We start from the raw sequence: 72,089 nt of genomic DNA, 5'->3' as shown, positions 1-72,089 counted from the left end.
CTTAAAACTGCAGTGGCCCAATTAACTAAAAATGGCCAGGTCTTTAGTAGGGTTTAGTATTGTGGTCCTCAAGTGGTTAAGACCCTTGGTGGTGCCTAACACCAAGACCCCCCCTGGTGGTGCCTAACTTGTCTGAAGTCTGACTGCATTAGCTGCATACTTGTTTCAGGTGTGTGATCTAGATACTACTGCAGCACGGTGGCGTAGTGGTTAGCTCTCTCGCCTTGCAGCGCTGGGTCCCTGGTTCGAATCCCAGCCAGGGCACTATCTGCAAAGAGTTTGTATGTTCTCTCTGTGTCTGCGTGGGTTTCCTCCGGGCACTCCGGTTTCCTCCCACATTCCAAAAACATACAGATAAGTTAATTGACTCCCTCTAAAATTGGCCCTAGACTACAGTACTTACACTACATAATATAGACATATGGCAAGGGATTAGATTGTGAGCTCCTTTGAGGGACAGTTAGTGACAGTCAGTCAGTTATATATATATATATACGCTGTACAGCGCTGCGTAATATGTCGGCGCTATATAAATACTAAATAATAATAATAAAAAATAATAATACTGCAGCCAGAGACATCAGCAGGACAGCCAGGCAACTGGTATTGTTTAAAAGGAAATACATATGGCATCCTCCATATCCCCCTCACTACAGTGTACCTTTAATGGGGTTGTCCTTTCAATGCTTGTGAAATAAACTGAACACAGATGCAAACAAAGTCCTAAAAACACAGTTTTTTTACACTTTCTAAATACCCCAGAAATAATATAGTTCCTGGGAAGATCAGACCAACACACTCGGAAGATTTATTGAATGTGGACTAAGTGATCATCACAATTCCGCTTGCAGTGTCAAGTGAGATCCGCACAGCCTCTTTGTTGATTTAGGTGACATTTCAGTCTGAATATTTTCAGTCTCTCCATACTGGGTCTCACCTAACAAAAATCCAATTATACAAATAGACATGGAGATGGCCTGACACAGATAATAAGTGCACATGACGAGTTCAATTCAATTAGAATTTGGTTGAAGGGCTCAATTAAAGAATGACTAGTTCATGAGTGCACCCAGTACCAAGCTCATTTCTTGTGTCAGCACAGGGTAAATGCCTGCTGGGTGCCTAACGGCTTCAGAGCAGTGAGCAGCGTGTGGACTGGGCATTCTGAGTTAAAGCTGTCCTATGCCAAATAAGCACATGCCGAGTACAGTGTACTGCAGTACAGCCAAGTGCAGGGGACAGTGGCGTAGCCAAGGAGCTGTGGGCCCCGGTGCAAGTTTTAAAATGGGGCCCAGCAAGCACTCTATACATAACAATTGATACGGCGCACCAAAACCTGCCAATGGCAACTACAGTGTCAGAGGTGCAAGTAGGGGGTGGGAAACAGTTTGGTAATGATTACCACTATTCAAAGCATCTATAGAGGTGATTATTATGAGCACAGGACCAATAGAGAGCTAATACTGTAGTTGAGGAAGGGCCCTTCAGGGCCCCTCTAGCCCAAGGGCCCCGATGCGGTCGCAACCTCTGCAACCCCTATTGCTACGCCCCTGGCAGGGGATATGGAAAAAGTTATAAAGTACCTTCCATAAGCATTCACTCCTCCTTGAATTTCCTGTATATTTTACTTTGCAAGAGATCAGAGATAAGGGACAAGACTGAGCCATGGATGGACAAATATTTATGAATTCACATATGGGAAGTCCTCAGCAAGTACTGATTAAGGAGGACCCCCGGATAACCTAAAGCAGCCTCAAAGTCTTACATAGCACACAATGAAAAGTCTTTATTCCATAAATAGTTGCTGAAGAAATTCACTTCTCTGTGATCGGTGTTTGTTTAGGCATATTTAACATGTCCAATTAGTTCTTATCAGCAACTGTGTATAGCCTGCAGGAGAACTTTGCCCAGGCAGCTCTTCATACAGTAAACACTGAGACTTAAAGAGTACATCTGGTAAAAAAAGACAAACTGTCATGATGGCGCATCATGGAGGTCTCAAACTTAAATACTTACCTGATGTGATGTCATTGGGTCACAGCAGGTGACACTCCACCATCAGAAGTTTACCAAAGCTTTGTGGAAACCTCTGCCTGCATTACTGTGGCCCACCCCCAGCTCAGCAGCCACCAATTAGGTTGCAGCCACAGAGCTGAGGGCGGGACATGGCATTGCAAATGGGCGTGCCCAGAGCCTGGGTTGAGATTTTGTAAAAACTCTTCATGGCCACAATATTGAGGGGGCGTACCAATTACCTGAATGGATAGATGATGTCAGAACAGGTACGTTTTTAAACCCTAATATACTTCCATTCCTTCATCATTAAATAGAACCAGAGGCGGTTCCTTGGGGGGGCAGATGAGACACAGAGGCGTGTTCTCTGCCTCATGAAATGCCTCTGTGTCCTCCCCACCGCCACTCTCTGCGTCCCCCAATGCCGCGTATCCCATCAAAATTAGCGACAATATAACAAACATAGCAATGGGAGGAGAGGGATTTCCACCAGGGGTGTTCCTGCAGGCTTTTCAGAGCTGCCATTGGGCAGCTCTCTCTCCCTGGCCACGCTCCCTGCCGCTCCCCCGCCTCCCTGCATGTTGCTGTGAGAGAGAGAGATCTTGCGCCTTCCAGCAATGTGACCCAGATGTCAGGGAAATTAAAGTGGGGCAGTGCTGGCCTCAGAAGCAGCGGTTTTGGCGGCTACCTGATCTGCTCAGCCTCCCCAGATCAGGTAGCCGGTTTTTTTTATTTTATGAGCCCACCTCGGGCTCTCTTTAAGACAGAGCCTGTTATGACAATTTTTTTATTACCGGAGTGTTTCCTGCAAAAATGAAACCGAGTTAAAATTCAGTTTTGTTTTAGGATTTCCACAAATTATAGTGAAGATGATTGTTTATCAATAAATGTTATCATGCTGTGACTAATCATCATTCAGAGCAGAGAGGAAGTTCTAAGTTTAGTTCCACTTTAAGACCACATGGTAGTCTTCTTCTATACAGTGGATGGTAACATCTAATTTTGGATCACCTTTTCTACTCCTCCCCCCATCATCTGTGGACCCTGCTGCTCTCCACCCTCTCATCGCATCATCATGTGTCCCTTGCTTCTTTCCACCATCCTCATTGTCAGGTGTGTCTACTACTTATCTCTACCATCCCCCGTACCATATGGATCCAGAGAGCATCACCTCTACTCTTTATACCCTACTATACAGAATTTGCAAAACATGCCTGCCTTTCCTTTTATACATCTCAGGGGGAATTTTGATTTTCAGTGGTTGATTATTATTATTATTATTATTATTATTGTTATTTGCCCTTAAAGACAAATTACCCTTATCTAATCCATTTTTTGGCCTAAGTTTTCTCCCAGCAGTCAAGTTTTCATCTTCTGTTTAAAGTAAAACCCCTGAATCATGCCCCCCCCCCCCCCCAGCAAAATGTTGATGCCCCCCCCCCCCCATGTTAACATCCCTTCCCTTGCATTCATGGCATTGGGGCCCATCTTACAAGGTACCTAAAACAAGTGTAGTCATCATGGTCTTCACTTCCATAACAAGTGTAGCCACAAAACCCCTTGATAGCTACGCCTCTGATAAGTAGGTAAAAAAGTACTGGCAAGATTATTCCGATTATTTTCTCGCTTGCTGGGATAATGGATTGTATGTGTCGTCAGCTAAGAAATAGCACATTAGTAGCAAACAGTAGCAGTAAACAGTTAAACAACTACGGTCGTGATCTATGCAAAAGAACTCCTCTGAGATAGATAATAGGATAACAGAGGCGCCAACAGGATAAAAAAAACACTAAAATAACTTAAAAACCCATCTTGGTAATAGAGGAGGCAGTGGTGGACTCACCTCCTCCAAGCAGAACACACGACTGTGGATTTTCAGTCAAAACAATTTTATTGGATACTCCAAATAAAGTGCAACGCGTTTCACGGGATACAAACCCGCTTCATCAGGCAATAACAGATAGGAGTAAACAGCATCTGCCAGTATCATCAACACTGAGCGCCTCTGTGTTGATGATACTGGCAGATGCTGTTTACTCCTATCTGTTATTGCCTGATGAAGCAGGTTTGTATCCCGCGAAACGCATTGCACTTTATTTGGAGTATCCAATAAAATAGTTTTGACTGAAAATCCACAGTCGTATGTTCTGCTTGGAGGAGGTGAGTCCACCACTGCCTCCTCTATTACCAAGATGGGTTTTTAAGTTCTTTTAGTGTTTTTTTTTTTTTTTTTTTTTTTTTTTATCCTGTTGGCACCTCTGTTATCCTATTATCTACATCAAATCCACCCTTGGTGGAGGGTTGTACCCTTACTTCTTCTACTACAGAGAGCGACTTTTTAATCCTGAGTGGGGTTAGGACAATCTTCCCACCTGCTTTGACAGTGGTTGCCTACTTGGTAATCCTGGTTTGTGAGTATTAACCACTTGCCGACCGCGCACTCATACCGCGCGTCGGCAAAGTGGCAGCTGCAGGACCAGCGACGCAGTATTGCGTCGCCAGCTGCAGGCTGATTAATCAGGAAGCAGCCGCTCGCGCGAGCGGCTGCTTCCTGTCAATTCACGGCGGGGGGCTCCGTGAATAGCCTGCGGGCCGCCGATAGCGGCTCGCAGGCTAAATGTAAACACAAGCGGAAATAATCCGCTTTGTTTACATTGTACGGCGCTGCTGCGCAGCAGCGCCGTAAGGCAGATCGGCGATCCCCGGCCAATCAGCGGCCGGGGATCGCCGCCATGTGACAGGGGACATCCTGTCACTGGCTGCACAGGACGGATAGCGTCCTGTGCAGCCCTGATCTCCGGGGGGGAGCAGGTAGGAGAGGGAGGGGGGAATTTCGCCGCGGAGGGGGGCTTTGAGGTGCCCCCCCCCGCCAGCCACATGCAGGCAGGAGAGATCGGACCCCCCCAGCACATCATCCCCCTAGTGGGGAAAAAAGGGGGGTGATCTGATCTCTCTGCCTGCTATATGATCTGTGCTGGGGGCTGCAGAGCCCACCCAGCACAGATCACTCAACACAGCGCTGGTCCTTAAGGGGGGGTAAAGGGTGGGTCCTCAAGTGGTTAAATTAATATTATTACTCTTCCAATTATACATTACCAGTACATACTACACTATATTGGGCTCTTGGTGTTCTCTCTTTTTCTCAACTCCTCTGAGATATTCCACCCACTGGGCTGAAGACAGTCCTGTTTTCTGAAGCACTTAAAAAAATCAAGAAATAGTGAAATCTTGAGATAAGGTTTTACTGCAGGAAAGTTCAAAGGATCATTATTTCTGCTTTGTGTTATAGCTTAAAAGATAGGGGGCTTGATTCACTGAAGCATGCTAACACCGTTAGCACTCCTAAAAGCTTTGCAGCTAAGTAGTTTGCACGGGCAAAGCTGTTACTGATCGCGCAATATTTTGTGCGCGCAAAAAGTCGCACCGATGCGCACAAAACATTGCACCGTCCGTATGCAAAGTACGCTTATCAGGCTATTTTGCACGCGGACGGCGCGATGTTTCCCGTGCAATGCGCAGCACTAAACTTTGTGCGCACAAACGCATATTGGCGCGTGCATAGGCACTTTGCTAAGGGGCTTTTCTCTGGTGTGCTAACACTTAGCACGCTTTAGTGAATCAAGCCCAGAGTGTGGTTTCTAAACTGCAAATGTGACAGAATGATGCAATGTTTTAAATAAAGCTATATAACTGAAAATAAAAATCGGAGACTTTGTTCTTTGCTACTAATGTTCTATTCATTATCCGTACTACACAGACAATTCATTGTAGCATAAGGTTTTTTGTTGTTTGTTTTTCACTTCAGGTTTGCTTTAAGAATGTAAATCATGGTGAGGAAAGATTTTACAGTGGGCAAGCACAGAGTAAATAATTTATGAAGTGATGTTAAAAAAAATAAGAAATTGTATTCATAAAGTTGTATTCCATAAATGTCGTCTCCGAGGTAAGCGTGATATGGAGGCTGCCATAACTGCTTCCTTTTAAGCAATAAGGGCTGGTGCACACCAGAGAGGTTCTGGAGCGTTTTTAAAAACGCTAGCGGTTTGAAAACAGCTTGGGTAATGTATTTCAATGGGCTGGTGCACACATGGCCGGCCTTTGACCTGAGCGACCGGAGCGGTCGCTCAGGGCGCCGGCTTCCAGGGGGCGCATGCTTTCCTGACGCATGGCTTCCCTCCGATTAATGTTCCCCCGCTCTGAGCTCTTAGTTCCCTTCCCTCCCTTCCTCCGATGTAAAGAACAGTGCAGGCAGTGGCTCTCATCATTTTGCGGATCTGCTAGAGCATACACGTCAAACTGAAGTACAAAGTGGGCTGAAATTGTACACTGGGACCAAGTCACGGGCCAACCTCAATGTCTAGTGGCCACCTTCCTGCCTTATAAAGTTCCCAGGTGTCTAATTCCCCCCTTTAACTCCTATACAGTTCCCTGGTGTCTAGTGGTCCTCCCTCCCGTGCAGATCCCTGGTGCCTAAAGGCCTGTGCAATGTAGCTTCCCTGGTGGTCTAGAGTGGGCCAAGCATAATGCAAAGTGGGGATACCCTTTGAGGGCCAAATTTAATGGCTCCGAGGGCCAGATTTGGCCCATGGGCCGGAGTTTGACATGTATGTGCTAGAGGTTTTTGGTGTGCACTGGCCCCCGGTATCTGGCTGTCCTGCTAATCCTCTGCCATAGATCCTGAGCAAACATATACAGATCAGGTGTTTCTGATATTATTGTCAGATCTGACAAGATTAGCTGCATGCTTGTTTCTGTTTTAATTCAGACACTACTGCAACCAAATAGATCAGCAGGGCTGCCAGGTAACTGGGATTGTTTAAAAGGAAACAAATAGGGCAGCCTCCAAATCACTCTCACCTCAGGTTCACTTTCAAGTTACTTACTGAGAATGCAGGGAAATTGCACCTGCGCACGCAAGTTTTACTGCCCTTTCATGAATCATTACCAAAGTGGCTGCATGTCTACAGAAAGAAATAATGGCCCTATATAAAAGTGTTTTCTCTACAGATAGCAAATGTAAGCTCTTTTCTGTTTTCATATTTAATAACTGAAATTAGCTCTACCCCTTTCATCACTGTGACTTTCTTGTTTTCCTTTGCACAAATCTGTGTAACCTTTTCATAAGCCTAATCTATCTGTTCTCATCAAGTGTTCTGTAAAATGTTACCCGTGAGTGCTGAAAAAAAATCTTCTGCGTTTATTTCAGCCTGGAAATGTCAAAATGAAATATGGGGACATTTTAAAGATTAGCATTGCACAATTAATAGAGATATTGTCTAGGATGACATTAAAAAAACACACCAGTATAATCCATAATTTTTCAAAGGTACTTAATTGCAGAATTGTTTATATTAGTATTAATATCGATAAATATAGTGCTCTTATCTGAGGCCTGGTGCACACCGAGCGGTTTTTGAAGCAATCCGCAAACCGCTTCCGCCTTGGAAAACGCATGGCTAATGTATTTCAATGGGCTGGTGCACACCGGCGGTTTGCGGTTTTTAGCAAACCGCAAACGTGGGTCCTGCAGCACTTTTGCGATTTGCAAAAGCGTTTCTGCCTCCATGTAAAGAATAGGAAAAGCTCAAACCGCTCTGAAAAAAGCTAGCTCCAAAAAATGCTAGGCATGTTTATGAAACCTCTCTAAACATGCCTAGAATCGGTCTGAAAATCTGCTTCAAAAACCTCTAGCATTTTGAGGATCTGCTAGCGGTTTTGGTGTGCACTGGGCGTAAGGGCTCAGTTTTGATGCGACGCACATACTGTACGATCTACATGGCAAAATGAAAGTCCATAGACTTTCTTGTTACCATTCACATTACAGGTGTGCGTTCCCATGCGTTGAGATGTAATATGATGTAACGCTTCTGGGAACATCTGACACATTCTCCTGATTAGTTGGCTGCCACCGTCTGCGCTCCTAGCGCACCACAATGTGTATTCTCTTCGTTGGCTGAACGATGGCAATGCATACACGAAATCACGTTCGTGTATGCCCTCTGTAGTGTGAATGAGCCCTTATACTATATACAGACTCCAGTCAGTCCTCCCAATTGAAATGGCAACACCATAAAGGAATGCACATAGCCCGCTGCAAATCACAGTACTGGTAAAGGTAGGAAAGAGAGTCTTTTATAGCCAGGCTCAGACAAGGCCGGCGAAAGCTCGGGATTTCGCCAGGTAGGCCTCCCTTTTTGTGGCCTCTGGGGGCAGTGGCGTAGCTAAGGATATGTGGACCCCGATGCAAGTTTTACAATGGGGCCCCCCCAATCACTCTATACATAACAACAATTGATACAGTTCACCAAAACCTGCCAATGGCAACTACAGTGTCAGTGGTGCAAGAAGGGGATGGGGAACAGTTTGTTAATGATTACTACTATACAAGGTATCTATAGAAGTGATTATTAATTATGAGCACAGGACCAATAGAGAGCTAATACTGTAGTTGAGGGAGGGCCAATCATGGTCCCTCTGGCCCAAGGACCCCGTTGTTGTTGCTACCTCTGCACCCCCTATTGCTACGCCCCTGCCTGGGGGCCCTGAGCACTGCAGGAGGGGGCACAGCGCAGGAAGGAGGAGCAGCAGCGGGCACAGAGCAGCTGGGAGGGGGGGGCAGCCCCCCCTCCCTCATCTGGGGGCCCCCCCTTCCATGCTTCCCCCTCCAAGCTACAATGTGCGGTGGTGGAGACCAGGGCGGCAGCGAGCAGGGAACCAATACACTTACTACTTCTCTGCTGCACTGTCCAATCACGCTCTCACTGTGCTTCCTGTGAGAGCATGATTGGACAGCAAAGAAGACCAGACCAGAGCAGCGGCAGGCAGAGCGGGATGTAGGAAATAGTAAGTAGACAGTTTTTGCCCGCTCGCTGCCGCCCGTTGCACATTCTAGCCTGGAGGGGGGAGAGGCGAAGAGGGGGACCCCCAGGTGAGTGAGGAAGGGAGACTGCCCCCCCCCCCCTCCGTGCTGCTCTTCAATCTTCCATTTTGTGGGGAAATCTGCCGACAATCTGGTTCCATTTTGAGGGGAAATCTGCCGACAATCTGGTTGCATTTTAGAGGGGAAATCTGCCGACAATCTGGTTGCATTTTGAGGGGAAATCTCTAGACAATCTTGGTGCATTTTGAGGGAAATATGCCGACAATCTGGTTGCATTTTGAGGGGAAGTCTGATGAAAATCTGGTTGCATTGTGGGGAGAAATCTGCCGACAATCTGGTTGCATTTTGAGGAGAAATCTGCTGACAATCTGGTTGCATTTTGGGGGGAAATCTGCCAACAATCTGGTTGCATTTTGGGGGGAAATCTACCAACAATCTGGTTGCATTTTGAGGGAAATCTGCCGACAATCTGGTTGCATTTTGAGGGGAAATCTGCCAACAATCTGGTTGTATTTTGGGGAGAAAATCTGCCGACAATCTGGTTGCATTTTGAAGGGAAATCTGCGGACAATCTGGTTGCATTTTGGGGGAAATCTTCAGACAATCTTGTTGCATTTTGTGGGGAAATCTGCGGACAATCTGGTTGCATTTTGAGGGGAAATCTCCTGACAATCTTGGTGCATTTTGAGGGAAATATGCCGACAATCTGGTTGTATTTTGTGAGGAAATCTGCTGACAATCTGGATGCATTTTGTGGGGAAATCTGCTGACAATCTAGTTGCATTTTCAGGGGAAATCCTGGAGGGGGATCCATGCCAAAAGTCCCACCAAAAATCATGGAGTTGACGCAGAGTCAGGTTTTAATCCCTAAAGGGCAGTAATCACATTATGCACAGCTCTGGGTGTCAGTGGGCTGTGGAGTGTCTCACACAGAGAAATGCAATAGTACTATCAGAATACAGGGAATGAATAATGCACTGGAGTGGTTCTGTGCCTGCAACTTAGGCCTCCTTTCCACGGACTGTTGAGCTATGTGCTCAGCAAGCAATTGCCAGGCTGCAGTGAGCAGTACAAGGTAATCCCTGTCTGGCATCCGACCAGCAGGCAGTGATGCTCACATCCTGTTGGGCAGTCGATGACGTATGCAGCATTAGATAGGGCACTTCCAGGGCAGCGTACCGCAACGTGGGGAGTGTGAACTCCTCCATAGACTTTCATTGCCCGAGGGCGTAGTGCGGTAAATTTATCGCACCTTCCCAGTGTGAAAGGGCCCTCACTGTTTCTGTCCATTGGTTAGAGGTACCTCTGTAGAAACACTACTTTTAGTATTTTTGTGTCACTATGTTATTGGAATTTCAAAAATATACAACAGACAAGAATTACCATCAATTACTGCGAACTACGCTCAAAGTTTAACTACACAGGTAGAACAAAAAAGGCCATTGCTTCATTATTTAGGCTCTAAAAGTATGTAATCAAAAAATAATAAATTATGAGTAAAGATGGCCCGAATGGTTCGCCGGCGAACGGTTCCCGGGGGAATTTCTGTGGTTCGCGTTCGCGGAGAACCGCAACCTTTTCCAGAGGTTCGGTTCGCCCCCATAGTGCATCATGACGGTCAACTTTGATCCTCTACATCAGTCAGCAGGCACATTGTAATCAATCAGGCTACACTCCCTCTTGGAGCCCCCCCCCCCCCTTATAAAAGGCAGGAAGCGTCAGGCTTTTCACTCACTTGTGTGCCTGCAGTAATTAGAGCAGGGAGAGCTGCTGTGCAGAGACCTATAGGGAAAGCTTAGTTAGGCTCTTGTAGGCTTTTTAGCTTGTTCCTTGTTGATTCTTATTGCTAAAAAAGCACCCCTCAACAGCTCTTTTGAGAGCTAATCTTGTTCTTGTGATCTATTTTTTTTTTGTGTGTGGCCCACTTGCATGATATACAGCCCTGTCAGTCAGTCGCAGCTAGCCTTTGGCCTCTTGGTGGTATAATTACTACTGTACAATATAGCAGAGAATTTAAGATCTGGCTCTCATATGCTTCAACTGGGGGGTTTTGAAGGCCTTGCTTTAAAGGGTGCTTTGTCTCACTTACAGCTTGTGGTACCTACACCTTTTGATATTCTTCCAACAACCTCAATAGGACATGCAGGAGGAGTTATGAACTGTGCAGCAAGTAATTTTGTGCAGAGCACCAAAGCATTTACAGTACATGTGAAAAAGGGATACTGTGCACCTGTATCATAACAGTTTCAAAAGTTTTATTCCGTTCCTCAGACAAAAATGATCAGCCTTGACATACATCAAAGAAAGGTGTCAAACCTGTATGTGTCGAAGTTGTGGCGGTGTAGAAGGGAGAGGTGACCAGGGGAAAATCCGGACGGCACTACAGCCATTTCTCGCCGCTTGGGCGCTTGCTCACATGTGTGTCCGTATAAGAATGGCGCCGAAGAGCTTCCTGTATAGGACCTCCAGTCCCTGCCTCCGGCGCCACCTCATTGGTGTGGAGTTGTGACAGGGAAAGGTCGGGGGTGAAGGGGCGGGGAAATTCCGCCGTTATGCGGAAAAGAATAGATTGGTATTACACGTCTAAGTGGCGCTGTGCAGTGCATCTATAAGGGGCGGAACGCCCAAATCAGTGACGTGTGCTGTGTCCGTGACTTCATTAGAAAAATTATTACAACATACATTCATGATAACAAACATTATTGTGCCGTTAAACCATTCGTATCTGTGCATAAAAAGAGGCATATCGCCGTGCTCTGTGCAAATTAGCATCTGCCAACACCATTAACCTATGCATGTATCATCAAGCTCACTTATCTTGTCTCTGCATTAAAAAGGTATTTTACTTTATCTCATCCGAAAAAATACCCCATTAAGGGGACCCCCGACCCTAAGAAAAACCCCATTAAAAACCCGGGAGAGCTGGGCGGGACTCTGGAGACCTCTTACTTTACAGGTTACATTTATCCCTATCCCTGACGTACCTATTTAAGAACAGAAGGGAGGAAGGAGGGGATCATCGTATAGTTACATTATAGAGATGTTACTTGGTTATGTTGGTAGAAAAGGAGGGGACTCGCACATCTCGTTGTTATGGGGACATCCTTTATCCCCGCAACCAGGTGTCAGCGTGAATCGGGCAGGACGTTAGCAGAGTAAGAAAGAGAAAAGAAGAGGGGGAAAAGAAACTAAAAGGACAATGTCCCCCGTTGGCGCCTTTAGGGGGACCACGTCCCAAGCCTATCTCGCTCGTCGTGCGCAGGGAAAGGACTTTATTAGTCCTTGATTTATGGGGTGTGATGTAGACCCTAGTTCCTCTAGCTCACCCAAGAGTGAATAGGTTCACCGCCATAGTCGGCTGTCCGCACTGGGCGATCCCCGGCAATCAAATAACGGGACAATGAATTTACTATCCATTTCATGTTTTGTTGGGCCCTATTGGGTCCATACGTGTCCACCTATTGGGGACCTTTCAATACTTTGCTAAAGCAAATTGCCTTGGACATTTGTTTATTATTTTTTAATGATTTTTTGTTGTTGCCCGTATATTGCCCGTGCGGACATCCAAACAAACCATACTAGGTATTAAACCCTTGCCCACAATCAGTGAGGGATCATTCAGTCATCACCTTCAAAAAAGCACCCAAAGGAAGAAGAAAAAGCAAGGAATCAAAGTTTCCCGGAAGAATCATTCATTAGACGGGGATTCAAGGTGTCCCACCGGGGGAAGGGGGGCACCGAGTGTCCTAAGGTTCAAGAAAGCACGCCAACTCCAATCTATCGTTCAGGCCCAAAGGTCCCATAGCCTCAGAGCGCAAGATGACCCTTGACTCTCTTCTGGTCAATTCTCGATCACGGTCACCCCCTCGCCTTGACGGGGCAACATGCAAAAGGCCTGCAAATCTCAAACACCTTGCCCTCCCACCATGGACCTCCCTTACATGTTCAATCAGTCTGGGACTGCCTTTACCTGACTTGATCGAGCTAAAATGCTCCCCCCACCCTCTCTTTGAGGGGGCGAGTTGTCTTCCCTACATAATAAAAGAGGCAAGGGCAAAACACTACATAAGAAACAAACTTTGTCTGGCATGTAATAAAGGCTCTCACCTCCCGCTGTAGGCCTCCCAAACGGTAATTGGTACCCTCCCACATGTTGGCACAGAAGTCACAATGGCCACACTTATGGTTGCCCTTTGGGCGATTACCCGATAACCAATTCCGAATAGGGGGCGAACGGTATTCGCTTCGAATTAGCGTATCCCCCAAAGTGGGGGCCCTTCTGAATACAACCCTGGGGGGACCTGGGAACACCTTTTGGAGGGCTGGGTCTCTCACTACTACCCCCCAATTTTTCTTTATGATCTGGCTCAATTTTGCTGACATTGGGGTGAAGTCAAAGGTGAGGGTCAGACCACTTTTCCCATTATCCCTCTGACTCCCTGAACCTCTCAAAAGGAGGGAGTTCCTATCCATTTTTCTCGCCCTGTCCTGGGCTTGTTCCAGGCAATGCCTGTCATACTTCCTGGCTTCAAGCCTTGCAGTGAGTTCTCGTGCCTGTACCTCGAAGGTCTCCATGTTGGAGTTATTTCGTCTTAAGCGAAGGTACTGGCCGTATGGCAGGGAGGTCTTGACATGCCTAGGGTGGAAGCTATGTCTATGTAGGAGGGAGTTCACAGCAGTGTCCTTCCTATACCCCTCACAGGCTAGCTTGGCCCCATCGGGCCTGATCCTCAGATCCAAAAAACTGATGGATTGCTCGCTTAACTCTGACGTAAAGCGCATATTCACCTGATTATCATCGAGGTAGCTCATAAAGGCGCTGAAATCCTCCCGGCCTCCCTGCCACACGACCAGCACATCGTCCACATATCTGGCCCAACTTTTGATGTTCTGTCTATATGGATTCTTGGGGTTATGGACATAGTCCTCCTCCCAAGCCCCCAGGAAAAGACCCGCATAGGTACATGCCACAGAGGTTCCCATTGCCGTTCCCGACCTCTGGTGGTACCATCTTCCATCGAACATGAAAGCATTGTGTGTCAATATGTAATTTAGACAATCACAGAGAAAATCCTTATACCCCTCATCCTTATTGGTTCTGTCCAGGTACCTTCAGACTGCCCTTAGACCCTCCCCGTGGGCAGGGGCGTAGCAATAGGGGGTGCAGAGGTAGCGACCGCATCGGGGCCCTTGGGCCAGAGGGGCCCTGAAGGGCCCTCCCTCAACTACAGTATTAGCTGTCTATTGATCCTGTGCTCATAAAAATCACTTCTAAAGATACTTTGAATAGTGGTAATCATTAACAAACTGTTCCCCATCCCCTTCTTGCACCTCTGACACTGTAGTTGCCATTGGCAGGTTTTGGTGTGCCGTATTAATTGTTATGTCTAGAGTGCTTGGGGGGCCCCATTGTAAAACTTGCATCGGGGCCCAAAGCTCCTTAGCTACGCCACTGCCCGTGGGGTATCCTACTATAGAGACTTTCCACATCTATGGTGGCCATTTTGTAGTCACTTCTCCACGGGATTTTCTCGACCAAATTAATTGTGTCGAGCGTATCCGCCAGGTAAGACGGAACCCCCAACAGCAGAGGGCGTAGTAGGTGGTCGAGGAACCGGGACAGACGTTCCGTCAGGGAGCCACACCCCGAGACAATCGGTCTCCCTGGGGGGCTCTCCGATGACTTGTGCAGCTTGGGAAGATGGTACCACACAGGGTTTCGGGGAGACATGGGAAGTAGTTCAACTGCTAATCTCTGTGGCATGTACCCTTTTTCCACCCCCCGTCTCAACAGGGAGCGGAGGCTGGCCTGATACTTTGGGGTGGGGTTTCCTTCCAATCTCTGATAGAACTCGACATTGCTCAATTGCCTGTGGGCCTCATTTACATAAAACTCACTGGACATGATCACCACATTCCCCCCTTTGTCCGCCTGCTTGATCACCAGGTCGAGGCGTTGTCTTAACCATCTGATGGCAGCTTTGTCGGTCTTATTTAAGTTGTCAGGGGCCTGCTGGTAGCACATGGCCTTAATTTCTGCAGCGACCTGGTGAAAAAACTGGTCGATTGGGGAACCGGGGGGAATGGGTATGGGCCGTGTAGACCTGCACGCTCGAAAGTTGGTGGGGTTGCCCAAGGACAGGTTTGGTGGGGGTATCTGCCCTTCCCCCACATCACAGGAACCTCCCTCCTCCCACAGCTCCTCTAGTATCCGGAGTGCCTCTATCTCGGCGGCGTCCCAATCCACCTCAGGACTAAACCCTAGGGCGGATAGCGGACTCTCCACCGATGTTGGGCCTCCATCATTCCGTCCTTGGAGCGTTCCCTCCCCATTTTTATAAAGTTGGGCAATCATCATCTTCCTAGTGGCCTTGTATAAATCAACAAAAAAGTCCACATAATTAAAGTTCTGAACAGGTGAGAATCCCAGACCCTTTTTTAAGAGGGCAATACAGCTTTCAGGAATGGTCTGGTTGGTCAAATTGACCACCTGAAGTTCTCCCTCTGGATACTGCTGAATTCCCAATTCTGAGGGAGTTCCTACTCCTTGGTCCTCTTCCGTTTGACATTGTTGTGGCTGTAGTGGCTCCTGGTGGCCACAGGTGAATCCCAGGTTACGTTTCTCCCAGTGTCTGTGTCTTCCTCCTCTGCGGACTCCCCGCCTAAAGGGGTGGAGGCACATGGTTTCGGCTGATTTGGTTTGGCCCTTGGATCTCGGCTGTAATCCCCCTTCTTTTTCTTAGGGTGCTTAGGTTTCGGTTTCCTCTCTAACTTTTTGTTGTTACTGCCGTCTTCCTCAGAATCCGAACCGGAATCGGTAGTCCAATAACCCTTGCCCTTTCTCGGCTTAATCCCCCGTTGTGGTGTGCCTCCTTGTCCCCAATAAAAGATTCTGCCCTTCCTGAAGTCGTCTCGATCACGAGGGTTGTATTCAGAAGGGCCCCCACTTTGGGGGATACGCTAATTTGAAGCGAATACCGTTCGCCCCCTATTCGGAATTGGTTATCGGGTAATCACCCAAAGGGCAACCATAAGTGTGGCCATTGTGACTTCTGTGCCAACATGTGGGAGGGTACCAATTACCGTTTGGGAGGCCTACAGTGGGAGGTGAGAGCCTTTATTACATGCCAGACAAAGTTTGTTTCTTATGTAGTGTTTTGCCCTTGCCTCTTTTATTATGTCGGGAAGACAACTCGCCCCCTCAAAGAGAGGGTGGGGGAGCATTTTAGCTCGATCAAGTCAGGTAAAGTCAGTCCCAGATTGATTGAACATGTAAGGGAGGTCCATGGTGGGAGGGCAAGGTGTTTGAGATTTGCAGGCCTTTTGCATGTTGCCCCGTCAAGGCGAGGGGGTGACCGTGATCGAGAATTGACCAGACGAGAGTCAAGGGTCATCTTGCGCTCTGAGGCTATGGGACCTTTGGGCCTGAACGATAGATTGGAGTTGGCGTGCTTTCTTGAACCTTAGGACACTCGGTGCCCCCCTTCCCCCGGTGGGACACCTTGAATCCCCGTCTAATGAATGATTCTTCCGGGAAACTTTGATTCTTTGCTTTTTCTTCTTCCTTTGGGTGCTTTTTTGAAGGTGATGGCTGAATGATCCCTCACTGATTGTGGGCAAGGGTTTAATACCTAGTATGGTTTGTTTGGATGTCCGCACGGGCAATATACGGGCAACAACAAAAAATCATTAAAAAATAATAAACAAATGTCCAAGGCAATTTGCTTTAGCAAAGTATTGAAAGGTCCCCAATAGGTGGACACGTATGGACCCAATAGGGCCCAACAAAACATGAAATGGATAGTAAATTCATTGTCCCGTTATTTGATTGCCGGGGATCGCCCAGTGCGGACAGCCGACTATGGGGGTGAACCTATTCACTCTTGGGTGAGCTAGAGGAACTAGGGTCTACATCACACCCCATAAATCAAGGACTAATAAAGTCCTTTCCCTGCGCACGACGGGCGAGATAGGCTTGGGACGTGGTCCCCCTAAAGGCGCCAACGGGGGACATTGTCCTTTTAGTTTCTTTTCCCCCTCTTCTTTTCTCTTTCTTACTCTGCTAACGTCCTGCCCGATTCACGCTGACACCTGGTTGCAGGGATAAAGGATGTCCCCATAACAACGAGATGTGCGAGTCCCCTCCTTTTCTACCACCATAACCAAGTAACATATCTATAATGTAACTATACAATGATCCCCTCCTTCCTCCCTTCTGTTCTTAAATAGGTACGTCAGGGATAGGGATAAATGTAACCTGTAAAGTAAGAGGTCTCCAGAGTCCCGCCCAGCTCTCCCAGGTTTTTAATGGGGTTTTTCTTAGGGTCGGGGGTCCCCTTAATGGGGTATTTTTTCGGATGAAATAAAGTAAAATACCTTTTTAATGCAGAGACAAGATAAGTGAGCTTGATGATACATGCATAGGTTAATGGTGTTGGCAGATGCTAACTTGCACAGAGCACGGCGATATGCCTCTTTTTATGCACAGATACGAATGGTTTAACGGCACAATAATGTTTGTTATCATGAATGTATGTTGTAATAATTTTTCTAATGAAGTCACGGACACAGCACACGTCACTGATTTGGGCGTTCCGCCCCTTCTAGATGCACTGCACAGCGCCACTTAGACGTGTAATACCAATCTATTCTTTTCCGCATAACGGCGGAATTTCCCCGCCCCTTCACCCCCGACCTTTCCCCGTCACAACTCCACACCAATGAGGTGGCGCCAGAGGCAGGGACTGGAGGTCCTATACAGGAAGCTCTCCGGCGCCATTCTTATACGGACACGCATGTGAGCAAGCGCCCAAGCGGCGAGAAACGGCTGTAGTGCCGTCTGGATTTTCCCCTGGTCACCTCTCCCTTCTACACCACCACAACTTCGACACATACAGGTTTGACACCTTTCTTTGATGTATGTCAAGGCTGATCATTTTTGTCTGAGGAACGGAATAAAACTTTTGGAACTGTTATGATACAGGTGCACAGTATCCCTTTTTCACATGTACTATAATTACTACTGTGCTAGGTGCACATTTTAATACCCATCACTGCATATACCTACCTGTTGTTCACAGTGCACCCACCTACCTACATGAGCGCACGCAGTGTCACTGTGCCTGTCCGGTACCGGAGTGTGTGTGACAGGTGCACATTATAATACCCATCACTGCATATACCTATTTGTTGTTTACAGTGGACCCACCTACCTATGTGAGTGCACGCAGTGTCACTGTGTCTGTCCGGTACCTGTCTGTGTGTGACAGGTGCACATTGTAATACCCATCACTGCATATACCTACCTGTTCTTCACTTCAGTGCACCCACCTACCTACGTGAGCGCACGCAGTGTGATATACCACTCTGTGCATACATGTTAACTGCACCTGTGTAACTGCACATTGTATTAGTCAAGTCAGTGCATACCTTTCACTTCATCCCCCCCAATATGGACAAAACGGACAAAACAGGTAGAGGCAGAGGTAGAGGAAGACCCAGAGGAAGGCCACCCGGCAGGTCTGTGCGAGGTCGTGCTGATGTGATTTTCTGCAGCCCTAGACCAAAGTACAGTGCTCAGAAGAAGGCACGTCCCATCAACTCCCAAGATTGTCAGGACGTGGTTGACTATTTAACACAGACCCTCATCTTTTTCAACCACAAGCACCACATCTGCTGCATTTGACTGTTTACAGGAGTTATTTGGTGGGGAAATCAATGATGCACAGCTATTATTGTTATAACCAGACAGTGGTGCTCACCGCCAGGTCGTGATCACGCTTACGCGTGGATTCACAACCATTTTGACGCATTCCGCCTCGGACACGCTAAGCCGTGAATAGATTTTCAACCACGAAAATCTACTTCGGCTTCGCGTGAATGCGGACAGAAATCCGCATTCACGCTCGTGAAACCCGGCGCTGAAGTCGTGGTTTGCGGAAATGCGTCAAACTATGCGGAAGTGACACATTGCAGGCCGATCAGAGTGCCCCAGCCAGGCCCTAGCAACCAACCAATCACAGGAGGGGAGCTATGCCCTCCCCTCCTGAATATAAAGCGGCGGCCATGATGGAAAAGCTCTGTCCTTGCTAGACTGTGGTGCTGAGAGGATTATCTCCAGGCCATTGTTGTTTGAGCAAGTGCATTTATTGTTTTAAAAACAAAGCGTTTTTTTTGCTAACACTGCTCTTATACTGTACACAGTTAGCTAGTCAGTGAGTGATTGCTGTAGTTAGTTGTAGTCAGTGTAGTGTAGTGGGAGTGTGGGAGTCTAGTGATTATTTAACTGTGTGTAGTGCAGGCAGGTTCAGTGCTGCAGTGTAGTCAGTGTAGTGGGAGTGGGGATTATCTGTGTGTAGTGCAGGCAGGCAGGTTAGTGCAGCTGCAGTGTTCACTTGCATATTCCAGTGACAGTTATACATTTGTACTATTTGCAGGCAGCCAGTCACACCGCCGGCACCGCCACTCTCTGCCAGCGCTGTTCATTCATTCTGTCAGTGACCTTGTGCCGTGCCCAGTGCCCACTGCTCGCTCGCTGGCATATGAGCATCTCATTACACAGTGTGACATCCTTGTGTGCCCACTGCATCCTTCAGTGACCTAGTTGTATATTATCCAGTGCCCACTGCTGTGCCCACTGCATCCTTCAGTGACCTAGTTGTATATCCAGTGCCCACTGCATCCTTCAGTGACCTTGTACTGTGCCCACTGCATCCTTCAGTGGCCTAGTTGTATATCCAGTGCCCACTGCTGTGCTCACTGCATCCTTCAGTGACCTTGTACTGTGCCCACTGCATCCTTCAGTGACCTTATACTGTGCACACTGCATCCTTCAGTGACCTAGTTGTATATCCAGTGCCCACTGCTGTGCCCACTGCATCCTTCAGTGACCTTGTACCGTGCCCACTGCATCCTTCAGTAACCTTGTACTGTGCCTGGTGCATCCTTCAGTGACCTTGTACTGTTCCCACTGCATCCAATGATTCATTACTAGCAACATGTCTGGCAGGGTTTCGCGGGGTGAGAGGAAAGGGAGTTTAATTGCCTCAGCCACTTCTGGGACTGCTCCACGTCCAGGGAGAGGACGCCCAGCTGTACGTGGTCGTGATGCAGCAGAAAGGGGGGCAGCAAAGCCTGGGCCGAGTCAGCGGACGCCATTGTCCAAATATTTTAAAGTTTCTGGTCCCCGTGTGGTGGTTGAGCAAATGGAACCTGACGTACTCATGGACATCATGACTTCCTCCCAGACCTCTACTGTGAGCACCACTCCAAGCAGCAGCAGCAGCAGCAGCCAACGTCCCACGCTTGTTGTGACATCCACACCAGCACCCACTGGTCAGCAGCCCTCCCAGGATGACAGCGTTCTGTCCCTCAGTCCGGCATCTGGGAACCTGCTGATGCAAGAAGCTCAGGACTTACTGGGGACTGATGTGGCAGAGATTGAGATCGGGCCACAATCACAAGCGTTGTTGAGTTCTGGTGATGAAGAAGAGGGGTCTGTGTCTGGGGATGTAGGGACAGAAGAGGAGGGCCAGGAGGTGGGGGAGTCAGAGGAAGAGCTGGATTATGATGATGCTGCTGATGATGACGACATTGTGGACCCTAACGATGTGCAGCCTGCTGAGTCCGTGGAAGAATGGTCAGAGGCAGAGCAGGATGACGAGTCACCTCGGCCTAGGCAAGGATATCGCCATATGTCAGGCAGGGGCAGGGGCATCGGCAGCAGTGGGCGTGGAGAAAGGAGACAGGACACTGCTTCAGCCGGCACCACCACCATGCAACCCCCGGCAACTACTACCACACATTGTTCCGCTGCACCCTCTGCTAGTGGGGGCCGCAGTAAATTAAAGTCACCAGTGTGGGATTGCTTTGAGGAATGTACTGATGACAAAAGGTATGCGGTGTGCAGGTTATGCAGCAAAAGATTGAGCCGTGGGAAAAGTCTGAGCAAGATGGGTACCTCATCCCTCCAGGGCCACCTGAGAAGCCGCCACTGCCGCGAGTATGCGGACTTTAAGAGGAAGCAGGCACTGCTGGCAGGGGTTCCTGAGAGCAGAAGGCCCACCAGCGCAGCAGCATCATCCCTCCCTCAGGGTCGTAAATCCCCCACAGCAGCAGCAGTAGTAGCATGCAAGCACTCTTCCACCTCGGCTACTCAGGACACAGACATTGAGGCTGGCAGCCAGTGTTCGTCTCTCTCCTCTGTCTCCCCTGCATCCCAGCATCGTCAGACCCTGCTGAGCGACACCTTTCAGGGTCTGACCAAGCCTCTGCTTCCAAGCCACAGGTGGATCCGCAAACTAAATGGCTTGCTGGCCCGGGCCATGGCATCACAGCTGCTTCCCTACTCCCTGGTGCAGGAGGGGAGCGCCATGCGGACGCTGCTCCAATTTGGCATCCCCGAGTGGCAAGTCCCCAGTCGCCACTATTTCAGCAGGAGCGCGATTCCAGCACTCCACAAGTTTGCGGTGGAAAACGTGGCCCGTTCTCTGGACTACTCTGTGGGCAAGCGGGTCCACGTGACCATGGACTCATGGAGTAGCAGATTTGGGACAGGTCGCTACCTGTCCTTTACGGCCCACTGGGTGACACTGATGGAAGGGAGGGAGGACAAGAGCGCATCAGCCCAGCTAGTGGTGCCACCACGCGGGATCAGGGGGGATGCAGAAGGATCCTGTCACGACGCTCCCTCTGCACCCGGAAAGCAAGCCCGCCTCGGCAGCAGCAGCGCCAAGCCTCGGCACTGCCAAGCCCTTTTAAAATTGGTGACCCTGGGGAAGGAGAGGCTTACGGCCACCAACGTCCTGGCCGCCCTCAGTAAGCAGGAGCGGAGGTGGCTGACCCCCAGAGGCCTGGAAGTGGGGTATGTGGCAGCCGATAACGGGGCCAACCTGGTGGCAGCAGTGCAGCAGGGAAACCTCCAGCACATCCCCTGCTTGGCCCACGTGCTCAATCTTGTGGTGCAGCGCTTCTTGCGCACCTACCAGGGGATGAGCGAGCTGCTGCAGGATGCCCGGGCGGTGGTACGCTTTTTCCGCCTGTCAGCCACTGCCTCTGCACTCTTGTCCACCTTACAGCAGCAGTATGGAAGGCCACAACACCGGATGATCATCAACATGCCAGTTCGCTGGAATTCGACTCTGGCCATGTTGGAGCGGCTGTGTCAGCACAGGCTGGCTCTTAGGGCCTACATGCTAGACCCAAGTGTCCCCAGCAACCAGCAAGTCCCCATGATTACTGCCACTCAGTGGACACTGATGCAGCAAGTATGCCTGGTGCTGAGTCCCTTCCTGGAGGCAACCAAGATGGTCAGTGAGGAGCGGGCCTCTGTGTGCCAGTGGGTGCCCTTGGTTTGTCTACTGGAGCAGGCAATGGACAATTTAATTGAGCGTGGGGATGAAGCCCTGAGGCAGTTCGAAGAACAGGAGCAGATGGCAGCACAGTCCAGCTCAGAGGAGGGCTCACAGCAGGTAGTGGAAGAGTTGGAGGTCCCTAACCTGAATGAGGAGGAGGAGGAGGAGCAGAGTGCAGCAGGCGTTGTACGTGGATGGCGGTTTGAGGAGGACAACGACATGGCACAGGAAGAGGACAGGCATGCGTTATGGGACAATGGCAAGGACGAGGAAGATCTTGCTGGCAGGGCCCACTTGTTTCCCATGGCTGTGCACATGTTGCGCTGCCTTCGCAGGGACCCCCGGGTGATCCAGATGCGTTCAAGGGAGGACATCTGGATTACCTTGATGCTTGATCCCCGTCTGAAGGGGAAGCTGGGGGACTTAATGACGCCATCCACCACTGAGCAACGCACAAGGGAGTTGAAGGAGGCCCTTGTGCGCAGACTACTGGAAGCATTCCCCCAGCCTTCCACCCCCACTGTAACTGCTCTGCCAAGCCAGCAAGAGGTGCCTGCCATTGCCACTAGCAGCACAACAACAACCACCAGCAGCAGCAGCAGCAACTGGCGCCCCGGAGACCTGAAGAGCCTAAGCAAGAGCCTGTATGCAGTGCAGCAGCCCAGAACAGAGGTGCCCGCCACAGCATCCACCACCAACCAGCACAAGCAACGACTGACCACCATGGTGTCTGACTATATGGGGTCATCCAGCGGGCTCAATGACACCGACAGCCCCGTGGACCCCTTGGAGTACTGGGTCAAGAGACTGGACATCTGGAGCGAGCTTTCCCAGTACGCCCTGGAACTCCTATCCTGCCCTCCTTCCAGTGTCCTCTCAGAGAGATGCTTTAGTGCGGTGCCGGTGGCGTGGTCACAGAGAAGCGCTCTCGGCTCTCCCACGCCTCTGTGGACAAACTCACCTTCCTGAAAATCAACCAGGCTTGGGTGGAAGGTGAGTTCCTGGCCCCTATTGTCGGACACAGGGGGACATGAAGTGGCTGCTGCATGTGCTGTTGTTAACTATGCCTGCCTTTATAAAGACAGTTACTACCTGCCTAGTGCCTACCTTGGTTAATTTTTTGGTGTTATGGTACTACTACCAGTAAGTTGCCATGGTCCTCCTTATGAGCTGCTGAACTGACCGCCCGCTTTGTCCTCCTGACTCAGTCGCTACTACACTCTGCGTTCACACTGCCCGGGTCACTGGGTGCATTTAATTTTTTGGCCAGCACTATGACGCTGTGCTGCTACTACTACCACCAGTATGTTGCCATGGTCCTTCTGTGCTGCTGAATTGACCACCGGCATTGTCCTCCTCCTCCTGACTCACTCGCTTCCACCAATGTACTCTGTCTGCGTTCACACTGCCCGGGTCACCGGGTGCATTTAATTTTTTGGCCAGCACTATGACGCTGTGCTGCTACTACTACTACCAGTATGTTGCCGTGGTCCTTCTGTGCTGCTGAACTGACCGCCCGCATAGTCCTTCTCCTGACTCAGTCGCTACCACCACTGCACTCTGCGTTCACACTGCCCGTGTCCACTGACAACTCTGCTGCGATGTCATTGCTAATTGCTGCAAAAAAAAACAAAAAAAAAATACAAAAACCTCTCTGGGGCCTTTTTGGCATCAGCCACTCATCCTCCTCCAGCGGTACCTTCGCCGCCAAGTGCCATTGGAACTCGCCTTCACCTCTTTGACTGCTTAACGCGTATATCCCTTTTTAAAACCACTTATTACCAATTAATAGCCCCATTTAAAGTGTTGATTTCACTTTAAAATCCATTTTCTCTATAAAAAAAAATTTTGGGGAATTTTTTATGTTGAAGTTATGTTGCCCCTTATCACCTCGATAATCCATGCAATTTGGGGGATTGTAGCATGTATGGGGGCTTTGTTATTAACGTTAAAAGAAAATCCGCCTCCGGGCGGGAATCCACGCGTGATTACGCTATTCACGGCAGAAAATCCGCGTGGTTGCGTGGACGCGGACGAAAATCCGCATGCGGCGGGGCCGAATGCGGATTTTTTTTTTTTTGCAACCATGCGGATTGCCGAATTCGTGGATGAGGCACATCCGAGCATCCCTGTAACCAGATGAAGGCGCTAAGCAAGTTACACCACCTCATATGTCTAAGTTAGGCGACACTGGACGTAAGGTGTGAGGAGGAGGATGATGAAATACCTGCTGTTGGTGCAGTTTTGGAGGTGTCTGAGGCAAGCGAAGCTGGGTAGGATGATTATGATGATGATGATGACGATGATACGGATGCCACATTTGTTCCCAATCGAGGAGATGAACAAGGGGGACAGTTCAGAGGGGGAGTCAGAGAGGAGTAGGAGGAGACTAGTGATGGGCGAACAGTGTTCGCCACTGTTCGGGTTCGCCCGGATTTTGGCCTGTTCGGGTTCGGTTCGGCACCCCCCGAACACCTCATGGTGTTCGGGAGGGTGCTCGGGCACGCTGCCCGAACCCGAACAGGCCTTCTTTGTTCGGCCGAACACAGCCGTGTCCGGCCGAACATAGCCCCCTATAGGGTCCCAGCATAAAGGGAGAGCATGCCCCGAGCGCGGGGGGGGTCGGAAATACCCCCCACCCCTCCCCGCTAAGCTCTCCCTTCTGCCGGTACCCTATAATTAAATTTAAGTGCCCAAAAGTACCTGAGGAGGAGGAGGGCAGGAAGAGGGAAGCCGGAGTTCTTGGGCGCTAGTACCATCTGTTACTTCCGCTCGCTCTTGACGCACTTCCTGTTTACATTTGAAGTCGCGTCAAGAGTGCGCAGAAGTACCGCGATACCGGCAGGTAGCCAACTCCCTGGCCTTAAGTGTGGATGTAGACACTGTGAGCGGCGATGAACCCTTGGACTACTGGGTGCGCAGGCTTGACCTGTGGCCAGAGCTGTCACAATTTGCCATCCAACTTCTGTCTTGCCCTGCCTCAAGAGTCCTGTCAGAAAGGACCTTCAGCACAGCTGGAGGCATTGTCACTGAGTCGCCTAAGTCACAAAAGTGTTCAGTACCTCACCTTTTTCAAAATCAATGAGGCATGGATCCCGGAGGGCTACTGCCCGCCCGAAGACTAAGTCAGTCTCCACACACAGCATCTCTGCCTGTATACGGCATAAGTTGCTCCCCACACAGCTTCTCCGCCACCACCAACAGGGTCCAGGACTCCAGGTGGATTCCTGAATTTTTAGGGTCACTGCTAGCAGCGGCCGCTATACTACTTTTTCTGGTGCGTGTACATGCCTGCCTAATTTTTCTGGCTGGGGGGGGGGGGGGGCACACCCAAGATAATAAGGTCATTGCTTCATTGTGGACAGACCAAATTTGATCAGCTGGACAGTCACTGTTGTTCTGTCATTGAGCTACCTCCGCCTGGCGTGGCGACCATATGGGCTTGAAAACCGCTATTGCCTGCACTCTCGGCATGGTGCGCACCAGTCCAGCACAGCCGTCACAACACAAACAGCTGTTTGCGGTGCGTTACACAGTGAGTTTGGTGTGTCAGTGTGGAGCAGTACTCTAATTACACTCCCTGATTTATGTATAGACTAACCAGCAAGCTCATGGTGAACCAGAACTCATTGGAGTGTGTGAGGGGCTACAATGGTCCTAAAAGCCCCCTTACTAAAATGCTAAGAAAAACAAAAGTTTGCTTTCTTAAAATAGAAAAAATTTGATATAATTCAGGTTGGAGTGAGCTTGAGATGTCTCCCAGTGCATCACTGCTGAATATATGCAAATGAACCATTGTTACCCTTAGAAGCTAAACACACCTCCAGAACCGCTGGAATGCAATGATGTGTCAGCTTGTTAATTTGTACAGAGCCATAATAATCCAACATGCATACAGATTGTTTGATCCTCATCAGTGCATGGCATGGATTAATTTGGCTCTATGGAGTAGGGCTTGTAACACCGAGAGGTATTTTTGATTTATGTATACACATGCAAGATGTTTTAAAGCACTTTAGGCCCGCAATTAGCATTCAATGTGATTTCTGCCCTTAAAACGCTGCTTTGCGTCAAATCCAGATTTTTCCCTGGGACTTTTGACATCTATCCCACTCCTCCGTGCAAAAAATCAGATGTTAGACACCTTAAATCATCTTTTCCATCACTTTTGTGGTCAGCATAAGTGGTTCTAGTTTTCAAAGTTCGCCTCCCCATTGAAGTCTATTGCGGTTCGCGGAAGTTCGCGCGAGCCGAACTTTTGCGGAAGTTCGCGTTCGCAGTTTGCGAACCGAAAATTGGAGGTTCGGGCCTCTACTGATTGTGAGTGAGCTGAAACATAGGTGGTATCAAACAGTGAATTGTCGGTTATAAGAGGATAGTAAGGACTGAGAGAACTAGAGAAGGGAACAACATATATTGGCCTCAATTAACTAAGATCATGCTGGAGATAATAAGGCAAGAAAAAAACTTACCTCCACACAGTAAGAGAGTTATCTTATCTCTTCATTCCTTAAATTACCTCCTCTGTAGTTAATTTACCTCCTCTGTAGTTATTTTCACACGCAGTTAATAAAGAGCCTGTCTTTAACTGTGGAGTTATTTTAAGGATTGAAGAGTTAACTTAAAGACAGAAGAGTTAACTTTAAGTTTGCCTGAGGTAAAAGGTTTCCTGAATACGACATGCCTCATCACCATGGTGGCCACTCTAGACAGGAGATAAGCTTAGTGGATTGAGGCCATTGAATGTTAGATCTGTTAAAGAGACACTGAAGCGAAAAAAAATATATATGATATAGTGAATTGGTTGTGTACTATGAATAATTACTAGAAGATTAGCAGCAAAGAAGATATTCTCATACTTTTATTTTCAGGTATATAGTGTTTTTTCTTACATTGCATAATTCTATAATATATGCAGATTACACAACACTCAGCATTCAAAATGAGTCTTTCAGAGCAGTCTGTGAAGTAATGACCTCTCCTCTAGCAGAGGAAAAGTAAATAGTCCAGGAACAGTTGAGATAATAAAAGTCAGATAACAGCCCTCTCCACGACTAACTTAGTCGGAGAGCTTAATGGCTTGTTTGCATAGAGATAACAACTGGAGTTTCTCAACTCTTCCTGTACTGGAAACAATTACACTGATGTATCTGATCTTAATGTTTTATTTCTTAGCTGTGCTACACATACAAATCATAATATCATCATTTTTTTTTTGCTTCAGTGTCTCTTTAAGGCCCTTTCACACGGGCAGCTGACAAGTGCTGAAGTCACCGCCTGTCAGCTGCTCTCCTGCGCGTGCTAACAAATGCCCGGTACCAGTGCTGAAAGCGCCCCCCGCGCCCCATGGAATGACATCTGAGCGCAGCAGCAGCCATGCTCAGACTCGACATGTCATGGTTATCTGCCGTCCACTAACACCATGTGTCAATGCTTGCTGCGTGGTGTTACAGCCGCTGCAATTCAGCTGCATTTCAATTGCACCCGAATTGCACTGGTGTGGTGGCCGGCAAATGGGAGGCTGAACTGCTCGGCAAATTGCTCGCCTATCTGAAAGGGGCTTTACTCTTGGCAGTGTAATAATTTGCACTATATCACCCTACCATCTTCATATATGATAGAGGTAGAAAGTGGAAAAATTATCTATACATATTCGTTCACCGTTTCAAAGAAAAAAATGACATCCAGGCCACCTTTTGTATTTTTGTCCAGTAAATTACCTGTTGTCTAAGCCAGTGCAAAATTCTGCACCTCCACAGTCCACAACACAAATATGAATGATCTGTCCTTATTGTCCATGGGAGGGGGTGGCATTGACAGCCTGTCCATATACAACCCACTTTTTTGGTGTACAGTGACTGGATAGTGTAATGGTTAAGGGCTCTGCCTCTAACACAGGTGACCTGAGTTTGAATCTCGGCTCTTCTTATTCAGTAAGCCAGCACCTCTTCAGTAAGGAGTTCTTGGGCAAGACTGCTAATGTCTACTGAGCGTGCCCTAGTGGCTGCAGCTGAAGCTCAAGGAGAAAAGCTCAATATAAATGTTATTTGTCTTGTCTACAGTAGAATTACTACTGATTGTAATAGATAGCGGAGATACCGCCGCAGAGACAAGCGGCATGGCGGCTATCTCCGCGTCTCAGCCGGCAGCCTCTGCCGCGCAGGTACATGCTGGTGCTCTGCCTGGTCCTTTTATTGCACATAGATTGAGGGCTATGCGCGTGCGTGCCAAGCGACAGGACCTTTATGTGAATAGAAGGGGAGTCAGCTGATCTGTCTAGTCAACTGACTCCAACGGTACTTTGGATTGGCTGAGTGATGGGGGCGGCGCTGCGGAGCAGCTCTGTATATATACTACTGGTCTGTCAATTTCTCCGTGTCTGCTGTTGCGAATACTAGCGTGTAAGCGCTCAGACCCTAGTCAGATCCCAAAGTGTGCTAGAACCAGCTGGAGCTGGGGATCCACACTTAGCCAGATTCTGTTGATAGCTTAAAGTACTAATTGCATTGTATTATCTGTTATGACCTTCTGCTTCCTTTGACTATTCTCCTGCTTGTTGATTCTGTACCTCTGCTCATCTGATTCCTGTTGCCGACTCTGCCTGAACGTGACACTGAATCAGCCTTCTGTCTTTGTACCTTATCTGTCCGTGCGTTGCCAACTCGGCTTGTCTGACCCTCCTGTCCTCACCGGTGGGCCTAGCCACTGGTGAGGGATCTGTAGTAGTCTTCACCTGCTCCTCAGGTGAAGCTCAGCTGCAGCGCTGTCTGTAACACCTGCTCCTCAGGTGTCCACTAGCTGCAGTGAAGTCTTAATCACCTGCTCCTCAGGTGATCAACCTTTGCAGCATTGTCTGTAACACCTGCTCCTCAGGTGTCCACTAGCTGCAGTATAGTCTTAATCACCTGCTCTGCAGGTGATCATCCTTTGCAGCATTACCTGTAACATCTGCTCCTCAGGTGTTCACTAACTGCACTATAGTCTGAATCGCCTGCTCCTCAGGTGATCATCCTATGCAGCTCTATCAGTGGTCTCTGCTCCTCAGGCGTCCACTGGCTGCAGTACAGTCTGAATCACCTGCTCCTCAGGTGATCATTGGCTGCAGTACTGTCTGAGTCACCCGCTCCTCGGTAGATCTCCTCTTCCTCATTACTGTTGCACCAAACACTATCTCACATTGGTTGTCCTGTGTCTGGCTCTACTAGCATTATTGGTGATTCTGCAGATCACCACATCAGGTATAGCATCTGTATTATTGGTGATTCTGCAGATCGCCCATAATCAGAAAATCTGTTTTGCTGACACCAATCGTTACACTGATCTTATTTGCAAAACCTAGCATTTACTCTGAAATCTGGTGTGTTATTCTGTTATAGTTTTTAGTGTGGAAAAGATAGCCGGTATTGTCAAAGTGATGCCTTGTTACCTAACTAGGAAGCTGTCACAGCACTGGCCCCAATTGCTTGGTATAATCACAGATCTATAACTGTATCAGTACATAAAAACAGATCTATATCTGTGTCACTACTTAAGTGTTTTTCTGGATAAGAAGCAAAAATAAATATTTATATATTTTTTTTCCTGCTTCTGTTCTGTTTTTCGCAAAGGTTGTCCGCTTTCTTTGCTAGGCAGGCACCTCATTTTTCCTGTGCGCCTTATTGCCCCCTGTATCCCTGTGGAGAGATCAATCAGGCTAGCTGCACTGGTTTTTACGTAAGTATCATTAATGCATTGGATCAGGGGACAGGTCATTGGGGGCTGCCCTTCTGCATCTGCTAACTCTTAACAACATAGATTTGTGCGTAGGAGCAAAAATATTTGCACAGGGAGGTGCTCAGCTGCCTCCCAAGTAGAAATGTCAAACTATCACTGTATTTCAAGTAGTCTGACATTTTCTTTCAATTAAATGAGTGATAATGTAAAGAAGAAAAAAAATAGTGCAGTGTATAACACAAATTAAAATAACAATGATTTAGCCCCTACATACAAAGATGTCATTATACACATATAAGTTATAAAAGTTTGGTGAGCATGCTTGTTGCATTAATTGGGTCCCATGCACTAAACCTCTCCAGTGTCTTTTTAGCTAGTTTAGATTTTAGGGCATGTATTTCACGTCCCGATTGGCCCTACCAGGGCAGCCATAAGGGGGGTACAAGAGGGACAGTAGTATGGAGCCCAGGAAGGGTCTGGGGCCCAAACAGTGGCAGTGCCACTTGAGCCTCAGTCTGCTGGCAATTACTCTACCGTGGCATAGCAAGAGTTGTGTGGTCATCTCCCTCTTCCCTGCTGTGTGATTGGTGAACATGCATCAATGCAGGGGGGAGGGAGTTATGGGCGACAGGAAAGTTGCTTTGACTCTATCCCACATACCGTGGCTCTGCCCCCACACAATCTACCTATCAGATTGTTATTTGGCATGAGGGGGGCCCTGTTGGTTTGCCAAGTATGTGGCCCAGAAAACTGAAAATTCTGATTGCGGCCCTGGACCCTACTGTACATTCCAGGATGCCCTGCATTAAAGATACCGCTGCACATCCCTGTTGCCACTGCTGGTGCATGCATGTGCACGTGGCGTAGAGGTTAGCATTCTCGTCTTGTAGAGCTAGGTCCCCGGTTTGAATCCCAGCCAGGGCACTATCTGTATGGAGATTGTATGTTGGGTCTGCGTGGGTTTCCTCTGGCCACTCCGGATTCCTCCCACATCCCAAAAACATACAGATAAGTTAATTGGCTTCCCCCTAAATTGGCCCTAGACTACGATACATACACTACATAATACATACATAGACAAATAGGGATTAGATTGTGAGCCCCTCTGAGGGACAGTTAAGTGACAAGACAATATATACTCTGTACAGTGCTTCAGAAGATGTTGATGCTATAGAAATAATAATAATAATAATAATAAAGTGAATGATTGCCGCTGAAGCAAATGGCAGCAATCATTCATGAAAACTTAGGGGAGAATTGAAAAAAAAAAGTTTATCTAAGTGAGTGGCCCCTTGTAGTGAAGTGTTAACCCCACTTAACTAACCCCTTTAGTCACCTATATTGTTCTTAGGGCCTGTTTCCACTGCTGCGGAAATAGGCCAAATCCGCAGTTTCCCCGCAAGCAAATCGCACTGGGAAACTCTGCCATAGGGGATAATGCTGCCGCCATCCGAATCGCTTGCTTTAGCGATTCAACTGACATTGTAGCATTTTTCCATGTGGGCAGCAGTGAATCCCATAGCCGTACATGGCACGGCTTCTGGGATTCGTCTGCGTACCTGCAGACCAGGAAGTGCCGCCGCACGCGGGTGGAAACGAGCCCTTAAGATTTGGGACACTTGTAATGATGACAGTTCCCGGATTCAATGCTCTAAAAATGCATCGCTATGCTGTTGCCTAGGAATGTATCTATACAGCACTGGGGTCCACAAATGGTGCACCACAGCAATTGCATCCAATCACCACAAACACACAGGCTGGTGATACTGGTACTCTACATGCCCAACTAGTATTATGTCATATATGGTATCATTCTAACCGGGAAGAGCTAAATAAATAATATGGTTTCAGGTGTTATATAACTGTAGCATTTGTCATATGAAAATTGTGAAGGGAAAAAAATACAAAAAATAACAAATTTACAACTAATGTTCTCCTTTAAAATGCCTATACAATTAAACAATTTCTGGAAAAAAAATATTTCTCAAAGAAAGCCTAGATTGTCCTGAAGAAAAAATGTATGTATCACTTTGATGGCATGCTATCTAATAAAACCACAGGTGTCTGTGTCCACCTGTGTGTGTGCCAAATTCATACTGTGCAGGCACAGGGCCACAGGCGCGCACATGGGCGTGAGTAGGGGTGTGTAGCTGGGAGTGGGTATGGCCGGGAGTGTGCGCTTGGTCCAGGGAGGGCGTGTGCATTTCAGGGAGCATGCATGGCCACAAGGCACTGTACAACCCACCCCCTGTTTTTAAACAGGCCTAATGACTAGTAAGTGATAAAAAAAAGTTATTGGTGTATCAATAGCAATACAGCTGAAATGCCAACATTGTCAGGTTTCAGGAATCATAAGAGCTCGTTCAGATCATTCAGCGCTGTGCAATCGGAATGCAACGCGTATGATCGCACGCCATATGTGCTACTGTGCGCTGCACTGCAGATCCCATTCACTTTAGTGAATGGGATCTGCTCTGCGATTCCTGAAAATGCATGCAGCAGCGTGTTAGCGCATCACGCATGATGGGAACAGAAGAAGGGTTGTCTATGCCCTTCTACCGTTCTTGCGTGTCGCACACTATGCGCGCTGCCAAGATGCCCATGGAAGCGCGCGTCAGCTGAACGAGGCCTAAGGGGTAAAAACTCTGTAATGTGAAGTGGTAAAGCACACCTGAAGTGAGTGATATGGAGGGTGACATAATGGTTTTCTTTTAACCACTTCGCATTCCTTGTATATAAGGAACAGAGGCGCCAAAAGTATAAAATTAGATTAAATAAGCTTAAAAAACAACTTAATTGGCAAAAATGAAGGAGGAAGTTGTGGTCTTACCTCTCTCAAGCAGACACGACAACGACTGCGATTCAGACAGTCAAACATATTTATTAGAAACTCCCCAAAAATTTGCAACGCGTTTCGCAGGCTCAATCCCGTTTCATCAGGCAATACAGGGAGGAGTATCAAGCGATCTGCACAAGGTTCCAAGTTAAGCGCCTCTGTAATGTGAAGTGGTTAAAGCACACCTGAAGTAAGAGGGATATGGAGGGTGACATAATGATTTTTTTTTAACCACTTCGCATTCCTTAGTTGTAGTGACCAAGCTACAACACGCAGAGTCTAATTTGAGAGTGGAGATTAGTGGTGGCCCAAACATCAAATTTTGCTTTTGCGAACAAAAACACAAATTTACCGCAAATGTTCACAAACCGGCCATTCGCAGCAGGCTCCATAGACTTTAATGGGTAGACAAAAACTTTAATGGGTAGACAAAACTTCCAAACTTTCAAGGCATCTCTGCAGCCATGATGTCAAAAGTGTACCAAAACCCAGATAGTGCCATGGCGGAGTAGGATCAACTGCGAAATAGTCACCAGAAAATATGTATTTTGTGCAAATGCTTATTTAATAGTTCTTTTTAACCACTTAAGTACCAGCGGTCTCTGCCCTCTTAAGGACCACAGACCGCTGGTGCAGAAACGGCGGAATCCCGACGATCGCCGCACATACCCGCCGCAACCACCGGCACTGCCACATGTCGGGAACCCCTGCCACCCACTCTGCCGTCTCTATGACGGCAGAGTTCTTGTGCGCCAGTCAAGAGCCGCTTTCATTGGCTCCTGACCCTGTCTTTCAATGTAAGCCAATGGGAGTTGTTAACATTGAAAGTCAGGGCCATGAGCCGATGAAATCGGCACCTGACCCGCTCACAGGGCTCTGCCGTTCTAGAGACAGGCAGAGTGAGTGAGCTTCGGCAGGGATTCAGCAGCGAGATTGGCGGGAGTGACAAAAACGGTGGATGCGCACAGCGGCGGTGAGTTGAAATCTACGCCCTGGCAGCCAGGTAGCCATCAAAACAGGACGTAAATTTCAACTAGCATGGTCCTAAAGTAGGTAAAGTATATTAGGCGCCGACTAGCGGTCAATAACAAAGCCTCCGTACATCCTAGAAACACCAACTTTGCAGGGTATGTTAAAGTGACTCCGAGCTCAGAGTAAAAATAAAATTTGAACTTACCCGGGGCTTTCTCCATCCCAGCCCTGGTCGGGACGTCCCACGCTGGCCTCCTGGCTCTTCTCCCGGCGGCTGTCCGCATAGCGCGGACAGGCCGGTCCCCCGGACGACACTGGCGAGTGTCGGGCCTTCTCCTTCCGCATACGTCACGAATGACGTCACACGCCGGCCGCCGCGCGTCATGACGGTGGCCGGCGTGACAGCACGGCGCATGCGCGGTTTAATCGCACATGCCCTGTGCTGTCACACCGGCCGCCGTCATGACGCGCGGCGGCCGGCGTGTGACGTCATTCGTGACGTATACGGAAGGAGAAGGCCCGACACTCGCCAGTGTCGCCCAGGGGACCGGCCTGTCCGCGCTATGCGGACAGCCGCCGGGAGAAGAGCCAGGAGGCCGGCGTGGGACGTCCCGACCAGGGCTGGGATGGAGAAAGCCCCGGGTAAGTTCAAATTTTATTTTTACTCTGAGCTCGGAGTCCCTTTAAAGATGACAGTGGGAACAAGAGGTGTGGGCAGGTAGTCAGAATAATGCTCACTATGCTCAGCATAGAGAGCACTTGTAGCAACGCTGTTTTAATTCTCACTAACCGGCGCTCTGATCAACCCGCCTGGGACCCCTTTGGGTCTAGTAACTTTAAAGTAAGTGATCCTGGCACTCTGATCGGCCCAATAGACTGCCTGTCATGTGACATCATTTGAAAGGCAGTCTATAGGGCCAATCAGAGTGCCAGGATCTCAATGTGCAATGCAAGTATAAATAAAGTTGAAATAAAGCCTGTAAACCCGTAATTAAGCGTATTTCTGGCTCAAAATGGGAATCGTTATTCTGATCCCGAATCGTACTTTTGACTATGATCGTAATCGAAATTACGAAAATTATGACAAAGTTAGGAAAAGTCAAAAAATGTTGAGCACCACTAGTCATAACATCAGCTAGGGAAGGTTTATCTTTCAAAGAGATAAGATGCAAAGCTTTTTCTGTCAAAAAACTAAAAAGATCACATGACATTTTGATCATATTTTGCATTGCTACCGTAATTTAATTACTACACATTTCTATTTCGTTACACATTTACGCCCCAGATTTGCAAACTGAGGATAATTCCTTCCACGCAACAAAAGCCTTTTGCTTCTCCAACTAGAATAAAAATTCAGTCACGGACGTCTTTTTTTGGCTTGCATTTTCTTTCTTGTCTTTTCTTTCCTCGGTTTATTTTCCTCACCTAAATGGAATGTGTGTAAGAGTGCAGCCTTGTTTTCACTCCTCTGCTTGCGCGCAGCGGTAATGTTGTGGTGCTTGTGATGAAAAGTGTGGGATTCTATTCTGGTGGGTATGATTACGCTACATGCTGTTGTGTGAAAGCTATTTTTGGAGATGAGCTGACTTCACTTTACTCTCTAAAGAGACATTAAACGTGTTGATGGCCCTGCTCGCAGTATTACTCGGTTGAAGATGGATTAAGTCATTTTTAATTTACTTTTTTTTGCCTCTCCCACAATGGAATAGTCATAAGACATTAACTATAAAGAAGATCTATGCTACAAATTTGACAAATTGGTGAACAAAGCAGAACTACAGTCTGAAAAGAAAAAAATGATTACAGATGTACAACCATAAGCAAAATTCTATTATATGTCCACTCTCCTTGCTGTTATAAACACTTACATTGAGGTGTGACATACGTGCTAGTAGCCTTCGGTGAGTTGGAGGCAGGGCAAGCCCGAATAACAGCTCTCCCCGCTGCCGCTAAACTCCGCGGTGGCATCAAAGTTGTCACAACTTGGATGAATGTGTAATTTGTCACCCCGAAATACTCTTGCGTGCCCCGCCCAGCATAACATTGCTGGTATGGGGAGCCTGGTGTCGACGCCCATCGCTGAGCGCCATAACCACCTGCTTTGCAAACACCCGCCAATCCCGTTTTGCCATAGCTGCCATTCAGGTCTCATACACTATACACTTCTGAATGCGAAAATATATAATGAGCAAAGTAAACATTTAAGATTGGATGGTGTGCTCATACATTATACAATCTTGATGTATGTACAATCGGTACAAAAAAGTTATCGATTTTGCACTGGAAATCGGGGATTTTGCTGCCACCATTCTCCAGGCTGAAATGAGATGGAGAGACCTCGGATAAGCTATTCCTGCACGGAAGAAAAAAGTTATTTACAATCTTACTAGCCAAACCAAACCATTTTTATAGATAAGACAGTGTAGTAGTGTGTCTTTTCTTGCGAACAGAGAGTTCTACCATGGATCAGAATAATCAGATAACAAGGGCAAAACATTGGAACAATTAAATTGTTAGTTTTATTATAAAGCTATACACATTGAAACTGCCAAATAAATATATTGAGCAGCTGAACAGATTGGTTGAATTGAATAAAAGCTAATAGGAAGCCAAAACCCCCCACCCCCAAAAATTATAGAGCCTTCCTGCTCCTCTCACGTTCCCGCATTCCATCGCTGACTCCTCCTTTTGAATTCCCAGCCATAGCGCTTCGGAAGTCTTAGGGAGCTCGAGTGCTCCGGACGACAGGCGGCTTTATACTGCACCTGCACTAGCGCGATCTCTCACGTGCTCAGCATGAGCAGTACAGAGCCGCCCCTCTTTGGGAGCACTTGGGCTCCGGAAGAGTTCTAAAGCCTCCCGTTTCGGGGGATTCAAATGGAGGAGCCAGCGCTGGAACACTGGGACTGTGAGAGGAACGGGAAGGCTCTATATGACTCAGAGCTTTCGCTATCCTTAAGTAAATATCTGTTCTTTTTTTTGGGGGGGGGGGGGTAGCTTCCCATTAGCTTTAAAGAGTAACTGTCGGGCATAAAATCAAAAATCAATTCTTTATTTTTATCTGGTAAACAAGTAATAAGGATGCTCATCAGGCAATCCAAAAGTTAAAATCACTATTACTTTTCTTGTTGATAATTTATCATTCCCCAGTTTACATGACACTTATTTGGTACACAGAAAATTTGGTACACAAAATAGAAGTTGCGGGGCATGCTGGGTTGTCTTTTTTTTTGCTTCTCTATTTCCCCTCAGACTTAACTAATGCAGCCTGATTGGCTGAAGCCTCTTTCCCTCCTGTTTTCTCCTCCCACACCTCTGTTCCTCTCTGATTGGCCAAAATTTCTCAGGCTGAAACAATGCACTTTCTATAGTGAAGGGTGGGTAAACCAGGCTAAGACTAAGGGCTGGAACCCACAAGAGCGTTTTTTTGAGCATTTTGGCAGCGCTGCGATACGCTAGCGTTTTGCCAAAACGCTCAGCTGATGTTAATGGATGGGGCAACTTCCACAGGAGCGTTTGCGTTTCCCAGAAACGCAAACGCAGGACCTGCAGCATTTTGGGAGCGTTAGCGCTTCAATGTAAAGTATTGAAACGCTAGCAGAAACGCTCAGCAAAACCTAAACTGAGCGGTTTTTCTAGCGTTTTGCGGTTCAGCACACTGTAACAAAATTAAAAATTCACAGGACCAATCAGGATAAAAACGTGAAACGCAAAACGCTACACAACCGCTGAGGAAAAAAATACACTGTTGCAAAACGCGACCGAAAACTCGCATGAATCCGCTTGCAAACCGCTCATGCAAAACGCTAGCGGTTGCGTTTTGCGTTTGCGGATTTCAGTGGGTTCCAGGCCTAAGGGCGGATATTACATCACGACTGTCTTCAAAATAGCTACAGAAAATATGGAAACTGTCTACAATAGGATTCTCTACTTTTCCTTTATAAAATTCACAGGAATCATAACGAGGACAGTGCAATACATATGTTATGTAAGTAGAGCAAGTATTTATCTACTTGTATATTTGTTTGTTTTTTTCCTGAGATAGTATGGCTGACAGTAGTGTTGGGCGAACAGTGTTCGCCACTGTTCGGGTTCTGCAGAACATCACCCATATGGCCGAACTAAGAGCGCATGGCCGAACGTTACCCGAACGTTCGGCTAGCGCTGTGATTGGCCGAACGGGTCACGTGGTTCGGACCCGAACGTGCTCTGATTGGCCGAACGGGTCACGTGGTTCGGGTAAATAAATACCCGATCCACGTCATTTCTCCGCCATTTGTCTGTGGGTTTAGCTTTGGGTAGGCAGGCAAGGTAGTTCTCTCTCCAGCCAGGCTAGCCAGGGTCCCCCGGTCATTGTGTCGCTGCTGGGAATAGTAGTACACCGCTCACCCACACTATATAGCATTGTGTTTACTGCCACTCTGTGTCTCTCTGCTGGGAACAGTAGTACACCGCTCACCCTGTATAGCATTGTGCTCTGTGTCGCTGCTGGGAATAGTAGTACACCGCTCAGCCACACTATATAGCATTGTGTTTACTGTCACTCTGTGTGTCTGCTGGGAACAGTAGTACGCCGCTCACCCTGTATAGCATTGTGCTCTGTGTCGCTGCTGGGAATAGTAGTACACCGCTCAGCCACACTATATAGCATTGTGTTTACTGCCACTCTGTGTGTCTGCTGGGAACAGTAGTACACCGCTCACCCTGTATAGCATTGTGCTCTGTGTCGCTGCTGGGAAAAGTAGTACACCGCTCAGCCACACTATATAGCATTGTGTTTACTGCCACTCTGTGTGTCTGCTGGGAACAGTAGTACACCGCTCACCCTGTATAGCATTGTGCTCTGTGTCGCTGCTGGGAATAGTAGTACACCGCTCAGCCACACTATATAGCATTGTGTTTACTGCCACTCTGTGTGTCTGCTGGGAACAGTAGTACACCGCTCACCCTGTATAGCATTGTGCTCTGTGTCGCTGCTGGGAATAGTAGTACACCGCTCACCCACACTATATAGCATTGTGTTTACTGCCACTCTGTGTCGCTGCTGGGAACAGTAGTACACCGCTCACCCTGTATAGCATTGTGCTCTGTGTCGCTGCTGGGAATAGTAGTACACCGCTCAGCCACACTATATAGCATGGTGTTTACTGCCACTCTGTGTCTCTGCTGGGAACAGTAGTACATCGCTCACCCACCACTGTATAGCATTGTGCTCTGTGTCGCTGCTGGGAATAGTAGTACACCGCTCACCCACCACTGTATAGCATTGTGCTCTGTGTCGCTGCTGGGAATAGTAGTACACCGCTCACCCACCACTGTATAGCATTGTGCTCTGTGTCGCTGCTGGGAATAGTAGTACACAGCTCACCCGCCACTGTATAGCATTTCTGTACTGCCACTGTACTGCTGCCAGTCAGCGTGTACTTTTACGGATAAGTGAAATGAAGAAGAAATCCTGTGAAAGAGGGAGGGGCAAGGGAAGAGGTGTTTCCCCTGACGGTTCACGTACAGGCCACAGTGGAGCACCGAAGAAAACCCACTCAATACCGCCCATGTTGTCCAGGAAATCAACCCTCACAAATCCAAAAGAACAGGACCAGATAATTAATTGGATGACCTCTCAAGCGTCCAGCAGTGGGTTAAGCAGCACCAGCACATCACGCACGAGGTCCGAGTCCTCAGCCAGTTACAAGGAGCCAGTGGGCACAAAGCTGACACAAACGGCAGCGACACCACGCACACAACTGCCAAATAACCAGTCCAAAGAATTTCCTCAGGACACAATGGGGTATTTCGCAGGAGCTATTCCCAGCCCAACAAACTTCCACCTTTCAAAGGTCAATGGAACTGCCAGAAATTTTGTGCCCGGATTCACAACCATTGACTGTGGGAAATGCACCGCGCACTGAAATGCAAGGCGAGTCCGAGGAGGACTCGGAAACCCAAATCCCAGAGCAAGTTGGACAGGAGGGGTTTCAATTGCAGGAGGTCGGCCGAGAAGATCTTGAAGACGACGTTGGAGTGTGCTGCGCAGAGGTTGTTGTGGGGAGCTCTACTCCACGGCGGCGGCCCACAATCACATATGACGAGTTTGAGGAGATGGAAGAGGAGGAGGAGGGTATAGACAATGTTGACAGAGACCCAGATTTTGTATGTGAAGGAGAACATCGCCGTCGTAGCAGCAGCACAGATGAGTCTGTTGAAGAACCCGCTGCTGCACGAGTTCGACTTGTGCCACAAGGTAGGCGGCGCGAAATTTCAGGCACCACAAGCGTGGAAGTTCAAGTGAGACAAAAAAGAGGCGCAAACAGAAATCGCCAGCAAGGCAGGTGCTCCAAAGTCTGGCTTTTCTTTGAAGACTGCAGTGAGGATGGTACCATGGTGATTTGCAAGGTGTGCAAGACCCGCCTGAGCAGGGGGAAACATATTAACAACCTCTCCACCACCAGCATGACCCGCCACATGGTATCCAAACATCCCACTCTGTGGCCACCAGGACAGGGTACCAGCAGCAACACTGCCTCCCTTGGGGTCACCAGACTCACCACCAGACCCTCCTCAGCAGCAGCAGTAGCCCAGCCATTGCGTGGTTCACAACAACATTCACAAACATCAGACAACGCTGACACTGTCACTTTCCGGAATAGTGCTCTTGAGGTCTCCCAGTCATCAAACACAACAACCAACAGCCGTTCAGTGTGCAGCCCTACGGTTCAGTTGTCTGTCTCGGAGATGCTTGAGCGCAAGAGGAAATTGCCAGCAAATGACTCCCGGGCCGTGGCAGTAACAGCCAGCATAGCCAAGCTTCTGGCCTGCGAAATGCTGCCATATCGAGTGGTGGAGACAAACAGCTTCAAGGGCATGATGTCAGTGGCCATCCCACGTTACGTGGTTCCCAGCCGCTACCACTTTGCACGCTCTGCAGTGCCTGAGTTGCATGAGCACGTGGTCAGCAAAATAACCCGAAGCTTGAAGAATGCCGTTGCCTGCAAGGTTCACCTCACCACTGACACCTGGACGAGTGCGTTCGGCCAGGGTCGATACATCTCCCTTACCGCGCACTGGGTGAACCTTGTGGAGCCAGTGCAGCACAGCTGTTGGCATGCGTCAGCAAGCGTTGCTGAAGCTGATCTGCCTCGGGGATAAGCAGCACACAGGGGAGGAAATTTGTAGGGGAATAAAGGAACAGACGGATTTGTGGCTGGCACCGCTGGACCTGAAACCGGGCATGGTTGTGTGTGATAATGGGAGTAATCTCATTCGCGCTTTAAGGTTGGCTGAGCTGACACACATCCCTTGCCTGGCGCACGTGATGAACCTAGTAGTTCAGCGGTTCCTGAGGACATACCCAGGCATGGCCGATCTTCTGTTGAAGGTGCGACGAGTGGCCAAACATTGTAGAAATTCCAGTACTGCTTCGGGGGCACTCGCCAAGATGCAGGAGCGCTTCAATCTCCCCCACCATCGCTTGCTGTGTGATGTCCCTACACGCTGGAATTCTACGCGTTGGACCTCTGCCAAGTCCTCCAAAATTTTGAGCAATCCACGTTGCTTGTAAGCAGTGACAACTCTTCAGTCAGCATTACCATACCACTGCTGTGTTTACTGAAGAAGTCAATGTTGAAAATCAAGGAAACAGCTGTCATGATGCAACTGGGGGAATCTGAAGGAGAAAACGTTCAGCGTGATGGTACCAACATCAGGCCATCTGCTGGCCCCAGCAGCTATGACAAAGAAGAGGAGGAGGAACAGCTGGAGTTGGAGCAGGAATTTCCTGCCACCACTGACGAGGGCCAGAGCGGTGCACGTTGGACTTCCACAATTCAGCGCGAATGGTCAGCAGAAGCAGACCAGGAAGAAGGTGACGACTATGATGCATCACAACAACTATCACAACGCTCACAAGAGGATGATGAGGATTCTGGCAGGACTCTGGCACACATGGCTCAATTCATGCTAGACTGCATTGAACGCGACCCACGCATTGTGCGCATTCTGGACAACACCAATTACTGGGTTTATACCCTTCTGGATCCACGGTACAAACACAATCTTCCAAAACTGCTTGAAGAAAGAGTCAGACAGGTCAAAATGGAAGAATACCAGCAGGCCCTTGTGGAGACTTTAGAGAGGAGATTGACATCCTCCCCCTCCTCTAGCCAGTTGTACGCCGACAGACTGACTTCCGCAAACCCACGTATAGCAAGAGGAGGCGCCCATGAGATGTATATAGGTCTGATAATTCAATATATACAATATAAATTTGGAAAACTAGGTAAGATGAAGAAGCTCTTACCTGTTACGAAAATAGAAGACAATTGTATAAAAAATAATTTATTTAGCACCTTGACAACGCGTTTCACGATACACAATCGCTTCCTCAGGTCATGTAAAGTGCTCTATAGCTGCAGTACACAGTCCGGGCGCCATATATGGCGATTGTGTATCGTAAAACGCGTTGTCAAGGTGCTAAATAAATTATTATTTTTTATACAATTGTCTTCTATTTTCGTAACAGGTAAGAGCTTCTTCATCTTACCTAGTTTTCCAAATTTATATTGTATATATTGTATATATTGAATTATCAGACCTATATACATCTCATGGGCGCCTCCTCTTGCTATACGTGAATATCTGCGACCCTAGCTTTCTAACTAGGGATAGCGCCTCTACTTTCCTGTAGGACGCTTTTTTCCAGGAGCAGCGACCGAAAAAGGCCGAGTGGAGACGGTACTTCTCCACATGCACGGAAGGTGGCTGCTCTTTATATAGCAACCCACACTTGTGAGTATAATACTTATTTCTGAATACCTACTACATTGATAGACGTTATTACGCGATACTGGGCTCCTGGTGTCCCTGTGTTTTTTGTTGTTTTTAACTAGCCCTTCCGCAAACCCAGGACGACCAGGAGGGCAGCAAACAACACAAGCCGCAGCTAGTGCCCAAAAGGGAATGGTATCGGCAGTGTGCTTGGAGTGGGAAAATTTTCTGACACCCATGCAGCAGCCCACAGAACAGCAAGCGTGCAGATCCACCTCCAACACCGATCGCCTGGAGAAGATTGTCAAGGACTACATGTCAGATGGCGTAGCTGTGTTGAACAATCCATCTGCACCCTTCAACTATTGGGTATCGAAGCTAGACACCTGGCACGAACTGGCAATGTACGCAATAGAGGTGCTGGCTTGCCCGGCAGCCAGCGTTATGTCGGAATGCTGTTTCAGTGCTGCCGGAGGCATCGTCACAGATCGGCGTATCCGCCTCTCCACAGAAAATGCAGACCGTCTGACTCAAATTAAAATGAATCAATCCTGGATTGGAAACGACTATGCAACACTCCTGGACCCCAACCAAGTAACATGAACAATGACCATCTGTGATGGGTTAGCGTTGCCGGTCCCTGTTTATGGAACCTCTTATCTTTATTACATTTATGAAAATAAAAAAAATAAGGCAAAAAGCACACTATCCGCACGCTTCTTGTCCTCATGCAAGGCCTGGGTTGTTGTGTCTGAAAGCGTGGCCTTCTCCTCCTGCGCCTCCTCCTGTTCCATCACGTGTGCTGCTGCTGGGTTAGCGTTTCCGGTCCCAGTTTATGGAACCTCTTATCTTTATTACATTTATGACTGCATGGCGGCAAAATGCATGCTATCCGCACGCTTCTTGTCCTCATGCAAGGTCTGGGTTGTTGTGTCTGAAAGCGTGGCCTTCTCCTCCTGCGCCTCCTCCTGTTCCATCACGTGTGTGCTGCTGCTGGGTTAGCGTTTCCGGTCCCTGTTTATGGAACCTCTTATCTTTATTACATTTATGACTGCATGGCGGCAAAAAGCATGCTATCCGCACGTCTCTTGTCCTCATGCAAGGCCTGGGTTGTTGTGTCTCAAAGCGTGGCCTTCTCCTCCTGCGCCTCCTCCTGTTCCATCACGTGTGCTGCTGCTGGGTTAGCGTTTCCGGTCCCTGTTTATGGAACCTCTTATCTTTATTACATTTATGACTGCATGGCGGCAAAAAGCATGCATCCGCACGCTTCTTGTCCTCATGCAAGGCCTGGGTTGTTGTGTCTCAAAGCATGGCCTTCTCCTCCTGCGCCTCCTCCTGTTCCATCATGTATGCTGCTGCTGGGTTAGCGTTGCCGGTCCCTGTTTATGGAACCTCTTATCTTTATTACATTTATGACTGCATGGCGGCAAAATGCATGCTACCTGTGCAAAGAAAACAGACATTTCCCGCATTTTAAAGACCGTTTTCCCTTTGAAACTTTAAAATCTATTTTCTCAAAAACTATAAGCTCTTTTTGCTAATTTTTTTTTCTTCTTGTACCCACTCCCAAGGTGCACATACCCTGTAAATTTGGGGTATGTAGCATGTAAGGAGGCTTTACAAAGCACGAAAGTTCGGGTCCCCATTGACTTCCATTATGTTCGGAGTTCGGCGCGAACACCCGAACATCGCGGCCATGTTCGGCGAACGTTCCCGAACCCGAACATTCAGGTGTTCGCCCAACACTAGCTGACAGCTCCTCTTTAAGTAAGAGATAAGAAAATGAGGTAGAATGTCTGAAAGTTTAAAATACTGTGTTTGGAGTCCAAGTAAGCGATAAAGTCTTTGTGCTGAATAATCCAAGCAATTTGCAGTTTGCCAGTACCCTGCTGGTGTGTTTGAAATTTTGACCAATGATGAACAAAGGACTCTGAAATCGGATTGTACCAGACTCTTAAAGACCTCATCCTGATGGGAGGGGATGGGGAAACTCCAGCTCCTTTTTCAGAAAGGACAAAATCGGGCAGAGAACAATTTCTCTCTCTCTCTCTTATATATATATATATATATATATATATATATATATATATATATATATATATATATATATATATATATATATATATATATATATATATATATATATATATATATATATATATATATATATATATATATATAAAAATATCCTAGTTTCAGTAAAGCATTAGAAAACTACACAAATGAAACATGAGCATTTTAAGATGGCAAGTTTTACTGAGAGCCTCTATTACTCAGGATCTGTATGTGCAATTTGCATGAAACTTTCTTAGTGTGTGCCAGACTGAGCTTAACCACTTAAGCCCAACTGGACGAACATTCTCGTCCAGTTGGGCTGCGCGCACTCCCGCGGGCCACGCATCCTCCCGCGGTCCGCCGTTAGCCCAGCTATCAATGAATGGGATTATAGATCCCAATCATTGATCAAAGCCCACCGCAGAAAAAAACATTTTTTTCTGAGTTACAAAAAGTTCCCCGTTTTCATTTTTCTTCCTGAAAGCATACAATCACGCTTCCAGGACTTTTTCACTGTGGCCATCTTGTGGCCAAATAGTAAAACTACACACACATCCATTTTTTCTATAAATTTACATTTAAAATTAGCTGTTTACCTCCCACACCAAAAATATCCACATGCAATTTTTAATACAAACAATAAAAAATTACTATAAAAAAACCAAAACAAAACATAAATAGTAACCTAAGGGTCTGAATTTGTTAAATATGCATGTCAAAGGAGTATATTAATATAATTTTTTAAATTCTGGGCTTGTAAATAGTGATGGACGCAAATTGAAAAAATGCACCTTTATTTTCAAATAAATACATTGTGATAGGGAAATAATTTAAATGGTGTAATAAGCGGGACAAATGGGAAAATAAAATACATGGGTTTTAATTATGGTAGCATGTTTTAATTATGGTAGCATTTCAAACTATAATGGCCAAAACCTGAGATGTGATTTTTTTTTTCATTTCTTTCTTAATATTCCTGTTAAAATGGATTTAGAATAAAATAATTCTTAGCAAAATGTATCACCCAAAGAAAGCCTAATTAGTGGTGGAAAAAAACAAGATCTAGACCAATTCATTGTGATGAGTAGTGATAAAGTTATTGACAAATGAATGGGAGGTGAAAGTTGCTCAGATGCAAGAATTAAACAACCCTCAGGTTTAAACAGACACTGTAAAACCAAAAACGTCCCCTGGGGGTACTCACCTCGGGTGGGGGAAGCCTCCGGATCCTAATGAGGCTTCCCCCGTCGTCCTCTGTCCCACGGAGGTCTCGCTGCAGCCCTCCGAACAGCCGGCGACAGGCCCAACAGTCTGTTCAATATTTACCTTCCCAGGCTCCAGCTGGGGCGCTGTTGCGGCTCTTCTGACGGAGATAGGCGGAAATAGCTGATCTCCGTCGTGTTCGCTCTACTGCGAGGGTGCAGGAGATCAGCTATTTCCACCTATCTCCGTGGGAAGGAACGGATACTGCGCCTGCGCTGGAGCCAAAAGGTAAATCTTTACATCGCTGTCGCTCCGGGAGGATTTTTGCCGCTGCCGTGGGACCGATGAGAACGGGGGAAAGCCTCAATAGGATCCGGAGGCTTCCCCCACCCGAGGTGAGTACCCCCTAGCGGTTTTTTTTTTTTTGTTACAGATTTTCTTTAAGTGGTTAAAGAGACTCCGAGCAGTGCAGAAACTATGGAAAGATGCATATCATTTTAAAGCTCTCTTTCTCCTCTTTCCAATGATATATAAATCACCGCCCTATGCCTTTTAGTTTTCGCTATTTTCGCGATTGAAATTGCCGCGGCTGCGATTTCGATCGCGATAATAGAGAAAACTAAAAGGCGTAGGGCAACGATTTAGGTGTCGTCAGAAAGAGGAGAAAGAGAGCTTTAAAATGATATCCATCTTTCCATAGTTATATTGTATTACACAGGGCGACTTTTTGTCAAAGTCAGCAGCTGCATTCAGCAGAATGGAGCTGCTGACACTGGGGAAAGTGTAGTCCTGTGTAATACAATATAACTATGGCTTGATGGATATCATTTTAAAACTCTCTTTCTCCTCTTTCTGATGACACCTAAATCGTTGCCCTACACCTTTTAGTTTTCTCTATTTTCGCGATCCAAATTGCGACCGCGGCAATTTCAATCGCGAAAATAGCAAAAACTAAAAGACGTAGAGTGGTGGTTTATATATCATTGGAAAGAGGAGAAAGAGAGCTTTAAAATGATATGCATCTTTCCATAGTTTCTGCACTGCTCGGAGTCCCTTTAATAATGTCTGTAAAGATGGTTAATTTTTTATACTCCAAACAGCTAGAAATGCATGAAATATGAAAGAAAATATGAATTTCCAGCTTTACTTTGGGTTTGCTGACACATGTGAAACCAGTTATGGGGGAACACAGATAATAATCTATTTGAAACTTCTAGCTAAGTTTAGAGGTGTGAGGTTCGGTCAAGCTGGTAAGAGCCTGCTAAAATGAGTTTTGTCAACATTAAATCTAGATGGATGCGCAGTTAATCGGCAAAGGGCCTGGAAGGCCAGAAAGGACTTTTTGCTGAGAGCTTAATAAGAGCTGAGCTACTTAACTCTGTGTGTGTGTGTGTGTGTGTGTGCGTGCGTGCGTGCGTGCGTGTGTGTGTGTGTGTGTGTGTGTGTCATTTAAAGATCCAAAACACAGGATGCTTAAACTACAGGAACTCCTGAGTGCATTGTTCCCCTCCACCCCCTCCCACAGGAAGCTGTTTCACCAAACACAACACCATCATTCCTCCTGTCTTTCCCATAAAACATAAAGCAGAAAAAGGCATTTGTACATCACTTGGACGCTGAGGGCCTTTTCACTCTGAGACGGTCCGGGAAATTTACCGCACCCCACCGCAGCCTAATGAAAGTCTATGGGAGAGGTCACACTCCCCATGTTACGGTATGCTGCGCCGGAAGTACCCTATCTAACGCGCATCGATACCTACTTTACCGTGCGGCTCCTGCACTGACCTGCGTGGATCTGCGTTGGACTGGAAATCATGTAAATGTATGGTAATGTGCGTGTATTTAAAAAAAAAAAAACCTGGCACAGTTTTCAACGTCGCACATCCGCACGCGTCATCGATTGCCTAACAGGAAGTCAGCATCACTTCCTGCTTGGCTGGATGCCAGATGGGGATTATGTTTACTAATGCACCGCCAATCTGCATGTGAAGCTGGCCTCAACTGTCACCGCAGCAGCCGAGTTCTGTTCCTTTCAGGGAACAACCAGTCTACACACATGAGAGATTGCTTGAGCAAACTTGTGCAGCTAAGCTGATAACTTGAGGGAGAAAATTTACGTGCAAATGTCACTCCTACCCAATAACCAACTTAAAACAATACTAGCTTGTAAAATTGGAGGAAGAAGCAGCTGTTCTGACATTGCTTGCAACTGAGTGGCGATAGCTAAAACAGGTCTGCTGCATATTAACAGTTCTGTAAAAAAGTAGACTATTGTCACAGATTCTATAAAAGGCTTCCCACTTCCCTATAGTTTTCCACTGTGGTGTACTGTAGTGTGCTTATATGCTAGGTACACATGATTCATTTTTTCCGCCCGATAATTTTTTCCGGTCGATTCTCCTCTCGATTCTCTTATCTTCCTCTCGTTTTTCTTATCGTTTTCCATTCACTTTTATGAGAAATCGACCAGAAATATGATCAGTAGGAATATCGGACATGTTGGAATTTATCTATCGGACGCAAAAATGTATGGTGTGTACCTAACATTACAGTCATTTGCGCTTAGAGGCCTCCAGACGCCAGCCAGTTAGATAATCTGCACTCAGAGGCCTCTAAATCTACATTTTAAGCTATTTTTCCCCTCTTTGCTTTTACTGACTGCAGTTAAATACCAGGGTCGCCTCCAAGTTCCTGCTGTAGAAAATCCCTGAAAACTGAAATAAGAGCAAGGCACTAATACGGTGTTGTGGGAAAGGGTAGGGGTGGTGACTATATGCCCCTGGCAGATGGATGTCAACACATTGGGAGGGAGAGGCGACTACAGGGTGGACCCTTAAATGATTTCCTGAAAGGCTCTTGATTTGTGCTTCCAGAGAGGAGGCTATAATTCGCTTGACTGTAAATCCCTCTCTCTCTCTGGTCTTGTCTCGCAGACTTGATTCTCATTGGTGGAGCAGAATAGATTGTGATGATGTTACTACATTTTCCCATTCTTAGACTTACTAGAATGGCCTTTTTTTTTGTTTTATCATGGGAAACTTAGCATTGTTGCTCCTTCAAAACAATTAAAGTACCGTATATATTTTTTTTTATCTTGGGTGTATTTGATACGTCAAATAATTTTGGATATCATCTTTAACCACTTGAGGACCGCAGTGTTAAACCCCCCTAAAGACCAGGCCATTTTTCTGTAAATGGCCACTGCAGCTTTAAGGCCTTGCTGCAGGGCCGCACAACTCGGCAAACAAATGATTCCCCTCCCCCCCTTTTCTCCCCACCAACAGAGCTTTCTGTTGGTGGGGTTAGATAGCTCCCCCAGTGTTTATTTTTTATAAATGTGTTATTTATTTTTCAATAAATGTTTATATTTTTTTTATTTCTTTTCTATTTCCGCCTCCCTCCCTTCCCCTGCCAGCCAATCAGTGCGACTTTACACCGATCAGGACCTTATGACGGTCAGTGTTAGGTGGCCCTGACTCTGTGCTGCTATAGCATATAGCAGCATAGAGGGGGCTATTGTGGCCGGCAACGTGAAGAATCACTCGCCTTTCCGGTCTGTCGGCTCCTTTCGCCAAAACCTGAAGTGGCTGCCGGCGGGGCCAGGAGCATCTGGTGGAGTCTGCAGGGGTACAGCTGCAGGGGGCTGCTGGAAGCCCCAGGTGAGTAAAACTTTTTTCCAGAGACTTAAGTGTCCCTTTAGGTAGTTCAATGACAGTTAATTGACCAATAAAAAACTGATTCTGCACTAGGGCAGTAGTGGATTCTCTATGCCAGTAGTGGTGGTGAAGGATTATTGGGTTATGGTTGGTACACTACTAGGACCAGCAGACCTGTCTCCAACAGCTAACGTGCACTGGACAGAACTGCAATATAACAATAGCAAGAAAAAGAAAAACAGCCCTTAGAAGGGTGATTTACTGTAGCACTAAGCACTGACTGTACCTGTCTGCAACAGCTAAAGTGCACTGTGTGGACACACTGAACAGCGATATTACAAGTTTAAAACACAGCCTTTAGAAGGGATCAGAGCCGAGACAAGGTCCTCCAGCACCCAAGGCTGAGACCCCAAAGTGCGCCCCTCCATCCCCCCCCATTGCTATCACTAACAGGTGCCCCAGGGGCCCCAACACCTTAATCTCTAGTTATCTGGCTTGCAGTTACTGCCATGTATCCCCTTTTCATATTTCTCTCTGCTTCAGACACAATAGGGGAATCATAGCTGAGTGAGTTGTGGGCCCCCTTCTACACTGCGCCCTGAGGCTGGAGCCTCTCTCGCCTCTGCCCGGCCCTGGAAGGGATCTTGGGGTTATGTAGATGGGGAATTGGTACTGTAGCAGAAACAAACTCCACTGTGGACACAGAACACAGGCCTAACTAACACTTTCCCTAATAGCAGTACAGCTCTGTCCCTAGTTTTCTTCACAGCACATCATCAGAGTGCAAAATGGCTGCTGTGCCGGCTTTCTGATAGGTGGTCCATATGGAAAGGATAGCTAATTAGCTGCCATGTGTCTGCTGATTCTGGGGTGAGGGGTCAAGCTTTGGCTCCATTATAATGTATAAGGGGTGAATCGAACACGCCATATCTTTGCGAATAGACGTGAACAGGAACACAAGCTGTTTGCCGTGAACTACTTGTCGGGCCAGTGATGCTCATCCAATATTCGGGTATCCAAACTACCCAGATAATCTGAACTTCTTCCACTATCCGAGCTTTGAATAGCAATTCAGATATTTTTTTTTTAAATCCAAATAGCACTATCTTACAAATTCAGATTTCCCATCTGAAATCTGAAATCCGGGCGGATAGTTAGTTCAGATATGCGAGCAGAAGCCAAAATCAACTTCAATGCCAAAAATCCCTTTCGAAGGCAGTCAGGCCGAGGGGGGAGAGAGAGAGAGAGAGAGAGAGAGAGAGAGAGAGAGAGAGAGAGAGAGAGAGAGAGAGAGAGAGACAGACCTCCGAAAAGGAATTTGGCCATTTGAAGAGACTTTTGGAAGCATTTTAAGCCATTTTCAGGTCACTTCTATCCGGATATCCGAATCCGGCCGGATATCCAGGATATTGGGTTCGGATATCCGAGTTTACTCGGATACCAAAAAGTTCGGATCCGGATCGCTGGGTATCCGGATCAATTCAGATTTTGTAAAGGGGTGTCCGAGCACCCCTGCGTTGGGTGACCAGTTCGGGCCATCACTAATAGGGAGTTACCCTGGGCACTCTCCGCTCTCATACATTGGGAATCCTCCAAAATGGTGCACATGATGACATCAAATTGGACCAATCAGAATAACTTTCTGCCAATGTCTATTGGTCCAAGTTCAAGCTGCATATGATTGACATCAAATTTGAATTTTAGGCAAATGTATTTGCACCTCAAGTGTTTTTTCGCCTTCCTCTGGATCAACAGGGATATGTGAGGGAGCAGGCTGGTGTTGTACTTTATACTGGTTGAACTCGATGGACGTATGTCTTTTTTCAACCAAAATAACTATGTAACTATGTAACTATGTAACTCATTGACCATCTCTACAAGTTAAGAAATGGTAGTAGTGGAAGGACAACAGTAAACCTGCTGAGAAGAAAACTAATTTGGCCAATCAGTGTTTGGAGTACTCTGTGGCCCATATGCAATTACCTTTTTCACCTTTTCTCCTAGGTGATATTTTCACAACTGTAAATAAAATGCCCTTGAGGCCCCCTGCCCTGCACACTGCAAATCCGATTTGCGATTCCGATTTGCCTTTCCGATTTTTTTCTGAGTGCAATCAAAATAAGAAGAAATATGCTAAAAAATGCAGCATGCAGTACTGATTAAAAATCTGAATCAGAAACGCATGTAGTGTGCAAGAGGCCTGAGGGCTCTTTTCCACTATGAAATGCGATCCTGTTTCGATTTCTACTATGCGATTACAATTGAGCTACTATACTCAGTATAGTAGAGCTCAGTCGCATCCAAAATGCGGCAGGACAATGATTGCGATTGGGCCAAAATCGCATTGCAATCATATCGCACTAATGGAAATGGTTGCTGCAGTTTCCATTAGTTTAATGTACCTTGCGTTTTGCGATCGGAATCAAATCGCAGGGTAGTGGAAATAGGACCAGCAAGCAAGAAAATAGTAGAATAATTTTGATAGTGCTTTTTCACCAACCTTTGGGCACTTTTTCAATTGTAAAATGCTTAAAAGTTATTTTAAAGAGAATATATAAATTATCTCCTAGTAGATAACAGAGGAAAAAAGGTGATTGCATATGGACCTTTAACTAGGATGCTGATATCCTCTGATATGCTTACTTGCCTTCTAATATTTTACTGCAGCAGTGCCAGATTTTCTTTCACAGCTGAATGACATATACATATGCTGTTTTCATGTTACAGATACCATTACAGATGGCAAAAGTCACCTGCACTTCCTGTATTGATCCCCATGACAGCAGGATGTTAAATGATCACCACAGAGTGGAGCAGGGATTGGAGTTGTTATACCCAATCCTAGCAGAAAGGGGTGGGGTGCTGTCCTGGAACCCTGTCTGATGAAGTGTGCTGCATCACTTCCAGTGGGCAGTATGCAGAAGCTGCCACTGGCGGGGTGCGCCATTTGATGCTGTGAAAGCAAGCAGGAACGGTGAGTGTCAATTACTTTTTGCCATTTAAGAGGGAACGTGCAGTGCAGGGAGACTTTTGCTACTCTGGGCAAGGGTCTCTAAGGAAGCGCGAATCCCCCTTGAAACTTCTGTCAGGCCTGACCCCTTCCCCCACTGCTCTCCACATGTCTGCATAAACTTTTACTGCTTTTACTTTTTTTTGTAAACTAAGTGCCAGAACTTCTTGCTTCATTGGTATCTATTGGTATATAATCTTGTCACATCAGTGCACAGGTAACCCAGTTGAAATCATGAAGCTAGCCTGTAAAGTGCATTAAAGGACACCCACGGTGAAAATGAACTAATGAAAAAAAAAACTGTTACTGTTTTATTGTTTTTGCTCAAGCATTTTGCAGGAGATTGCGTGCATTTCCACTTGAATGACGGAGCTCGGCTCCGTCATCCGTCTCCCAGTGGCGATCGCCATCTATTTACTGCTCTAAGGCAGTGCTGTACTGGAGACAGATGTGTAACAAGGCTGTCCCCCTGCGAGGCAAAAGAACAATCGGCTGTTATAGGCTGATGCCTATGACAGCCGATCGTGCTGATTGGCTGGTGCAGGGAGGAAGGGTAGAAAAACTGTGAAAAAAAAGCAGAAATATATAAAAAAATAAAACATATAAACATCTACAAAAAAAATAAACAAACATCCTGGGATCGATCACAGCGCACCAACAGAAAGCTTTGTTGGTGGGCAGAAAAGTTAGGGGGAATCACGTGTGCTGAGTTGTACGACCCTGCAACGAGGCCTTTAAGCTGCAGTGGCCTATATGGGAGCGCGGCCTCAGAATGGGAGCCCGACCTCAAGAACATATCTGGCAAACTCTTGACTGAGATCTTCAGGGGGTCTGTGCATGGCAATGGTGGGAGTGTGGAGGATTATCCAGAGGCTTCCCTCTACCTAAGTAAGTATATGATTTTCACTTATTTTTCACCTTAGGTGCACTTCAAAATATTTTTTAGAGCTTCACCTAGTGGTTACTCGAAGAGAAGCTTTGTACAGTAAGTACTGTAGATGTCTTATTTTGCTGCAGTAGTAAAAGTAAGGTATCTCCCTAACGAACAATCCTGCCCAAATGTAAGTTACCAAGACTGGGGACTTTACTTTTGGAAATATATATAAAGTAATGATGTTCTGCTTCTCACAGCAGTAATAGGAAAGACTGACCTCACAAGCAGGCTCTCCGTGAAGCTTTAGTGGGGAATCAGGTTTTTTATGCTGGGCATACGCGGTCTAGTCCGGATTGACTCCTGCCGCGTCCCCGCTTGTCCCCGCCACTGTCCGGATCGATTCCTGCTCATCCCCGCGGGCGCTCCTTATCTTCCGCTCGATTCCCCGCTAATGTCCGCGGAGTCCGCTTGCGGGGATCGAGCGGGGAATCTATCTGGCGGGTCATCAGACCTGTCGGATATTATCAATCGAGCCATCAGCTGCTCGATTGATAAGGGACAAACGCTCCGTGTATGCCCAGCATTAAATGTAGTAAGTTTGAGTTTTGGTACAACTTCATTTCATAACACATAAAGAATTTATTTTTGGTCAAAAGTGAATCAAGACTGAGCCCTTTGTTATTAAAAAGACTATTAAAGTTGATGAAACCATGCAGAGTTAGAGTACCCAAATAGAGTGCCAACTAAAAAGTGCTATAATTATACATGAGATCGCAATGCTCGGTAGAGCTAAATGTTTCAAATCCTAATGTTATGGCAGGTAGATCGAACCTCAATAATTGTCTTGTGTTCATAGGAAAATCCCTTGGAGAGTTACAAAATGGGATGTATTTATTAATATCGATACATAAAAATCAGAAGCAAAAAGGATACATCTGTTCAGAGAGACCAGTCAGTAACCTTCCTAAGAAATCATAATCCCAGAAACCTGGCTGCAGTGTCTTATGTGCGAGTGGAATTACCTTTGTTGACATTCAGTCTTCCTCAGGTTGTTGACAACAGACATAGGGTGTGGCTATGGGAGGTACTGTATTTACACCCCTCCCAAAAAATGTTGGGCATGTGGCTCAAGGGGCCTTGGGGATTGGTAAGGCAGCTCAAACACATACCCTGCTTCCAGTGTAGGTATGTGGAAGTGAGTGTAATCGGGGCTACAAGCCCCCACTGGTAGGCGCAGCCTAGTGTTCTCCAATGGACCCCTGTTAGGTAGGTATGAAGGTTTTTTTGAGGGATGTTGGTTAATTGAACAGGTCGAGGTTGTATAGGGGGTATAAATATGGAATGGGGCTTTAATACTGAAATAGGTTTGGTTGTTCTAGGAAGCTTCTTCTCTCTTTCTCTGATTTTGTTTGTACCGTCTTAATAAATTGGGCTCAATAAGAATTGAAGGAACACATGCTGAGCGCCAGAGAACTAATATGTATTTGCTACATTTATGCTCCATTCATCTCCATCATTACCATTTACTTGATAATAGCCCTTTTTTATTTTTTTTACTATTCAAATATAAAGAATATGGCTTTAGTAGCTGTGCTAATGGCAACCCTTCAAACTCATACATCATACCCCTTTGCAGATAACAGTTTGCGTCACCCGTTCGTTAAATTCACCACCTGCCAGTCATCATTATTCCATGAATAAACTCGCTTTGTGTAATTAACTTCCTTATCGCCACCAAACACCACCTATATCAGTAATTATTTTATGTCTGATAAATCCACCAGTAAGTTTTGCCGTAATTTTGCCTTTAAATTAACAGTCAAGAGATTTGATGAATAGCTCCAATTACTGCGCAATGAATCGATGTTCCACTTCCTATTCCAGCCTGCCTATGATAGGTAAATGGCTTTAAATGGCCAGTTACTAACAACAAGTAAGCTGTAAGAAGACACCTTTTATTTGACCTTTTTACTATTAAATGTTCCGTTCGGGAATTGGCTGCCAATAAGTTTAATTTCGATTCATTGTTACATAATTAATCCTCTGATTAGAAACAGATGAATTAGCAACTTCTGTTTGCTCAACTTAATGGATTGGTTTAACTTGCCTTAGTGTAATCGTTAAAGATTAGTTAGTATATCGGTTAACGGGTAATGGTTTATGAAATAATATCAATGGTCACCTTCTGCTCGGAACAAGGTGGTGGAACCCCGAAAGGGCATCTGAGATATCAATAGGGCAAGGTCCTCATTGATGTTTTCTGTAAAGCTTATTGATTGATGAACAGCAGAGTTTTCTAACCACACATTTTTAGGTTTGTTTTTGTAATTCAAGTTCACATGAATAGCCTCACATCACACACTTGTAGGATTAAAAAACAAAACAAAAAAGAAAGCAAAAAAACAAAACTTAAATTAAAATAATCTTATTAAATAATTAATTGTATGTGTAGAAGCAGTGTTTTATAAAACATTCCTGGAGTCTCATTATCTCTTTCTCATCATAAGCGGTTGATTTTTGACTCTGATGTGTGCGCAGCAGGCATGTCAGTGTGACCGAAAACCTGGCTCATTCAGCTTCCAACAAAAAAGAAATAAATAGATTTTATGGTTTTCAGCAGGGTTGGAATTTACCACAGCATGGGTTCGCCAGTGGTGAACTTCCATCCCAAATAGTCCAGCATGACCTCTGACTTGAGGAAAATTTGCTAGTAGGAATGGAGTTCACGCTGGGACGTGCTGGTCTAATGTAAAGACAGGCACATTTTAATTAGGCATAGTTCAGACCAAAGGATCACATCCCTAAAGAAATGCAGATGCAGGTCCAGTAGCAGTATAATCCAATAATCCAAAGAAGGTGTCCACACGCTAGAAGGAACCATGCTTAATTGTTCTATCACACAAAGTACAATCATTTCGAGACCACTTAGCGTCCCCTTTGTCAAAGCGCAAGACAGATAATAATTCATGGCATTATGAGTATCATGATCTGTCCTTGCCTTGACAAAGTGGATTCTGAGCAGGGTTGCTCGAATGTACCAAAATTCGATTCGGGTACATTCGAATTCGGGCCCGCGGAAAATTCGGATTCGGATGCAATTACCGAATTCGGTTCGGATTTGGTTCGGGTTGCAAAAAATTCGGATGGGGTTTTTTTTTTTTTTTTTAGAGAGAAATCACATGTAAATAGGTCTGACATAAAAAAAAAAGAAAAATGTGATGTAAAACTTTTTTTTCAGCATTTCTTGTTTATTTATCGTCACCGTCTTCTTTTTTTTCTCTCCATTTCCTTCACCATCTTCTTTTTCTGTTTTACCCTCTTTTTGTTTCTCGTCATCAATCATTCATTACTATCATCTTCATCATCTTCTTCTTCTTCACTGGCATCTGGTTCTTTAAGTTCTTCTTCTTCTTCACCTGGTTCATCTTCAATTGTTTTTTTCATCTTCTTCTTCACCTGGTTCTTCTTCATCTTCTTATTCTCTTTCTTCATCATCATCATCTGGTTCTTCTTCACCTTGTTCTTCTCTTCTTCTTCATCTGGTTCTTCTCTTCTTCTTCTTCACCTGGTTCTTCTCTTCTTCTTCTTCACCTGGTTCTTCTCTTTTTCTTCTTCTTCACCTGGTACTTCTCTTCTTCTTCTTCACCTGGTTCTTCTCTTCTTCTTGTTCACCTGGTTCTTCTCTTCTTGTTCACCTGGTTCTTCTCCATCTTCTTATTCTTCGTCAACATTATCTGGTTCTTCTTCACCTGGTTCTTTTTTTCTTCACCTGGTTCTTTTTTTCTTCACCTGGTTCTTTTCTTCTTCACCTGGTTCTTCTTCTTCTTCTTCACCTGGTTCTTTTCTTCTTCACCTGGTTCTTCTTCTTCTTCTTCACCTGGTTCTTCTTCTTCTTCACCTGGTTCATCTTCAATTGTTTTTTCATCTTCTTCTTCACCTGGTTCTTCTTCATCTTCTTATTCTTTCTTCATCATCATCATCTGGTTCTTCTTCACCTTGTTCTTCTCTTCTTCTTCTTCACCTTGTTCTTCTCTTCTTCTTCTTCACCTGGTTCTTCTCTTCTTCTTCTTCACCTGGTTCTTCTCTTCTTCTTCTTCACCACCTGGTTCTTCTCCTCTTCTTCTTCTTCTTCACCTGGTACTTCTCTTCTTCTTGTTCACCTGGTTCTTCTCTTCTTGTTCACCTGGTTCTTCTTCATCTTCTTATTCTTCGTCAACATTATCTGGTTCTTCTTCACCTGGTTCTTTTCTTCTTCACCTGGTTCTTCTTCTTCTTCTTCACCTGGTTCTTCTTCTTCTTCTTCACCTGGTTCTTCTTTTTCTTCTTCTTCACCTGGTTCTACTTCTTCTTCATCATCTGGTTCTTCTTCATCATCTGGTTCTTCTTCTTCACCTGGTTCTTCTTCCTCTTCTACTACTTCTTCTACTACTTCTTCTACTACTTCTTCACCTGATTCTTCTTCTTCTTCTTCTTCTTCACATGGTTATTCTTCTTCTTCTTCGCCGTCCACCACCAACATTCTTTGTTTTTTCCCTTACAGAACTGTACTGTTGTAAAATGTTATCTTCAACACCAGCATAGCTATTGTAGTGGCGTAATAGCTAGTTGTGCATGGCAGCAGCGCATAATTCTGTGGACCCTGGCGGTGGGAACACAGACAGGCAGGAGGATAAACTCAGCCGGAGTAGCAGGAGTGGCGAATGGCAGTGGCAATGTCACAGGCCAATGGTACCTAGCGTTGGTACCATGGCTGAAAATAAACACCAAAGAGCAGGAGGAGGTTCCGGACAGCAGTCGTGCAGTCCACATTGTGCCCAATGCACAACTGGGACAGCACAGTTTTCAACCCAGACACCTCAGAATTATTTTTTTTAATGCAACAGTATAGCTATTGTAGTGACGTAATAGCTAGTGGCGCATGGCAGCAGCGCATAATTCTGTGGACCCTGGCGGTGGGAACAGAGACAGGCAGGAGGATAAACTCAGCAGGAGGAGGAGGAGTGGCGAATGGCAGCAGGCAATGTATTCTGTGGACCCTGGCGGTGGGAACACAGGCAGCAGGATAACTACAGCAGCAGGAAGAGAAGTGAGGTGTGGCAGCAGCAGGCATGCATTGTGTGGTGAACAGCAGGAGGATGAAAATCAGCGCTTCGTAATATGTTGGCGCTGTATAAATACAATAAATAAATAAATACACAAATAAATAAATTCATAAATAAATCAGTAAATTCATAAGTATATAAATACATCAGCAACAGCAGCAGGAAGAGGAGTGACGTGTATCAGCAGCAGGCATGTCACGGGCCATGGTAGCTAGCGTTACTACCACAGCAAGTGAAGAAACACCAGGCCAAATTATCAGGACCCCGGGAATGAAGGTTTATGTTGTCAATGATTCCCAGGCACCTCATGTCGTCCTCTCGCCGACAGTAGGTGCCTGGGAACGTGCCTTCAATCCAGGCCTGGTTGATCTTCAAAAATGTCAGTCTGTCCACTCCCTCTGTAGACAGATGAGAGCGCTTCTCGGTGACCACGCCACCAGCCCCACTGAAGCACCTCTCTGACAGCACGCTGGAAGGGGGGCAAGACAGGACTTCCAGGGCGTACTGTGCCAGCTCACTCCAGATGTGCAACCGCTCCACCCAGTATTCCATGGGGTCCATGCTGCCGAGTCAAGCCCACTGAAGGACCCCATGTACTCAGCCACCATCTGGGTCATGCGCTGACTGTGGCTTTCAGAGGAGGTGGCTGCTGCATGCACCTCCTCTCTTGGCTGCTCTACCGTCATGTAGAGCGCCTGCGTCAATGACAGCAGGTCTCCTGGGTGCCTGACGCTGCTGCTGCTGGCCGCAGGCACCGGCTGCTGTGCTGGCTGGACAGGGACAGAGGGGGTGGAAGCCTGGGGGAAGGCTTCCTCCAGTCGCCGAACAAGGAGCTGCTGCAACTCGCTTGTGCACTGCTCACGTCCTGTAGCAGGCAGAAACTGAGTCCACTTCCCCCTCAGCCATGGATCCAGGATCATGCTGATGCAGGCGTCCTCCCTCGCTTGCATCTGCTTCACACTGGGGTCTGTGCACAGGCAACGCAGCATGTGCGCTGCCATGGGAAACAGGGTGGTCCGTGATACAGAGACATCAGGGTCAGCATCCTCCTCTGGCTCCTGAGCCTCTTCCTCCTCTCTCCACCCTCGCACCATTGCTGCTGCGCTCCGCTCTTCCCACTCAGCAGCGACGTCCAACACCTCCAACTCCTCCTCATCCTCCTCCAGGGATTCAAATTCCTGCACAGCAGTAGACTGCACAGGCGGCTGCTGTTCCAGCTGGTTCCGGGCCTCCTCCCCCAAATCCACCAAATCGCCAAGTGCCCTGTCCAGCAGACAAACAAAGGGCACCCACTGGCATAGGGATGCCCACTCCTGGCTCACCAGGTTGGTTCCCTGCAGGAAGGCCAACACCAAGCAGACCTGCTGCATCTGCCCCCACTGTGCGTTGGTGAGGAGCTGGAGTTTGGTGTTGCCTTCCAGAGTGGCCTCCCAGATGTACCAGTTGACAGCCCTCCTCTACTCAACCAGCCGCTCCAACATCGCCAGGGTGGAGTTCCAGCAAGTCGGTACATCGATGACAAGGTGGTGTGGTGGCAGGCCCTCGCGCTGCTGGATCTCTGCCAGCTTTGATACAGCAGCAGCTGAGCGGCGGAAAGTGCGCACAATTTTCCGCCCCGCTTCCAACAGCTCCTCCATCCCCGGTAGGTGCGCAGGAACTTCTGCACCACCAGGTTCAGGACGTGGGCCAAGCAGGGGATGTGGGATAAGTGTCCCCTGCTGATGGCAGCCAGCAGGTTGGCGGCATTGTCGGACACCACCAATCCGACTCGGAGGCCTCTGGGGGTCAGCCACGTCTTCTCTTGCTCCCTCAGGTAGCGGAGCACGTTGGCTGATGTCAGACTGTTCTTCCCCAGGCTCGCCATCTCCAGCAGCGCTTGGCAGTGGCGGGCCTTCACGCTGCTGTTGTGTTGTCACTTGGCGGCGGGAGCTGCTGCTTCTCCCCTGACCCCGCATGGTGGCACCACATAGTGGGCGACTGGTGCGCTGCTGCTGCTGCTGCTGATGCACCCGAGGGTGGACCTGCTGCTTCCTCGCTCTGGCTTTCCACCAGGCTGACCCAGTGTGCCGTAAAGGACAGATAGCGTTCTGTCCCAAAACGGCTGCTCCATGAATCCATGGTTATGTGGATCCGCAAACTCACAGCGTGACTGAGTGCGCAGCCCACGTTCGCCATGGCAAACCGGTGCAGTGCTGGGATCGCCGTGCGGAAGAAGTAGTGGCGGCTGGGGACTTGCCACTCCGGGATCCCAAAATGCAGCAGCGCTCTCATGTCACTCCCCTCCTGCACAAAGGAATATGGCAGGAGCTGGGAGCACATGGCCCGGGCAAGCAACCCGTTCAGCACCCGGATGCACCTGTGAGTGGGAGGCAACACCTTGGTCACACCGGGAAAGGACTCGCTGAGCAGGGTCTGGCGGCGTTTGCCTGCGCGGGAGGATGAGGAGGCCACTGTGGAGGGTGCTGATGAGGCAACTGAGGACTGGCTGCCCCGGGGGGGGGGGGGGGGGGGGGAGTGAGTTGCTGCTGCTGTGCTCCTGCTGCTGCTGCTGGGTGGGATGCTGCTGCTGCTGAAATCTGTGCAGTGGCTCTCTGGGTCTGACCACTGCCTGTGCCACTTTGCATCAGCTTCTCATACTCACAAAAATCCTCAAAATGCCTGGTCTCTAAGTGGGTCGACAGGCACGAGGTACTCGGCTTGAGGAGATCGCGACCTCTGCTGAGACTGACCTTGCAACTGTTGCAAATTGCACAGGTCGGGTCCTCTGTGCACTTAGTGAAGAACCGCCAGACTGGGGACTTCAACCTGCCCTTTGAGCTTGAGGGCTGGGGTTTTTTGGTGCCCTTTGAGGCTGGTGCCTTTTTTGGTTTGGTTGGAGGTGTTCTGCAGGTGGTGGTAGCGGCTGAAGCAGCAGGCTTTGACTCCTGCCTTCCACGTTCTGTGCTTGCCGCCTTGCTTCTGCCATGCCTCTGTGCCAGAGACACTTCCTCCTCCGATGACGAGCTGCCTTCAAGCAAGTGTGCTGGTGGTACTGGTGGTGGCACATAGGGAGGATCCAGCACGTCATCATCATCCCCAAACATGTCCTTTGAGCCCGCCTCAACCACATCCAGTGGCCCAAAATCCCCTGCATCATGCCTCTCCTCATCAGCGCCAACATCAAACTGCTCCACCTCCAACTCCTCCTCCTCCTCCTTGCATGATGATGTCCCCATTATCTCCTGCTCAAACTTCTCCACAACATCCCTGTACACGGCTGCAGTCACTGGGGTGAAGACCGAGCTCATTGAGGGCAGGCTGGTCAATGGGGTCACCGTGACCTCAAGCGGTGGTGGAGGCCTGCTGCGGACCGGAGTGCTAGTGGTGGTGGCACTGGTCTCGCTGCTGGAGGAGGCCTGGCTGGAAACCGTGGCTTCCTGCTCCACCATCAGTTCCACCACAGCCTGCGCCTGACTCTCCTCAATGGGCCAGGGGCGACGACCTCTCCCAAAGATGGGCGCAACGCGCTGCTGTTGCGCCTCTGCTCCCTCCTCCACAACTCTGCGGTCAGTGGCTGGTGGCAGACCAGTCACAGACCTGCTGCTGCTGGCAGTGGCTGCTGCAATGGCGCTGCCTCTCCTGGTGGTGCCTTGTCCTCTACCTCTGCCAGTCATTTTGCACTTATATACGAATAAACAAATGTGTAGAAAACGTCGGGAAAGGGTGTAAACTTTAAGAAAGTCTGGGTTGGTGGTGGTGGTGAGTGACTGACTGGTGGTAAGTGTCAACAAAAAATGATTTTTTTTTTTAAGTAGTAGTAGTAGTAGTAGCAGCAGCAGTAGCAGCAGCAGCAGTAGTCTACAGTACTAACTCGTGTGACAGTGGGTTACAATTACGGTCGGTCACACACGGTTAGACACAATCAATAGGGTGCGCAGGCAAATGACAGTCACAGCAGGTGACAACAAGGGTTGTTGGCCTGCGAATGTAACAATTTACTACAGAAAGGTAATAAATCACACAGTAACAAATGAAAACAATTAAATGAAGGGGTGGGTGGTAGTAGTAGTGGAAGAGAGACTACCACCTACCTAGTAGTAGTACGGTTGTACGCGCAGGTAGTAACTAATAAACGCCTGCTGTACTAAACAGTACACAATATAACTAACTGCTAGACAGTGGGTGACCAATTACAGTCGGTCGGTCACACACGGTCAGACGCAATCAATAGGGTGCGCCGGCAAATGACAGTCGCAGCAGGTGACAACAAGGGATGCTGGCCTGCGAATGTAACAATTTACAACAGAAAGGTAATAAATCACACAGTAACTAATGAAAACAATTAAATGAAGGGGTGGGTGGTAGTAGTAGTGGAAGACTACCACCTACCTAGTAGTAGTACGGTTGTACGCGCAGGTAGTAACTATTAAACGCCTGCTGTACTAAACAGTACACAATATAACTAACTGCCAGACAGTGGGTGATGAATTACAGTCGGTCGGTCACACACGGTCAGACGCAATCAATAGGGTGTGCCGGCAAATGACAGTCACAGCAGGGGACAACAAGGGATGTTGGCCTACGAATGTAACAATTTACTACAGAAAGGTAATAAATCACAGAGTAACTAATGAAATAAATCTAATGAAGGGATGGTTGGTGGTAGTAGTAGTGGAAGAGAGACTACCACCTACCTAGTAGTAGTACGGTTGTACGCGCAGGTAGTAACTATTAAACGCCTGCTGTACTAAACAGTAAACAATATAACTGCCAGACAGTGGGTGACCAATTACAGTCGGTCGGTCACACACGGTCAGACGCAATCAACAGGGTGGGCCGGCAAATGTCAGTCACACAGCAGGTGACAACAAGAAATGCTGGCCTGTACACAGCCAACCAGTAACTAACTAGTATTAACTAACAGTACTGAAGCTATAAACTAACAGACTACAGCAAACAGCAGCAGTACAATTTAACTAAACTACTATAGTACACAACTAACTAGAATCCCTAACCTACCTGAGCTTGTAGCAGAGGCGTAGCTAGGATTTTCAGCGCCCGGGGACAAAGACTATTAATGCGCCCCCCCAAAGTCAAGGTTGCGCCGCGCCAAAAAGGGGCGTGGTCACATAATAAATGTGGGCGTGGTTATGGGTGGAGCCAAATGTATATGGAGGTTAGCAGGCTCACGCTCACCCACCCTCCCTCAGTATGTACCTTCCAGCATGTTCCAAGACAAATTCAGCAATCATGAGCCCCCCCCCCCCCATCAAGACAAATTCAGCAATCATGAGGCCCCCAACATAACCAACCCAGCAATCATGAGGCCCCCAACAAGACAAATTTAGCAATCATGAGGCCCCCAACAAGACAAATTCAGTAACCATGAGGCCCCCAACAAGACAAATTCAGCAGTCATGAGTCACATAAATAGACAGCATTTCACATAAATAGGTAGAATGCCCCCTTAATATGGTAGACACCTCTCACCTGGCAGCAGTTCTCCAAAATACACTCAATCTGACGTGGTTCCCCAAAAATAGGTAGCCCCAGGTCTATAGTTGTCCCCAGAATAGGTGGCCAGCAGTATAGATGTCCCCAGAATAGGTGGCCAGCGGTATAGATGTCCCCAGAACAGGTAGCCAGGGGTAGAGATGTCCACAGAACAGTTAGCCAGGGGTATATGTGCCCAGTATATGTAGCCAGAGGTATATGTGCCCAGTATATGTAGCCAGTGGTATATATGCCCAGTATATGTAGCCAGGAGAATAATATGTGCCCAGTATATATAGTCAGGCGTATATGTGCCCAGTATATGTAGCCAGGGGTATATATGCCCAGTATATGTAGCCAGGGGTATATATGCCCAGTATATGTAGCCAGGGGGTATATATACCCAGTCCACGTAGCCAGGGGGTATATATGCCCAGTATATGTAGCCAGGGGTATATATGCCCAATATATGTAGGCAGGGGGTATATATGCCCAGTATATATAGGCAGGGGTATATATGCCCAGTATATATAGGCAGGGGTATATATGCCCAGTATATGTAGCCAGGGGTATATATGCCAAGTATATGTAGCCAGGGGGTATATATGCCCAGTATATGTAGCCAGGGGGTATATATGCCCAGTATATGTAGCCAGGGGTATATATGCCCAGTATATGTAGCCAGGGGTATATGTACCCAGAGTAGGTAGCCAGGGGTATATGTGTCCAGAGTAGGTAGCCAGGGGTATATGTGCCCAGAGTAGGTAGCCAGGGGTATATGTGCCCAGAGTAGGTAGCCAGGGGTATAGGTGCCCAGAGTAGGTAGCCAGGGGTATAGGTGCCCAGAGTAGGTAGCCAGGGGTATAGGTGCCCAGGGTAGGTAGCCAGGGGTATATGCCCAGTATATGTAGTTAGGGGTATATGTGCCCAATATATGTAGGCAGGGGTATATGTGCCCAGAGTAGGTAGCCAGTAGCCAGGGGTATATGTGCCCAGAGTAGGTAGCCAGAGGTATAGGTGCCCAGAGTAGGTAGCCAGGTGTCCCCCTCCCCAGCAGGAGGGGAGCAGCGCAGAGAAGAGCTGCTCTCTCTCCCTCGCTGTCCCCTCCAATGTCTGTCCGGTGGCTGGCAGCGGCGGGCGGAACTTACCTCCGTCTCGTCGCAGCGCCGGATGGATCTGCCGCTACTCTGGTCTGGTCCAGACCAGAGCAGCGGCTGCGCACCCGAACTTCCGGCCGGTGTTCCGACGCGGCGCTGGATCGTGACGGAGGTGAGTTCCGCCCGCCGCTGCCAGCCATCGGACAGACATTGGAGGGGACAGCGAGGGAGAGAGAGAGCACCTAAGGTGAGGGAAGAAGGGGGGAGATGGCCCCCCTTCCCCACCGTCCGCACAGCTCTCTCTCTTCTCTGCGCTGCTCCCCTCAGCCCCGCAAAAAAAACAAAACCTGAAGCTCAGCTGGGCGCCCTTGGGGACCCGGCGCCCCGGGGCACTTGTCCTACCCCGACCCCCCCTAGCTCCGCGCCTGGCTAGTAGTAGGCTAAGGCTGCCCTAGGCTAGCAGGCCTAGCCTGCACACAGACTAACACTAGCCTAGCACAGTATACAGTACACACTAGCTGACTACAAACAATCAAATTACTATCTATCTATATAAAAGTACAATGAATGTGTTTAGGAGTTGTTTAGGAAGCAAAACGCTAGGTTTAGCACAGAATACACTTGATCAGACACGCAGCACAGCACTGGAGATGCTCTCAGTACCAGCTCATTCACACAAGTGCGTAGCTCCGCAAAATGGCCGCCGCCTTATATGGAGGAGGGGAGGGCCAGGCTCCCCTCCTCTGATTGGTTGCTAGCGTTGCCAGGGACTCGGCTGGAGGAATTCTGATTGGCCCGCGTCACTCCCGAATCCGAACCCAACGCGTCATCCGGCCGAATTCAAATGCGCACATTCGCCCGCCTTCGGGTCCGGCGCATTCGACTTCGGCTTCGTCTTCGGGAAAGCTGAAATTTACCCGAATAATTTGGGTAAATTCGCATTTGGGAGACCTGGAGAGCAAGCCTGATTCTGAGTGACCCTGATTGTTGGCTTTATTGGTCAGATGGTGTAATATGTTGTGTGATGGAACAACAAAGCATGATTCCTGATTTCCAATGAGTGGGCCCCTTCTTTGGATTATTGTACTAAGTAAGCTTAGTACTATATGCACTTGTGTTTATTATATTACGTCCCATCAAGTCAGTTCAAGTATACATTAAAGGTACTTTTTTAATCTATACTACATTTTCCCACATGGTCTCCCCTGTGCAACTTGCACCCATTAAGTCAGACTTGCTCCATTTTCAACTCAGTACCTTGACAAAAACTTAACATTGCAAAAATTCCATCTAGCATTTCTTAACATCACTTTACATGTTCTTTTGAACCTAGTTGACATTGAAATGGGTGTGCCTGCTGCACCTGAACTGACATAATACATTTCCAGCAGCTGTGCATTAGTGTTGGGCGAACATCTAGATGTTCGGGTTCGGGCCGAACAGGCCGAACATGGCCGCGATGTTCGGGTGTTCGACCCGAACTCCGAACATAATGGAAGTCAATGGGGACCCGAACTTTTGTGCTTTGTAAAGCCTCCTTACATGCTACATACCCCAAATTTACAGGGTATGTGCACCTTGGGAGTGGGTACAAGAGGAAATTTTTTTTTAGCAAAAAGAGCTTATAGTTTTTGAGAAAATCGATTTTAAAGTTTCAAAGGGAAAACTGTCTTTTAAATGCGGGAAATGTCTGTTTTCTTTGCACAGGTAACATGCTTTTTGTCGGCATGCAGTCATAAATGTAATACATATAAGAGGTTCCAGGAAAAGGGACCAGTAACGCTAACCCAGCAGCAGCACACGTGATGGAACAGGAGGAGGGTGGCGCAGGAGGAGAAGGCCACGCTTTGTGAGACACAACAACCCAGGCCTTGCATGAGGACAAGAAGCGTGCGGATAGCATGCTTTGTACCGCCATGCAGTCATAAATGTAATAAAGATAAGTGGTTCAATAAACAGGGACCACGCGGCAATGCTAACCCAGCAGCAGCAGACGTGATGGAACAGGAGGAGGCGCAGGAGGAGAAGGCCACGCTTTGTGAGACACAACAACCCAGGCCTTGCATGAGGACAAGAAGCGTGCGGATAGCATGCTTTGTACCGCCATGCAGTCATAAATGTAATAAAGATAAGTGGTTCAATAAACAGGGACCACGCGGCAACGCTAACCCAGCAGCAGCAGACGTGATGGAACAGGAGGAGGCGCAGGAGGAGAAGGCCACGCTTTGTGAGACACAACAACCCAGGCCTTGCATGAGGACAAGAAGCGTGCGGATAGCATGCTTTGTACCGCCATGCAGTCATAAATGTAATAAAGATAAGTGGTTCAATAAACAGGGACCACGCGGCAACGCTAACCCAGCAGCAGCAGACGTGATGGAACAGGAGGAGGCGCAGGAAGAGAAGGCCACGCTTTGTGAGACACAACAACCCAGGCCTTGCATGAGGACAAGAAGCGTGCGGATAGCATGCTTTGTACCGCCATGCAGTCATAAATGTAATAAAGATAAGAGGTTCCATAAACAGGGACCGGCAACGCTAACCCAGCAGCAGCAGCACACGTGATGGAACAGGAGCAGGCGCAGGAGGAGAAGGCCATGCTTTTTGAGACACAACAACCCAGGCCTTGCATGAGGACAAAAAGCGTGCGGATAGCATGCTTTGTACCGCCATGCAGTCATAAATGTAATAAAGATAAGTGGTTCAATAAACAGGGACCACGTGGCAACGCTAACCCAGCAGCAGCAGACGTGATGGAACAGGAGGAGGCGCAGGAGGAGAAGGCCATGCTTTTTGAGACACAACAACCCAGGCCTTGCATGAGGATAAAAAGCGTGCGGATATAGCAGCAATGCTTTTTGCCGCCATGCAGTCATAAATGTAATACAGATGAGAGGTTCAATAAACAGGGACCGGAAACGCTACACCATCCCAGATGTTCATTGGTCATGTTACTTGGTTGGGGTCCTGGAGTGTTGCGTAGTCATTTCCAATCCAGGATTGATTCATTTTAATTTGAGTCAGACGGTCTGCATTTTCTGTGGAGAGGCGGATACGCCGACCTGTGACGATGCCTCCGGCAGCACTGAAACAGCGTTCCGACATAACGCTGGCTGCCGGGCAAGCCAGCACCTCTATTGCGTACATTGTCAGTTCGTGCCAGGTGTCTAGCTTCGATACCCAATAGTTGAAGGGTGAAGATGGATTGTTCGACACAGCTACATCATCTGACATGTAGTCCTTGACCATCTTCTCCAGGCGATCGGTGTTGGAGGTGGATCTGCACGCTTGCTGTTCAGTGGGCTGCTGCTGCATGGGTGTCAGAAAATTTTCCCACTCCAAGGACACTGCCGATACCATTCCCTTTTGGGCACTAGCTGCGGCTTGCGTTGTTTGCTGCCCTCCTGGTCGTCCTGGGTTTGTGGAAGTCAGTCTGTCGGCGTACAACTGGCTAGAGGAGGGGGAGGATGTCAATCTCCTCTCTAAAGTCTCCACAAGGGCCTGCTGGTATTCTTCCATTTTGACCTGTCTGACTCTTTCTTCAAGCAGTTTTGGAACATTGTGTTTGTACCGTGGATCCAGAAGGGTATAAACCCAGTAATTGGTGTTGTCCAGAATGCGCACAATGCGTGGGTCGCGTTCAATGCAGTCTAGCATGAATTGAGCCATGTGTGCCAGAGTCCTACCAGAATCCTCATCATCCTCTTGTGAGCGTTGTGATAGTTGTTGTGATGCATCATAGTCGTCACCTTCCTCCTGGTCTGCTTCTGCTGACCATTCGCGCTGAATTGTGGAAGTCCAACGTGCACCGCTCTGGCCCTCGTCAGTGGTGGCATGAAATTCCTGCTCCAACTCCAGCTGTTCCTCCTCCTCTTCTTCGTCATAGCTGCTGGGGCCAGCGTTCCCTGAGGCGGATGGCCTGATGTTGGTACCACCACGCTGATCGTTTTCTCCTTCAGATTCCCCCAGTTGCATCATGACAGCTGTTTCCTTGATTTTCAACATTGACCTCTTCAGTAAACACAGCAGTGGTATGGTAATGCTGACTGAAGAGTTGTCACTGCTCACAAGCAACGTGGATTGCTCAAAATTTTGGAGGACTTGGCAGAGGTCCAACATGTTGGCCCAATCGGATCCACAGAAGCTTGGCAGCTGTCCGGATGCGCCTCGGTACTGCGCCGTCATGTACTGGACCACTGCACTCTTCTGCTCACAAAAGCGTGCTAGCATGTGCAGCGTAGAATTCCAGCGCGTAGGGACATCACACAGCAAGCGATGGTGGGGGAGATTGAAGCGCACCTGCATCTTGGCGAGTGCCCCCGAAGCAGTACTGGAATTTCTACAATGTTTGGCCACTCGACGCACCTTCAACAGAAGATCGGCCACGCCTGGGTATGTCCTCAGGAACCGCTGAACTACTAGGTTCATCACGTGCGCCAGGCAAGGGATGTGTGTCAGCTTAGCCAACCTTAAAGCGCGAATGAGATTACTCCCATTATCACACACAACCATGCCCGGTTTCAGGTCCAGCGGTGCCAGCCACAAATCCGTCTGTTCCTTTATTCTCTTCCAAATTTCCTCCCCTGTGTGCTGCTTATCCCCAAGGCAGATCAGCTTCAGCAACGCTTGCTGACGCATGCCAACAGCTGTGCTGCACTGCTTCCACGATCCTACTGCTGCTGGGTTAGCGTTTCCGGGTGAGGTACAGCTTTGAGATGCGTTGGAGGAGAAGGAGTCAGAGAGGTAGGTGCTGCTGTTGTTATCCAGTGGGAGGGACGGCGGTGCAGCTGTTTGCGGCGTGGGCAACACCCGCGCCGTAGCAGGTGAGGAATCGCTGCCAGGCTCCACAAGGTTCACCCAGTGCGCGGTAAGGGAGATGTATCGACCCTGTCCGAACGCACTCGTCCAAGTGTCAGTGGTGAGGTGAACCTTGCAGGCAACGGCATTCTTCAAGCTTCGGGTTATTTTGCTGACCACGTGCTCATGCAACTCAGGCACTGCAGAGCGCGCAAAGTGGTAGCGGCTGGGAACCACGTAACGTGGGATGGCCACTGACATCATGCCCTTGAAGCTGTTTGTCTCCACCACTCGATATGGCAGCATTTCGCAGGCCAGAAGCTTGGCTATGCTGGCTGTTACTGCCACGGCCCGGGGGTCATTTGTTGGCAATTTCCTCTTGCGCTCAAACATCTCCGACACAGACAACTGAACCGTAGCGCTGCACACGGAAGGGCTGTTGGTTGTTGTGTTTGATGAACACTGGGAGACCTCAAGAGCACTACTCCGGAAAGTGACAGTGTCAGCGTCGTCTGATGTTTGTGAATGTTGTGAACCACGCAATGGCTGGGCTACTGCTGCTGCTGAGGCGGGTCTGGTGGTGAGTCTGGTGAACCCAAGGGAGGCAGTGTTGCTGGTACCCTGTCCTGCCGCGTTTGCCCACAGAGTGGGATGTTTGGATAGCATGTGGCGGCTCATGCTGGTGGTGGAGAGGTTGTTAATACTTTTCCCCCTGCTCAGGCGGGTCTTGCACACCTTGCAAATCGCCATGGTAACATCCTCAGTGCAGTCTTCAAAGAAAGCCCAGACTTTGGAGCACCTGCCTCCTTGCTGGCGATTTCTGTTTGCTCCTCTTTTGCCTCTCACTTGAACTTCCACGCTTGTGGTGCCTGAAATTGCGCGCCGCCTACCTTGTGGCACAAGGCGAACTCGTGCAGCAGTGGGTTCTTCAACAGACTCATCTGTGCTGCTGCTACGACGGCGATGTTCTCGTTCACAAACAAAATCTGGGTCTATGTCCACATTGTCCATACCCTCCTCTTCCATCTCCTCAAACTCGTCATATGTCATTGTGGGGGGCCTCCGCCGTGGAGTAGAGCTCCCCAGAACAACCTCTGCGCAGCTCACTCCAACGTCGTCTTCCAGATCTTGTCGGCCGACCTCCTGCAATTGCAACCCCTCCTGCCCAACTTGCTCTGGGATTTGGGTTTCCGAGTCCTCCTCGAACTCGCCTTGTATTTCAGTGCGCGGTGCATTTCCCACAGTTAATGGTTGTGAATCCGGGCACAACATTTCTGGCTGTTCCTCCATTGACCTTTGAAAGGTGGAAGTTTGTTGGGCTGGGAATAGCTCCTGCGAATACCCCATTGTGTCCTGAGGTAATTCATCGGACTGGTTATCTGGCAGTTGTGTGCGTGGTGTCGCTGCCGGTTGTGTCAGCTTTGTGCCCACTGGCTCCTTGTAACTGGCTGAGGACTCGGACCTCGTGCGTGATGTGCTGGTGCTGTTTAACCCACTGCTGGACGCTTGAGAGGTCATCCAAGTAATTATCTGGTCCTGTTCTTTTGGATTTGTGAGGGTTGTTGTCCTGGACAACATGGGCGGTATTGAGTGGGTTTTCTTGGGTGCTCCCCTGTGGCCTGTACGTGAACCGTCAGGGGAAACACCTCTTCCCTTGCCCCTTCCTCTTTCACCGGATTTCTTCCTCATTTCACTTATCCTTACAGTACACGCTGACTGGCAGCAGTACAGTGGCAGTACAGAAATGCTATACAGTACCACTATTCCCAGCAGCGACACAGAGCACAATGCTATACAGTGGCGGGTGAGCGGTGTACCACTATTCCCAGCAGCGACACAGAGCACAATGCTATACAGTGGCGGGTGAGCGGTGTACTACTGTTCCCAGGCCCAGCAGACACAGAGTGGCAGTACACACAATGCTATATAGTCTGGCTGAGCGGTGTACACAGAGTGGCAGTACACACAATGCTATATAGTCTGGCTGAGCGGTGTACACAGAGTGGCAGTACACACAATGATATATAGTCTGGCTGAGCCGTGTACACAGAGTGGCAGTACACACAATGCTATATAGTCTGGCTGAGCCGTGTACACAGAGTGTCAGTAAACAATGCTATATATAGCGTGGCTGAGCGAGGTACACAGTGGCAGTACACACAATGCTATATAGTCAGGCTGAGCCGTGTACACAGAGTGTCAGTAAACAATGGTATATAGTCTGGCTGAGCGGTGTACACAGAGTGTCAGTAAACAATGGTATATAGTCTGGCTGAGCGGTGTACACAGAGTGG

Source organism: Hyperolius riggenbachi, chromosome 9 (genome assembly GCF_040937935.1).
Source record: "Hyperolius riggenbachi isolate aHypRig1 chromosome 9, aHypRig1.pri, whole genome shotgun sequence".
NCBI classification, from domain to species: Eukaryota; Metazoa; Chordata; class Amphibia; order Anura; family Hyperoliidae; genus Hyperolius; species Hyperolius riggenbachi.
The sequence above is the reverse complement of the archived record's forward strand: the minus strand, read 5'-3'. Positions refer to the sequence as shown.